Source organism: Cryptomeria japonica, chromosome 5, assembly GCF_030272615.1.
Source record: "Cryptomeria japonica chromosome 5, Sugi_1.0, whole genome shotgun sequence".
Lineage (NCBI taxonomy): Eukaryota > Viridiplantae > Streptophyta > Pinopsida > Cupressales > Cupressaceae > Cryptomeria > Cryptomeria japonica.
In genome coordinates, this window is record NC_081409.1 from 844,711,654 (window position 1) to 844,783,742 (window position 72,089).

General features: G+C 37.7%; 1 protein-coding gene across 1 annotated transcript; it reads left to right on the forward strand.

Annotated features, from left to right (window-relative positions):
• Positions 1-39,501: 39,501 nt before the first annotated feature.
• On the forward strand, positions 39,502-41,580 carry LOC131062718 (U-box domain-containing protein 1). The gene has a single exon (XM_057996431.2). It carries the CDS (start codon positions 39,502-39,504, stop codon positions 41,578-41,580), a length of 2,079 nt encoding a protein of 692 aa, XP_057852414.2.
• Positions 41,581-72,089: the final 30,509 nt, after the last annotated feature.

Below are 72,089 nucleotides of genomic sequence, written 5' to 3' on the forward strand. Positions count from 1 at the left end.
ATAATTCATGTATATCATATGTATGTATGCATAATTGTTCTTCATTCCCCAATCAAGGAAGGTCACCTAGAAGAAGGGAACACATGTGTCTTTTGAGTCAACATGAGAGAGACCAAAAGAGATCTCAATGCTTTGCATCGTCCTCAAGTAGACAACACTAAGGATAACAAATAGAAGAATGAGAATAACACATAGAAGAAGTAACAAAAGAGAGGAGGAGAGAATTTGCTATGCTAATGAAACTAGTCTAGCACGTCATCTACCCCCTGATCTTGCTGATCAATATTTCGGGAAGGTAGGAAACACGCTAGAGGAGGAACATCCAACACAGCAGATGGAGCTATCACAAGATCCAAACAAGGGCTATGTTCATGTTCCGAGCCACGTTGTTCTTGTCTAGGAGCTAGGATAAGTGTTTTAGAAAATTCGTTAGATAGATGATTATCAACATCAACATGTTCATATTCACTATCAGAATGAATAGGAGTAACATTTTCATCATGAATAACATTTTCATCTATATCATCATCAAGATTTATAAAAATAGGATCTTTAACTCGCACAGGATCAAGACCATCATGCATGTTATGTTTAGGAGATTTCGGCTCAATCGTCGGCTGAGGAGAAAATGGAATAATACTAGCTGAAGGTGTTTTTGGGGATTGCAAAGTTTGAGAAGCAGTTGCCTGAGCTCTAAGACGACGCTTTCGTCGGCGTTCACGTGCAGAATGATTTCGTCTAGTCTTAGTAGGAAGATTAGGAGATTGAGGAGGAGGAATGTTCTCATCCTTATCACTTGGGTGTTTAGGTTGTGGTCTTTTAGGTTGAACAATAGGAGAAGAGGAAGCTCTCTTCTCTCCATAAGAGGAAGGAGGAGGAACTGCTCCATATAAGGGAGGAATATTGTTGGGAAAAATGGTGTCTCAACCTTGCATTTATGCGAGGTTACTATTTATAGTAAGTTTTCATTTGAGCACGAAATGGTGTGAAACTCTCCCTGAAGCTTCTGGTTGGCTAGATAAGCATTCCGGTAAAGTTGCGTCGCAAGGTCAGCTAGTTTTGAAGATATTAAAGTTTTCGTCTTGGAGGGGTGCGATAAAATGTTTAAACTTAATTTTGGGGGCTTTAGAGGCTCCGAAACGCCCTGAAAAGTGGCTGTAACCGGCGCAGTGAGTTACGAGGTGATAGAGCACTTCGCGAGCTTTCCGACGCTTCGAACGGTTCATCAATCGGACACCCGGTTCTCAAGTTATGGCCTCCGGAAGTTTGTACTCCTGAAATAGGAAAAATAATTTGTATCGGATACATAAATGAGCTGTAAAAGGGAGCGACACGTGTTGATGTGTGCTTTAACATGTCATAGGGCATCTAGAAGGGAGATAAGGTCGGCTACACCTTATTGGGTGGTTTTAGCCCATGGTTTTGTAATACCGTTTGACGGTTTCCTATATTGTATCTCCTATTTATGAGGTGTGTGAGATAGAGGTTGTGTGTAAGAGTCTTATGGCTATTGAGTTGCCTCTGAATCTCTGATTAGTGGTACTCTTGCGAAGAGCTTGCTCTGCAAGTATGTTGTAATCTATTTTTGATTACTGAATAAAATATTGAGCTACTTTTGGAGTGTGGGGTTTTTCTCCCGAAAGGGTTTTCCCCACGTAAATCACTGTGTTGTGGTATGAATCCTATTATATCTATTTCTATTTTTCTGTAACTGTTGTAACGATCTGAAAAAGTTTTGCATTACCCTCCTCTCAAGGTTAGTGTAGGAAGTTGTTTCCGCTACTTAACTTCCTTACAAATATTTGGTTTAGGAAGGAGACCAAGTCCATCATGACGAGGAGGTATAGGTCTACTTTTATGAAGTTTATTAGATATAGGCATAGTCACATCCATAGGGATGGGTTGGGAATCTTCTTGAGGAAAGACATTAGTTTTATCTTTCAAAGGAAGAACTTCCTTCTCAAGAATGATAGGAATGTCAAGTTTGGGTGTTCTAGGTTCACTTAGAGATAGGATCATATCTTTTTTCCACTTTTGATAAGATTTGAAAAGATGATCACTTCGCGGAGGAAGAGATTGGAATTGTTTAGGCCAAAAGTAATCAATAGGAACGCTAGAAGTTCTTTCAGCTGGTTTAAAGAGACTATGATTGACAGTAACAACTTCACCATTATGGGGAAATTTCAAACACTTGTGAATAGGAGAAGCAATAGCTTTCATGGAAGATAGCCAAGGATAGCCCAGCTTCACACGAAATTGTTCGGATGATGGAATAATAGCAAAGTCCACATCAAGGGATTTGTTATGGACCTCAATAGGTAATGTAATAGAACCAATTGCAGGAGAAGAAAATGCATCAAATAGTTTCACAACCACATTTGTTTCGTCATAAATCACTTGATTCAATTGCAAAGTAAAAAGAAATTCTTCAGTAATGACATTAACCATGCAAGAAGGATCAATAAGCACTCCACGGCAAGGTGTATTTTTGACTTTTGCAACTATATATAAAGGACCATCAGGTGCCCTGATAGTTTCACTGGAATCAAAGGTGATGGAAGGTTCTTTAGGGATTTTCTGTTGTTCCACAAAGTTAATCACATTAGGAGTCATACACACAAGATCATCAGGTGAGACAGAGGAATCAGTAGTATCAATCGCATTAGAGGTATGAGAAGGTAATGGATCAGTAAAAATCTTAAGATTTTGGTTAGGAGGAGCTACATATGCATTGCCTTTATCATTCACTCTAGAAACAGAAATAGTATTATTATCAATCAAATCTTGAATTTTCCCCTTTAAAGCAAAACATTTTTCAGTATCATGCCCAGGATGACGATGAAATTGACAAAAAGATTTGTTATCAAAATAGGGTAAATTAATCTTTGCAGGATCTATTTGCCTTATAGGAGGAAGAGTAAGCACATTTTGTTCCAATAACTTATTCATAATACTATGCAATGATTCATTCAAAGGAGTAAACTTTCTTTCTTTCCTGAAAAACTTAGAAATAGGAGGCACACCTGATGCTGCATTCACATTGTTGTTGATGATGTTTTCATTGAATTTAATGGACTCTCTGTTCGGTTTAAACTTTCCAAATGGTTGTTGACTACTATCACCCTTATCACTCGGAGCCATAGGATTTGCTTGTTCCATTTGGCTCACAGTCAGTTGATAATTGTGAAGAGTTGCGCACAACTGTTGGAAAGAAGTAAACTCAGAAAACAAGAGTTTTTCTCTAATATCTTTTTGTAAATTAGAAATAAAGATTCTTTGTGTAGTCACACAATTCTGTCCATCTTAATTAAATGAATATTTTGTATTTATTTGATTAAAAATCCACTAGCCATCAGTTAATTAAATAAATATTTAATTAATTCATCCCCAAACATTCTTCTATTAATTAAATAAATTATTCAATTTATTTTAATTAATTCATTAAATCAAATTACAAATCAATTAAATAAATAAAATCTATTTATTTAATTAAAATCCCCCTATTCCTCTTTTAAATAAATTAAATAAAAAATTTATTTAAATCATTATCCCCACCCCACTTGCATTTTCCTACAAATGCAACTTGCACACATTTATTGAAATAAATGAATTTTTATTTTAAATAAACTCCTATTTTCCCTCACCCACCAAATCCACTTGCAAAATCTAATCCCCTTCTAGATTCTTCTAACCCCTTCCTAATTAGCCTAATCCATCCCCTAATTATTGTCACATTCTTAAGCAAAATGGAGTCACTTCTCAAAGCCTAAAAGTCTTTGATAACCATTAAAGGCTTTCAACCTTCAACCACTAAATGTCTCAAAGTCTTGGATAACCTTTGAAAGCTTCCAACCTTCAACCACTAAATGCCTAAAAGTCTTTGATAACCATTAAAAGCTTCCAACCTTCAACCACTAAATGGCTCAAAGTCTTTGATAACCATTGAAGGCTTTCAACCTTCAACCACTTAATCCCCAAAGTCTCCAATAACCATTAATGGTTACCTCAAACCCTCCCACATGGTTAAAACATTTGTTTTGACTCAACCTCTACCCAACCCAAGGGTCTCATCAAGCCTTTAATGCTTTGACCATGATTATCTCTTAATCATTTGCACAAAGGTTTATCCTTGCATTAACTCCTAATCCAGTGGGTAATCCTAATTTAGGCTTGACCCTTACCTTCTAGATAACCATGAGGTCTCCTCAGGCATTTAATGCCTCCAACCTCTTCTCTCAACCCAATCTTATGTTGACACTTGTCACCATTTCATTGGTGCAAATTGTGCACATGGATCCCCAACTTTCAAGCTTGACCCTTGATTAAACCTTTCAATCCTGGCCATCCATTGCTCCATTTTTCCTATAAATAGAGCCCATTCCTTCATAATCCAGATCCTGAAAACTTGTATGCATCTAAGCTATAGACATTTTAGAGAGCATTTTAGCATAAACAATCTAATCTTTTGTCTTTTGGTTAAAATATATCATTTTAGCATTAGCATTAGCTTTTTATTTCACATTTAGAGCTATATTACAATCTCAATCCTCCATAAGCATCCATAGTGCAAAAAGCTGCTGAGAGCTACACTATTTTGGAACTTGGAGAGGAGAGGAACAAGGGAGAAGGAGCTAATCTCATGCTAAGAGATAGTTGGAGATGTCTCATTGTCTTTACTTCTTTAGTTAGATTCATTAGCATGTTTTTAGTGTCTCTCTTGGAATGCCTTCATATGTTTTAGTTTTTGATTGATTAACGCTAATGCTTTGTGTGTTTTGTGTTGTTTGATCTTAAACTAACTATTTGTGCCATTTAGGAGGGCATCATTTGGTGAACCCGACGTGAATCGAACATGCAACCTTCTGATACTTGTTTTTGAAAATTAACAATTTTGCTTGTTGAAACTACCACACAGGTCGCGCTTCGACGCTTTTGAACACGTTCTAGCGCTATTGCAACATTTTCTTTTAGCGCTATTGTCAATATAATAGCGCTAATGAAAAATTTTTAGCGCTACTGATTCCTTTCTAGCGCTTTTGTCACAGTTCTAGCGCTATTGAAACCGTTATAGCGCTTTTGACCTTTCGGATTTTCCCTTTTTTAGCGCTACTGTGTAAAATAGCGCTTCTGCGACCGCAGACTAGTGCTATTGTATCAATTAGCGCTTTTGTATAAAAAGAAGAATAGCGCTATTGTAACAGAGTGTTGTCCAATTCGCTTTGTAACCCAAAATCAGCATTTAGGCTTGTGTAAGCCCACACTAACATTTGACCAGTGACCAGGTGCAGGTTTTAATCTTTTTGTGTGCAGGAGAAGGAGTTAGTAGATGCCATAAAATCTTTCTTTTTACTTTCTTTAAAAAGTTGGTTAAAAAGAATTCATTTTCCCTTCTTGCACAAGTTAAAATCAACCTCACATCTTACTTTGGAGTGCATAAAATGAACCTAAAACTTGTTTGTGGTGCTTAAAAAGAACATTCATCTTTCTTTTATTGCAAAGTAAAAAGAACAACAACTTCAAATTTTGCTTTCATTGCAAGTTAGGGATACATTTTGTTTTGGTGCTTAAAATCAACAAAACAAATTTTCTTTCTTGCATCAAACTTAAAATTTTACAATCCACACTTCAAAATTTTGGTGCAAATAAAATTCACAATCAACTTGTCTCAATTTTGCAAGCAATTTTACTTCAAGCAAAATGTGTTTTTTGTTAAGTTGACCAGGATTTTCGAATTCTAGATTACAAAACACATTGCCTTTGAAGTTAAAAAGAACACCATGGCTGTTGGAACAACATCTCCAAATAGTTAGATCACATTTGCAAAATGCTGGATTAAAAAGAACAAGTGAATTTGGTGTTTGGCACGCTTGTGCACAAAAGTCAGTCGAGTGGTCCTACCTCTAACACACACTATCCTCTCCCTTGGCTTTCGTGGTCCTAGGTGCAAGAGAAAAGTGTTAGTAACGCTCACATTTTATTTTTTTTAAGAGAGGCCTGCCAAGGGATCAATACTCTTGGGAACGACCTCGAGCGGTAAATCCTTTGAGCCGCTATAGAAATCAGGTGAGAGCGAAAGCTGTAGCCTTGGGTATAGCTGTTCCTACAGTGTAACTGGCCGAAAGGACAAATGGGCCCCACCACCAGTTACAAGGCTCTTAAGTGAGTCACTGCAGAATGAACTTATGTCCAAAGCCATCGAACATGACTAAACACCTTTAAGTAGTAGCCCACCTGTTCTATTGATTGAGGATATTTGAGGTATAATTTAGTGCAAGAGCATAGATGGTTTTGCTCCCAAGATACTCACCATACATATTTCCTTGAGTAGAAACATAGCTTTTTGAAAAGTCACTTGTGGCTTGATAAAAGTGGTGACTCCCCCATCATAGGGATCATCTATTTGTTATGCTCGTGCAAGACTTAGTATATCACATCCTTACCTGCCACGGCGGGATTCATAAGGTATGTAGTACCAAAGTCGAAGAAATATCAAGATGTGGGCTAAATTTATCACAACTGGCCATTTGACCTTAGGGATAAAAAGTGTTTGAAGTGTGTTCGTTTTACAGACCTAGTGCGAATTGAGCCGACTTCAAGCTTTGGAACTACACCTTAAAATACATCTAAAGGAAGGGTCAGAAACAAGTCCAAGGATTGGGTTGATCTAGACCCATACTCATTTGTGCCTTTGAGGCTACAATCTTGTGTTTGTGTGCTTGCTTTGTTTTCTTGTCAAGGAAAAATCAGAAAATCACTTTCAAAAACAAAGTACTCATCCAACATTTGTCAACACAACCAAAAATACCAAAAACAAAGGGCAAACAACACAGAGTCACAACTTTTATGACCATTCTTCACATCTTGCGAAAGAAGAAGTGTCATCAGAATATAAACTTGAAAAGGAGACCATTGAGCTCAAAGGCTTTAATCAAAAGGAGGAAATTCTTCTATCTCAATAGACAAATCTTTGTCTCACATAGAGTTTTTCTACATCGCATGCGTCTATACCTTCAAGGTAAAACAAACGAATTTGATTCTGAATCATTAAACCGCAGAGCTTTTATGCAATATAGAGCTCTGAGTTATCACAAAAATCAAGGAGGAAAGATTAATCCCAATTTATTCCCAAACATTTGTATCACCTACAACACAGCTCGAGAAGTGCCACCAACACCTGAAAGGGAAGAAGAAGAGTTTGTTCCATTTGTGACACAAAGTTTTTATTGAAAGTTGAAAAACAAAACATCCAGCATCTTATTCATATATCATCACTTCATCATCAATCCATCCCAAAAACTCTCAAAACATTCAGAGGTTCTTGTTCCAAGATCCCTTTTTAGATATTGCTTGAAATCAAACGCATCACATCACTTTTTAGATTGTTTCTACATCTAGGATAAGCTCATCCTAAGAGACACATCTACGCAGGTTAAAACTAGTTCATGAGTGAATCCTCTCATTACTAGGTAGTTAAATCTGTAACACATCTCAGATTTCTCTGCACCTTATCACATCCAATCTTATCAAAACAAGCAAGCAATTTAAAGAAGGAATTTTGGTAACATCTACCTTAGAGTGCTAGGGACCTACATACCACCAATCCACTAAATCATCCATCCTTCATCAAACAACTCATCATCATCTTCAATCAACTTCAAAAACAAACTTGCAAACAAAATGGCTCAAACCCGATCACGATCAAGGCAACGAGAAATAGAAATTGAGGAAGAAGAGGACAACCTCAATGAATTTCAAGAGGCACTTGGAGGAAATGGGAATGATGAAAACCCAAGTACACCCACTCCTTCAACAATCGAAAGGGTTCAGCATAACCCTCATTTTAACAGATTATTTGATGAAATACTAAGGAGCAACGCAGATGCTCACTTCTTAAAACTCGCTCAAGAAGGAGCCAAACTCCCCTCAGACTTTGATCTTGCCCAATTAAGACAAGCATCAGAAAGACAAAGTCACCATGAGGAGGAAAGGCGTAGAGATCCCATCAGATATAACATCCCTCAAGGTAACCCACCACCTCCTCCTCCTAATGAAATGGAGATGTTGCGGCAACAAGTTGAGAATCTCGCCCAACAACTTCATAGTGGTGTTAAGACCAATCAATTCTCACTTAATGACATCTGTCCCTATCCGTTTGATAGGAATCTTTATATGCCACCCTTTCCACGCGGGTTCGAAACACCAAAATTCAAAAAATATAGAGGAAAGGGAGATCCCCGTGATCATGTCCGAGAATTTCATTCCACTTGTCTTGAAGTGGCTTATGAGGACACATACCTAATGCGCCTCTTTCCCCAAAGCTTGGGAGGAACAACCACATCATGGTTTTCCCGACTACCAGGTGGCATTAGAACATTTGAGGAACTCATCCAGAAGTTCCTATCTCATTACTCTTATAATATTGAACGCGACATCACCATGGCTGATCTATGCAACACCAAACAAAAACCAGGTGAATTATTCTCAGTATTCCTGCAACGATGGCGCCAAATGTCTAGCAGACGTTCTCTTCAATTACCTGAACGAGAACTAGTGGAAATTTTCATTTCCAACTTAAACGAAGAAATGGAATTTCACCTAGATGTCAAAGACACCGATTCTTTTAACGATATGATCACCAAAGGTATAAAATGTGAAAGGGCACTCATCAAGAAAGGACTCATCAAAATCTTTAATGAACCCAAAGATGGTCCTCGCCCGCGCTTCAATAGTGATAAACCGAACTTCTGGAATAAGAATAAGAATATCGTCAACGATGGGGTTGTGGATGCTCGGACTGTCCAAAATGCACAACCTGTGGTTCAGTTTGCAGGACAAAATCCTCCACCTCAAAATAACACAAATGTTCCTTCCAATCAAGGTCGCATCACGTCTCATGATGAACCAAGACCTCGTCAGCAAAAACAAAAACGCACATACACTCCCTTAGGGGAACCCATTGAAACAGTGATGCAACAACTCATTTCTCAGAACTTGATCACTCTACCTAAGTTATCAAATTATGAGCCTCAAGTCAAACCGGCATGGTGGAAGGATACTGAACATTGTGAGTTCCATCAAGGAAGAGGACATAAGACAAGTAATTGTCACCGATTGAAAGATCTCATTCAGGATCTTATTGACCGAGGAGAAATTGAAATTGAAGGGCATGACCCAAAAACAACCAATAATGATCATCAGATGTTCAAGAATCCACTTCCATCACAAGATCAAAGGGGTCCTTCCACGTCCAGACGAGGTTCTGATACCACTAATTATACGCAAGCTGCGTATAATTACACTGTCAATCACCTGTATGATGCCAGTGAACAAATTGCAACTATCACCTTCAAAAATCCCACCTCAAATTGCAATGTTGTTACACGTCGTGGCAAGATCACCATAAAGGTAGCTCCACAAGGCACCACCTCCATCCCAAAGCAGTACAATCTTGTGGAACAATTAGACAAAATGCCTGTGCTTATATCCATTTTAGAGCTATTGCGCCTGTCACCATCTCATAAAACTATCTTGGATCAAGCACTCCAAGCGGCGTCAGTCCCTGCAAACTTGAATACGGACCAATTTCAAGCCATGGTTGGAAATCTAAAGTCATCACCTTGTCTCACTTTTTCCGAAAGTGACAACTCTTCCTTCCAGTAACCTCATAACGCCTCACTCCACATCGAAGGCTTTGTCAACCAACACAGGATCAAGCGAGTCTTGATCGATAATGGAGCAGGCCTAAACATTTGCACACTACAGTTGTTCACAGCATTGGGATATGCAATAGAATCAGTGGATCCTCGCAAGAAGATCACCATCAAGGCCTATGATGATGCAGAGCGTTCATCCAAAGGAGCTGTGGTACTACCAATCCAAGTAGGTCCTGTGGTAAAGCACATAATTTGTCAGGTTCTGGACCTTCCTCTGCCATATAATCTATTATTAGGGAGACCTTGGATACATGCCATGCAAGCCGTTCCATCTACCTACCATCAATGTATCAAGTTCCCACATAATGGTGCAGAGATCACAATCCTGGGCGATGCAAATCCCTTTGCATTTTGCCATAATATCAGCCATCAACCAGAGATTACCGTTCCTAATAATAGAGAAGCCATTTCCTCCACATCATATATAAATCCCGCCTCTCTTGCCAGTTCACACACCACTATACCGAAGCAAGAAAAGCTTAAGATGAAGATCGCAGAGGAAGGTCCTGGAGAATACAACTTGAGTCAGCTCTTTTGTGTGGGACAAATGCCCACTTCTCCTAGAACACATGGTAAGCCACAGCAGTTACTCCAGCAACCACTAGTCACACCAGCATGTGCCTTGACGCCTTTCGTCCTTGGAAAGAGTCAAGAGGAAGAAACACAAGATGAGGACCTAGCAGACTGGATCTATAAAGATCCCATCACCACTGACAAACCGCAAGTTACACTTCCTACGGAACAATATGGCAAAGGCCTCCTCATTATGCAAAGAATGGGATATGATGGTCAGAGTGCTTTAGGATACTGCAAACAAGGACGACATGAACCTCTGCTGCCGGAATTCAAGCCCAAAGGTAATACAGGCCTAGGTTTTGAAAAAGAGATCCTTCCTAAACTTAGATTCAAAGGAAAACCTAGCAAACCATTTTGCCCACCTACTGCAAAGAGGATACCTTTCATAATCAAAGCACCATCAAACACTATCCCCACTGCCCCATCGAGGCTCACAAACCCACCACAACCATCTACAATACCAATCATCCCACCAAACGAACCAGTAATCCCATCAATAACACCAATAGCAGCCGCAACTATATCAGAACCCGTAGCAGCATCTATGGCACCAGCCATTCCAACAGAAGCCACTGAGGCAACACTGCCGATACTTCCTGTAACAAATCCTTTAAACCCCATCACGGTTCCTGCAGCACCGATCACCACAAAGATACATAAACCAATCACACCTGTCGTGTTCAACTCCAAAGACATCCCAGTATGGTATAGCAATCGGATGCTGGAAAGTGATTCAGAGACTGACTCACATGAGTGGGAATTTGATTCTGTACAGCTTAACACTTCAGATGAGGAAGACACATCACCACCTCCGCCCCGCAAAGACATACCTGTTTACGGAGAAGCACAGATAAAGACCACTTGGGTACCTGAGCTGGAAACATCTTCCACAGACCCTACGTCTCATCCTACGCCTGATTCTGACAGGGAGAGTACCATCAACGACCTTCACCACACTGTCTTAACCCTCACTGATACCTCTAATGCACTTAACCTAATCGATGAAGTAATGCCCATTATCCACCCTGAACTCATCGAATGGAACCAATCAAATCCCCCATGTCTTGACCTCTTCCAAAACGATGAGGCTATCATTGACTTTTTGGAATTAAGGGATAATCTACCAAGCGGGGATCACAAAGCTGGATTCGCCATTGAACTTAATAGCGCAGCATACTTCGGGGCGGATGCCAAACCTTTCAGCTGCAAAAATATAACAATGAAACATGGATCTTCCAGTGAAAACCACACTGTGGCACTGTTTGATCCCACAAAAGTAAAAAGAAAGAGCATATCCAATGGTGAAAACCACTTTGAGGCACCTGAGGATGAAGGGTTTGACATTCTCCCTGCTAATGCACAACAGGAACGATCAACGATTCTCATTGAGGAAACCAAAGAATACAATGTGGGGACTCCTGAAAATCCTCATATCATACATCTGGCATCTCTTCTCACTCCAGAGGAACAACCTAAATTTATAGAGTTCTTCCAGAAGCGTCAGATCAACTTTGCATGGTCATATGCAGACATGCCTGGGCTTGATCCTGATTTAGTCATGCATCACCTCACCTTAGCAGAAGGAGCCAAACCTGTCAAGCAGAAGCTTCGTAAGATGCATCCCTAGATTGCAGTGCTAGTCAAAATAGAACTCAAGAAACTCCTAGATGTTGGTTTCATTAGGCCAATTGATTATGCAGAATGGATCTCCAACATTGTGCCTGTCGGCAAACCAAAAGGGGGCATCCACATTTGTACTGACTTCAGAGATCTGAATAAGGCATGTCCTAAGGATGACTTTCCCCTACCAAATATCGACATCATAGTGGATCTAACAGCAGGACATGCGATGCTTTCACTCATGGATGGCTTTTCCGGCTACAATCAGATAAAGATCGCACCCGAAGATCAACATAAGACAGCCTTCACATGTCCATGGGGCACATACTGCTGGAATGTAATGCCTTTTGGTCTAAAGAATGCAGGAGCGACCTATCAAAGAGCAATGACCACCATCTTCCATGACATGATGCATACTATGATGGAAGATTATGTGGATGACTTACTAGCAAAATCACTTACTAGAGAAGGACATCTCCACATCTTAGATCAAATCTTTGATAGACTGGAACAATATCATGTTCGACTCAACCCAAAGAAATGTGTCTTTGGAGTGACCTCCGGGAAGCTTCTAGGATACATTGTCTCAAGCAAAGGTATTGAGGTCGATCCAGCAAAGGTAAAAGCTATCATGGACATGCCACCTCCAAAGAATATCAGTCAGCTAAGGACACTACAAGGACGACTTCAATCCATCCGAAGATTCATTGCACAATTGGCTGATAAGTGTCACCCATTTACACATTTGCTACACAAGAACATCCGCTTTCAGTGGGATGCTCGATGCCAGCAAGCATTTCAGACACTTAAAGACTATCTCATGAATCCACCATTGTTGATGCCACCAGATCCAAGTAGACCATTGTTACTCTATATCTCAGCGACAAGTACAGCATTAGGTGTATTATTGGCACAACATAATGCCGAAGGCAAAGAGTGTGTTGTTTACTACATCTCTCGCACACTGGTTGGCTATGAACTCAATTACACACCTATTGAGCGAGCTTGCCTAGCAGTAATCTTAGCAGCCACTAAATTGCGACACTATCTGTTGACACACAAGGTACAACTCATCGCAAAGATTGATCCACTCAAGTATTTACTCAGCAAAGCAGCATTGACAGGCCGCTTGGCCAAATGGGTAATGATTCTAAGTGAATTTGACATTGAGTACGTGGACCGTAAAGCTATCAAAGGTCAGGTCATTGCAGATCAGTTGGCCGATGCGCCACTCACAGGTGATCATCCTCTTATTTCCAATTTTCCAGATGAAGAGATATTCATGATCACAACAGCACAACCATGGAAACTATATTTTGATGGGTCATGCACTAGGCACGGCTCGGGGGCAGGCATTCTGTTTATCACACCTCAAGGTGATAGCATCCCGAAGTCTTACAGGCTCACATTTCCATGCACAAACAACATAGCAGAGTATGAGGCCTTGATCACAGGACTCAGGTTAGCCGTACAATGGAAATTACAAGAACTACAAGTATATGGCGATTCCCAACTAGTCATTCGACAAGCAACAGATGAATATCAGACCAAAGATGATAAACTCATGCCATATAAGAAAATGGTGGACACTCTAAAGACATCATTTACTACTATCACTTTTGAGCAGATACCAAGAGATCAGAATCGAGCTGCTGACGCTATGGCTACCATCGCATCTCTCCTAGATCTTCCACAAAATTCAACACGCTACGATTTCTTGGTAGAACAGCTTTGGATCCCCGCTTATGATATCCCTGAATCTGAAACGATATGTCGCCTTGTTGGTTCTGAATCCCCATGGTACGGTGAGTTCTACACCTATCTTCACGATCATACCCTTCCTCCCAACCAATCGAATAACCAACGAAAAACCTTCATTCGCCAAACAGCTCGATATACCATTATTGCCGAAACCCTATACCGACGTAGTCTTGATGGTACTCTCCTTCGATGTCTGGAACAGGATGAGATAACAAAGGCTTTGGAAGAGGTACATGAAGGAATTTGCGGGACTCACTCAAGTGGTCCATCGCTAGCCAAGAAACTCATGCGAGCTGGATACTATTGGCCATCTATGGAAAAGGATTCCTACTACTTTGTCAGAAAATGCAAGAAATGTCAAGTTCACGGTGACCTGATACATGCACCAGCACAGGAACTGCAACCAATCACAACACCATGGCCTTTCTGTCAATGGGGCCTTGACCTTGTGGGTAAGATTCATCCATCTTCATCCAATGGCCATAAATTCATTATTACCGCCACCGAATATTTCACAAAGTGGATCGAAGCTGTTCCACTTACCCAAGTCACTGGCAAGCAGATCGCCTCATTCATCCTCAACTACATCATCTGCCGGTATGGTGTACCCATGTCCATCGTCACAGATAACGGTCTTCCTTTCAAAAATCAGGATGTCCGTGAACTTTGTGAGAAATTTCATATCCAACACCGCTTTTCCACTCCCTATTACCCACAAGGCAATGGTCAGGCCGAAGCATCCAATAAAAACATACTGAGGATCCTAAAGAAGACAGTCAATGATGCCGGTCGAGATTGGCATGTTCAACTAAATCTAGCGCTATGGGCATATCGAACTAGCATTCGAACCCCTACAGGTGCAACTCCTTATTCATTGGTCTATGGTGCAGAAGCTATCTTGCCTATTGAGGTTGAGATACCATCATTACGAGTTTCCTTGCATAATCTCATCGATGATGAAGCATACAGAGTCTCACGCCTTCAGGACTTAGAGTTACTTGATGAGAAACGACAAGCTGCATACAATCACCTCAAAGCCTATCAGCAGCGCATGAGCAGAAGTTACAATCACCGAGTTAGATCTCGTACATTTGAGGTAGGTGATCTTGTTCTTCGAGAAAATCCTCGCAACCAACCAAATAGAGAACATCAAGGCAAGTTTGAATCAAATTGGCTCGGCCCATATGTTGTCACTGCTGTATTCGGGTCCGGGGCATATCAGTTGGCTACATCAGAAGGAGAACCGCTTGCAGATCCAATCAACAGCATGCACCTCAAAAGGTTTTACACCTAAGGTGTGTAGAGCCTCAGGCTCCCCTACATACCAGAAAATACCAAAAACATTCAGAAAAATGTCTTGAAGAAAATACAAAAACATTCAAAAAAAAAAAAAAAAGTAAAGAAAAATCATGCATCCAAACGGTGAACAACCACTCCGGTGGCACCTTGAGTAAATGCGATGGTGAAAACCTGGCAAACAGGCGCCACTCGTAAAGGCAATGGCTCCAGTATCTTTCAGGCTCGTTGCGATCACATTCATGCACACACACATCCATCCATCCAAACCATGGCTTGTTATTTGATCTGCAATTAAGAAAGTACTCCATGCGTCTAGCATCCCACCTTTTCATAGTCAGGTCTACAAACTGGGGGCAATACCCTTACCCTAGTGATGGAAGTGGATTCTACATTGTCTTATATATCATTACGCTCTTCATTCAGACAATCATCAGAAAATATCAAAAACATTAAAAAATGACTATCAAAAATCCAAAAACATTCAAAAACAATTCAAAATCCAAAAACATCGACAAACCATTGAAAAAAAAATAAAAATCCAACAAAAACATGGCAATACATTGTACATACTCATCCATGCAGATACCAAAATAAACATTGACAAACTACTCACACAAATGACCATTTACCAATCAACCAAACAATCAACATCAACAATCCAAACTGTCTTTTAAACAAGGATGCATCCTTCCTTATCAAAAACAAAGACAAGATGACGTTTTCTTTGACAAGAAAATTATGTTAAGCTATCAAATACTTGGTTGATTTGTGAGTACAATCATTTGTTTATCTGTATCGGGATCCTTTCAGCATTGTTTTGTATCGTTTGCGCATTATTTCCGATGAAGTTCTGGGGCATGAACTAATGGTGTCTACGTGGGAAGTTCACTAAGCTACGTGATCTTATGCCAAATACAGTCATAGATCATTACGGCTTGCTGACTACAGCGTATACCTCGACCATATGAGCTTGAACCATTACCAAGGATCCTTATTCTTTATTCTTTATGTATATATACTGTTTGGTTGCAGGTACAATGCTCATTCTTTGGTTCCTCTTCCTCCAAATTGGATAAAGGTTTTATTTTCTTAGTACGGTATGAACTTGTCTCAGGATCTGATCAGCCTAAGATCAAGGAGGACGATCCAAGTCATGCACGAAAGGAGATAATCCTTGTCTGTTCTGCAAGCAATACTCTGGTCGACTTGACCCTTATATCAAGTCGTTTGTATTAACTTGCTATATTAAAATCCATGAAAGAAATACTCAGATCATCTTGAATTATTGTGTCACGATGCTTGTATTCTCTTCCAACATTTTAAAGCTCAATGATGAAAAAAAAGAGCACTATGGATCGTCATTTCACCTCATCTGTTTCTATCTTGCATTCCGTTGCATCTCACCCATCCATTCATTCATTCATATGTAGGCTTTTACATGAATGACTAATAAAAGCTGGTCTTGGATACAAATCACGACTGAGTACTCTGATACATCATTAATGCATCATGCAAAGTCTTAAAAACCTTGCATTCCTCATGGTCATATCATCATTGCATTTAGATGCATCTTGCATTGCGACCATTCATGTCATTTTTAAACTTAAACATTGCATATAGTTTATTATTGACATTAGTTTTCATTAACAAAATCATTTTCATCATTGCATCAATCATAAATAATTAGATTCATTCATGGGATCAAATTGTGTTTGGTTGTTTTAAATCATTTACTAAGCATTTCATCCAGTGTAAATTATCTATTATTATTTTATTAAAAACTTTTCATCATTTATCATTTGCATTCATTTCTTTATAGTTAAAAGATGCATTCATTCATTACTAAGTATCTTATTATGTTCATTTTAGGATTCATTTCACATCGCATTCATTATCCTCTTTTTAATTGCATTAAGGTGCAGTTATTACAAATATTAGTAATAGTATCATCACACTTTCATATTTAAAGCATTTTAGATTCATAAGTCCATTTGTTTACAAAACATTGGTTCATACCATTTCATATATCCATTTTACATATGCATTCATTTAGGCATTATCATATACGCATGTATACTTTACATTTTGTTTATCCATGTTACATTCATTTAAAAACATCTAGATGCATATTCATACATAACATCATTCATTCAAACATCGTCACATAAATCATCTTATCATTGCATCGCAATAGGAAACACCAAAAATCCTGTTCATACATCAAAGCATAAGCATATATCATCATGGCATTCCATACATAAAGCATTACATCACAAATCAAATACATCATATATATAAACCTGCATTCATATGTCAGTATCCAACATCATAAAAACATGCATAAAAGAAACATCTCATCAAATGCATACATGTACACATATCCATCTAAGCAATAAATCATCATCATGCATAAACATCTATCCATCATCACATGCATAATCATCACAATATGGGATCTCCTCATATATATCATCTCATATATCAGAGTACAATGAAGTCTACAAAAATCGGCTACCAAAGAGCCATCCAAGATATAGTCCAAACATAGACAATGATACAATACATGTATGCAAACATGCTCTCTCAAATGCCACTCTGGCCAGATGCTGTACCACCACCACCCCTACCTACTCCACCACTGGTGCCTACACCACCTGATCCATCTCTCCGTGGAGGCCTCATCGAACCCCCACTCCCTCCTGCATCCCCTGATCTCTCCTGCCGTAGCGGACCCATCACACCCCCACTGCTCTGCATCCTCTGTGATCGCTCGGATCTGGCCTGCTGCATCTGTGAGTAGCTGAGAGCTCACTGGCTAATCGGTACCACCTGCTCATATAACCCCCGCCAGTACTCTATCTCCGCCTGTGCTCGCCGCATCTCCCTCATAATCTCCCCTGAAGGCCCCTGTGCACCAGTCCGCACTCTCCTGCAGCTCCGCCAATCTCTCCATCGCAGTATCTCTCTCCCGCAGCGCCACTGTCAGCTCTGACTCATGTGCAAATAGCTGCACATCCCTAGCTGCTATCTCCTCCTCTAATCTCTCCACCCGGGTCTGCAAATAACCTATCATATACTCCCGCAGATCCCCAGTAGCTCCCTCCCCCATGTCCATGGCTGCCGCACCTGTATCACCCCCTCCACTAGGTCCCTCCCCTGCACCACCCTCCCCTGCACCTGTATCCATCGAGATCTCTCTCTCCATCCCCCTCCCACTCAGCTGCACTCCTCCTTGCATCAAAGGTCCCTATGATATCTGAAGAGGTAGTCCACCTCTCCCTCTCCGCTGCCTCGGCATCCCCAAACCTCCTCCACCCCCACCTCCTCCTCCTCCTCCTCCACCCCCACCTCCTCCTCCTCCTCCTCCACCTCCACCTCCTCCTCCATCTCCTCCTCCTCCTCGACCTCCTGCTCTCCGTCCTCGTCCTCGTCCTCTCTCATCCTCAAATGATGGGATCGGCTCAGCTGGGTCTGATATCCGCAAGATCGGGTGCGCCGCCCGATACTGTGTATACTCTGCTGTCACACCTGCATCCACGACCCTCGGTCGTAAGTCCCATGGCCTCGCCTGCAGTGTCCAAAACTCTGCTAGTGCCTGATCATACGGTAGCACTGGACCCCATGCATACCGCTCTCGGATCACTCGTGCATACTCCCTTGATCCGGTAGGCAGTCCCTGCTACCGTCCAAACTGCCTCATCACCCGTCCTGGCACCTGTCTCTCCACATGATAAGCGGTCCTCCCAATGAGGAATCGGGTCATGAAGCAATACGGTAGTGCCTCTGCATCATCCTCCCATGGCTCACACTCTAAGTATGGCCGCCAGATCATTGCATCTAGGTCATCCAATGCCCGCCGCCACCACTCTAACTTCCCCAAGTGGGGCTGACTCATCATGCCACTATACATAAACATGTATGGCTGGTCCACGGCTCGGAATCTGAGACTCACCGGTCGAGTCACTGGTAGGTGCTCCCATGCCCACACATGCAGCAGCATCATGCCCACTGCTAACGACCCCCGCCTTCTGTACACTACCTCGTGTAACTCCTGATACATGTGCGCTAACACGCACGGCCCCCAGGCATATCGGGTCCCCTCAGTCACCATCATCTCTATCACCTGTCCCCATCCTACCGCCAATCCATGTGACCGCCTGTCTGGACATAGCAGTCCTCCCACGATCCCTGACAATACTGCTGGAAGGGGCTCATATAGTGCCGCTATATCCTCCCATGCGATCGAGCCATCATCAATATATACATCATCCTCAAAAATCCGTTGACAAGACACCGTCCCCCAGGATCTATCATATGTCACCCGCTCTCCCCGAATCGGAATCCGGAGGATACGCCACACGTCCTCTAAAGTCACCGTCATCTCTCCCTGAGCTAATACCACCCATTAAATTTACATTTTATGGGGCATTTCTTCACATCAGTTTTTCTTTGAAACGATGCGATAAACTGCACCGTCTCAAAGAGGGGCAAATGTAGTCACACAAATCTGTCCATCTTAATTAAATGAATATTTCGTATTTATTTGATTAAAAATCCACTAGCCATCAGTTAATTAAATAAATATTCAATTAATTCATCCCCAAACATTCTTCTATTAATTAAATAAATTATTCAATTTATTTTAATTAATTCATTAAATCAAATTACAAATCAATTAAATAAATAAAATCTATTTATTTAATTAAAATCCCCCTATTCCTCTTTTAAATAAATTAAATAAAACATTTATTTAAATCATTATCCCCACCCCACTTGCATTTTCCTACAAATGCAACTTGCACACATTTATTGAAATAAATGAATTTTTATTTTAAATAAAATCTTATTTTCCCTCACCCACCAAATCCACTTGCAAAATCTAATCCCCTTCTAGATTCTTCTAACCCCTTCCTAATTAGCCTAATCCATCCCCTAATTATTGTCACATTCCTAAGCAAAATGGAGTCACTTCTCAAAGCCTAAAAGTCTTTGATAACCATTAAAGGCTTTCAACCTTCAACCACTAAATGTCTCAAAGTCTTGGATAACCTTTGAAAGCTTCCAACCTTCAACCACTAAATGCCTAAAAGTCTTTGATAACCATTAAAAGCTTCCAACCTTCAACCACTAAATGGCTCAAAGTCTTTGATAACCATTGAAGGCTTTCAACCTTCAACCACTTAATCCCCAAAGTCTCCAATAACCATTAATGGTTACCTCAAACCCTCCCACATGGTTAAAACATTTGTTTTGACTCAACCTCTACCCAACCCAAGGGTCTCATCAAGCCTTTAATGCTTTGACCATGATTATCTCTTAATCATTTGCACAAAGGTTTATCCTTGCATTAACTCCTAATCCAGTGGGTAATCCTAATTTAGGCTTGACCCTTACCTTCTAGATAACCATGAGGTCTCCTCAGGCATTTAATGCCTCCAACCTCTTCTCTCAACCCAATCTTATGTTGACACTTGTCACCATTTCATTGGTGCAAATTGTGCACATGGATCCCCAACTTTCAAGCTTGACCCTTGATTAAACCTTTCAATCCTGGCCATCCATTGCTCCATTTTTCCTATAAATAGAGCCCATTCCTTCATAATCCAGATCCTGAAAACTTGTATGCATCTAAGCTATAGACATTTTAGAGAGCATTTTAGCATAAACAATCTAATCTTTTGTCTTTTGGTTAAAATATATCATTTTAGCATTAGCATTAGCTTTTTATTTCACATTTAGAGCTATATTACAATCTCAATCCTCCATAAGCATCCATAGTGCAAAAAGCTGCTGAGAGCTACACTATTTTGGAACTTGGAGAGGAGAGGAACAAGGGAGAAGGAGCTAATCTCATGCTAAGAGATAGTTGGAGATGTCTCATTGTCTTTACTTCTTTAGTTAGATTCATTAGCATGTTTTTAGTGTCTCTCTTGGAATGCCTTCATATGTTTTAGTTTTTGATTGATTAACGCTAATGCTTTGTGTGTTTTGTGTTGTTTGATCTTAAACTAACTATTTGTGCCATTTAGGAGGGCATCACTTTGAATATCATTGTCAGGCACTGGAAAGGAAATTTGAGCATACAAATGCTTATATCTACCAATGAAATCAGTCACTGTTTCTTTAACACCTTGTTTACAATGCATTAAATCAATCAAAGTAACTTTAGGACTTATATTGTTTTGAAATTGTTGAATGAAAGCATTTGCAAGTTGTTCGAAAGAAGAAATAGAATAGGAAGGCAACGAGCAATACCATTGTAGGGCTTTGTCTCTTAATGTTCTAGTAAACAGTTTTGCAAGCAACCCTTGGTCATAAGCAAAATCGGTACATATTGTTTGAAAGGTCTTAACATGTGTTAGAGGATCACCCTTACCATTATAAAGCTCCAAATGTGGAATTTCAACATGTTTAGGGGGAATAGCTTGGACAATGTCAAGAGAAAGTGGGCTCGCAACATCAAATGTGGGCACACTAAACTTAGATTGATTCATAGAGGCAATTTGTTGCTGTAAAGAAGAGACAGTCTGTGCAAGATTGTTAATGGTCGCTTCAGTCGAAGAGTTCATATTAGATGTGTTAGATTGTGATGGAGGTGTTATGTTATTGAAAGAAGGTAGAGAGTAAGGTGGTGGGACACTATGATAGTTAGTCATAGGAGATGATTGGAAAGGAGGAACACTACAAGGAGGAATGGAAGGGTTAAATGAATTGCCCCCTTGCGTCATGTTCATTTGTGGTGATATAATAGGAACACTCATTGAAGGAATGAATGAAGAAGTCGGATTGCATGAAGGAAGAGGGTTGATTGAAGAAGAGGGATTGCCCCCATAACTGGTGATCATAGGAGGAATGCCTTGTGTTGAAGTAGTCATTATGTTTGATGTAAAAGTAGGTATACTAGCAATAGGAGTTGTCAAAGGAATAGAATGATTAACTTGAGTAGGAGGTTGTGTGTAACCTAAGGTTTCGGCACAACTCTTCATAGGCATCACATTTGAATCCACAATGTGTGCAATACCACACAAAATATCAATTCCATTCTTATCACTTTGAACCATACGTTTTAGACCCTCAATTAATGAAAGAGCTTCGTTATCGGGGTATTCTTGAGACATCCATTGTCGAAAATCATCAAATTGGTTATCCAATTTTGAAAGTTGTTCTACAGAAACCTCATGGAGAGCTTCTTCATCATTAAGAGGATTGGAGGAATTACCCATGTCCTCGTTAAAAAGGCCATTCAAATTAGGTTCCATCTCCTCGGTAATTACACCTTGGAAGGACTTAATTTTAAGGCTTCGTCTAACGTGAATAGTGTAAGTAGGGCTTATTGTTGTAAAACTCATGCACTAAAGAAAGAGAGAAGATTTTGAATTTTAGAGGTAGCAAATTTCAATAAAATTAGCCAATCTCCTAGATTTAAGCTGTTAAATGCAATCAGGACAATCTCCCGAAATTTCGGAAAAAATGTCCAGGACCGTGGCGAACGGAGTGCACACGGTCCTCGCAAATTTTTTTGAAATTTTCAGGGATGAAAGTTATGATGATTTTAAAGCTAATTTGAAAAAATTGAGTGATTTTACGATCTGTAGATAGGCCAAATTAAAGTTGCAATCTCAAAATTGAACCCTACCAAGATTGTTGAAAAATGCAAAATTTGAATTTTGAAAAAGAGAGGGAAACTGAAATTTTGAATTTTATGATTTTAGAGGGAATGCTAAAAGCAATGCAAGTTTTGAAATTTAAAAAATTGACTCGATTTCATGCAAAATTCAAATTTGAAAGTGGAAATCAAGGTTGTTGCAATTAAACACTTAATTTCAAAAGTCACAAACTGCAAAAATTTGAATAAAGCACTGAAATTTCGAATGAATGTCAACACACTTTTCAGATTTAGGACTGTAAGAAACACAATTTTGATAGGAATTTTAATTTCAACAATTTTTGAATGATTATAAGCCTTTATCCAAGCAATCGCTAGACCAACTTTGACTTTAATTTTGAAAGTGTTAAAATTGATAAAATCAGCCAAAATTCTGGATTTTAGCAGAAAAATACAGTAAGATCTAGCTCCCGAAATTTTAGAAAAAATGTCGGGGACGATGGCGCTTGGGGTGCACATGGTCCTCGCAACGTTTTTCCAAATTTTCAGGGATGAGAGATATTGTGATTTTATTGCGGAATCCAAAGTTACAGCCGATTTGGAGGTGTTTTGATTAGTGAAATTATCAGTCAAAGGTTGAATCAAGAAGGTTTTAAAAATTAGGGTTTTGACACTTAACCACTTAATTTTCAGAATTAAAGCACAAATATGAATTGATAATTTGTAATAGAAGGGTAGATCTGAAACAAGCATTAACAATTAAACATTTCACAAGTTTAATTACTAAAAAGAAAATTTTAGGGTTTTTTATGCAATCAACCTCTAAAATTTGCAAAAGATCAAACATGAAAATGTAATTAAGGAAGCAAATTTTTTAGATCTAACCATGAATAATCAGAATGAGGATGTTCACGTCGGGTTCACCAAAATGTAAAGCGGAAAAATCGAACCCTAGTCGTTCTCCCCTCCCCAACTCCAAGGAGAGAGAAGGGAGAGTCACTAGGGTTGATGGTTTTCACTTGGGAAAGACTTTACATTCAAAAGAGGGGTTGAAACCCACAAGATCCAATCCCACGCAATGCAAGATTGGATTCTAAATGAGTTTCAAGGGTTAAGACATCAAGGATACCCTCTTTTGTAAAGAATGTAGATAGAAAGATTGAACTAGGAATGCATGTAAAGTAGGAAAGATTCGCTTATAAACAGAGATAGGGATATGGTATGAAGCTGCGGACCTGGAATTAGCAGTAAAATGTTGAGACGGTACTGTTCTGCAAATTTGAGCGAAAGTTGACAGGACGATGGCGCCTGGCGTGCACACGGTCCTCCGAAAAATCTGCGAAACGAAGGGGGATCTGTTCGTCTCTGCACAAGGATTCCAAATCTTCAATTACAGCCGCGTACCTGCAACCTACACACAGAAAAGAGAGGACGATTGGGGGGTTAGGGATGAGGGGTTTGCCCTTAGGTCAAACCCCAGTTTTGGAATTAACCAAGAAATGAGAATGTTGTAAATGTAAATGTTTGTAATGTAAACAAGTACTAATACCTTGTTGTAAGAATGTTTGTATTCTTACATGCGAAGGTGTAATGTATGTAGTATGTAATGTGTTGTAAGTGATCTCCTCTTCAATGGTTGAATCCTTGTCTTGAATGCAACACTTAGCCTTGAATGGAGACTTAGAATGATCAATTGCTTGAAGGAATGCTTGAATGCTTGAATGTTGCTTTCGCGCCTTGCTCACATATGTCCTCCTCCCTTTGAGAGAGGAAATGTAGTTTATATACTTGTCAATTAGGGCTGATAGACTGATTTTCTCGACCTTAGGCCGACCTAGAAACATTATTTTCCAATTTGCAAACTTAAAGACCCGAAGCCCCAAAAGAGACCGGGCCCAAAATAGGGCCAGGGACCAGGGCGCTGGGCGCCATGGTCCCACCTCCAGGGACAGCAGGGTGCAAGGAGGACCAGGCCAGGGTGCTGAGAAATGCAGTTTTTGATGTCATGAACAAGTTTTGGGGTCTCCATTCAGGTTCCGTGTTGCATCGCCATCGTGAAGACCCAAATGCAGTCGAAATTGCAAGTGTCGCAATTTTAGGACGCTACAAGAAGAAACAGATTTCTAAGATCCAAATAGGATATAAATATAGTGACACAGAGAACTAGTAAGAGTGGAAAGAAAGAAGGAAAGAAAGGTTTTTTTATAGTTCATGATGTTGGGCTATTCATCATATTTCTTGTAGGAGGCTTCTAATAGAGGAAACAGACTTCTAAGATTCAAATAGGGTAGAAATATAGTGATACATAGAACTAGTAAGAGTGGAAAGAAATCAGGAAAGAAAGGTTATTTTATGGTTCATGATGTTGGGCTACTCATCATATTCCTTGCAGGAGGCTTCTAATTGTGCTACGAACGAGGCATACATACTTTACTCCCTATGGGATTTGAACTTGTGACGTCTCTTTCAAGAGCACAAGTTGTCTACCACTAGGCCAACTTAGGTTGGATTAAATGTCCATAGAGACATCAATGTATGGAGGAAAGTGTCCAAAATGAGAGGTTAGGGAGAAAAAGAGATCAGTAGATGGGATGCGATACCAAAGAGAGAAGCAAATGATGGCAAATTCAAGGAAGGAGAAATTTGCACTCTCATAAGGTAGATGCATGTGGCTAGGAAGGTGAGAGAACAAAATAGTATGGTTGGGAAATGTTAGGAAAATGGGAGTAGTAGTAGTTATCAAAATCATAAGTATATATGTGTTATGATATTTCTTGAAAATATATGTAAAAAATTGAAATATAGTACTAGACCACTTTAATGGGGTGACCTCCAACAATCAAATTATAATATATGAATTCAATATTTGATGATATGATCATATGAGAGAGTTTTCATCCTTATTTATAGGCTTACTTTTGTAGGGACATGTCTCGTTATCCTAATTAAAAGGGATTAATGTATTAACTAATATTTATGTTGAGGTTAAGCATGCCACAAGTGCATATCCTTAGTATACTTAAGAATTTATAATATATATTTAAGAAAATATCGTATTGGGGTCATAACATTCCCTCCCCCTTCAAAGAAACATTTCCTAGATGGATCAATGGAAGTACTAAAGAAAGAAGAGGAAGGAGTATTCACATGCATGCCATGACCAACAGTTTGGAGCATCTCAATGGAAAATGGATTAGTAAAGAGGAGATTACCCAAAGAATCAATAAGTAAAAGGAACATAGGTCATATTAAGATTAATTGCATTCTTTACTTCTTTGATTTGAGCTATTATTTGCATGCATTGTCACAATTTCTTGGATAGTTTTATTAATAGAAAGGATAAAGGAATCAATTTCCTTAAACTACATCAATTAGTTCCCTATTGAGTATATTTTAAATTTAATCCATAAAATTATCATGAAAATTATAAATTATATGCAAATATAAATGAATTTGGATATGGTATGTGCAAAGAGGTGTCAACAACAAATCCTAGTGGGTGGATCTAAGAAAATGTGGTGTATGGTAGTGATGGATGAAGGAAATCAAAAGGAAGAATTATAAAGGACAAGAAGGAGAGTAGAACACTTTTGAAAATGATTTAAGGGTTTAAAGGGAGAAGACTTTCTAATTTGGGAGTTTTGACAAGGGTGTCAATGGTTTTTTGGTGATGGAAATTAGAGGTATAAGAAATAACAATAAAGAAGGGAAAGGAAAAAATAACTCAAGGATGCAAGGGAGACTCCATAAGTTCAAACCTTCAATAATGGACGTCTCCATTTCTTCTTTATAACATAGAGTAATTTTCCTTTGGAGCTAGAGAGAAACGAAATTTTTATAAGGATGTCTATTTGTCTATTAGTGAAAAAATGCACTTAAATTATGAGCTTATACCAAGTTTTGGGGGTTTGTATGAACAAAAAAATGGTTAGTATTAGATCAACGTATACTTCTTTAGATCAATCTGGAGGTAAATTTTGATTAGGATGAATGGATATTGGTTCTTGCCTCTGATATCCATCTAGTTTGTCTTGGATCTCTAGGGTTTTGTTGCCATTATGGGTGAAAATGACCTGCAACAACTCTTTTTTTTCTTTTTATGTTCTTAGAGAAAATAGATATCCAATTTTAAAGCAGATATCCATTTGTTGACATATGCTCTTTTTTAAAATATGTCGGTGGCTTTATATATATTAATCGGTTTATACATACATCGCCATTTTTTGCCCCCCATGATCTTGCACATACCCTAATAGAGTTTCATTAAAAAATATTTATGTTTTCCTTGTACTTAAGTTGGTCAGACATACACCTATTTTTTATCTCTTTCCTAAAAATTTAGTACTATTGCATTGAAATTTCAAATTTTCACCAAATAGATTTATTCCTTTTTAGAAAACAACTAGTAGCTTAGAAATTACATTGAATTTGCTACAAATTGTGTTCTAGCATATTTTTGAAATTATGTTGATAACCTATTCAAATTTTTATGCCAAGTTGCCTAACTTTGTTTTTCTAAATTTATGTTGTCACTTAAGGGTTTGACCCCCATGATCCTACACATACCCAGAATGGGTAACAGTTTACCAAAACTTTAAACTTGGACTTTTTAATTTTAGAGGTCGAATTTGTAAGTTTAAGATGGATCTTGCGATTGTGAAAATGACTTGAGACATAGAATGGTAAGATTGAGGTGAATAACTCGAATGTATGGGGATGGATGCATATATAGCTGTGTTAAATACATAGTCTGGGTAAATATATTGGAATGCATACATCTATATAGATAAGGTGGAGATGGGTGTGAAAAATGTGTATAAGTAGGTAAGTAGGTGTGAGATCAATCTTGTGCTTATAAAAATGATCGAATACATGGAACCATAAGATCAAGGAAGACAAAGGTGAATAATGAATATGTAGGGATGGATGTGTTGATAGGTGTATTAAGTGCACAATATGAGTGAATAATTGGAATGTGTGAGTTTGATACTAGGTATGGGAGGAATGAGTAGAGAGCCCAACTTCAAACAAGAGTGTCAATGACATAATAGAAATATAAAATAGATTGTGTTAGAAGAGACAAGGCTCATAACCTTTGTACAACAAGATAACATATCCATGTGAATTGGCTTAGTGAAAGAATTCGCAACTATAAACACCTAGATTTTGTTCATAACTAACCATGTATGATTTTACCCTATCCTACTCATTAATTAAATAACTAATCGTTAATTAATTAATTAATTAATTAATTCATTCATTCATTCATACTTGACCTTTATCCCTCACTCTAATTAAATAGATTTCTTTTTATTTAATTAATTTTAACCTCATCCTCCAAATCCTCCAATAAATAAATTAAATACTACCTACTTAATTAATTGATTTAAGCTAATTATCCTAATTGCAATTTCCTCTAATATTTAAATCCACATCATCCTCATTATTGTCCATTTAATCCTAGTCATCAAATCCATCTACATGGATCAAATCCAAACTTGCTATCACTTGACAAATGTCCCTATCTCCCTCATGATCTCACATGTGTGAGCATGCCTACCTACCTACTACTTTATCACATATGTGTAAGCATGATCCTTACATGTGTAGCCACCCTAACTCTTACACATTGGTACTCAGACATGTGTTAGCACAACTACTTTTACACCTCATAGGACACTTGTCACATGACTACACATTTAGTATGTTTCTCCATATTCCTTAAATCATATCCATCAATTAATGAGTTCATATTGGTCCACAATTTCCCTCTTGAAGATCCTATAAATTGGAGGCCTCTAAACTTGTTTTCATCATCCACATTCATCATATCCTTATGATATCATAAATATTATTGATTTATCATCCTAATCGCAACATCATGTTGTTGGTTTAATAAGCAACCACATTCATCAAATCTATCACACATCACAAAGAGCTTATCAAGTGGAGGATTGGGTGCACTCCATTTCCATTCAATTGAAGGAACAAAGAAGAAACAAGATGAAAGGTTCTATTATTACTTGGAATTTTTATGTTTTCATATTTTTTATTTTCATGTCTTCAACAACATTATCTAAAGAGTTAACCTTTTGTATCATGACTCTAACACTCTCAACCATATCTTGTACAAAGTCATGTTAAATGTTAATGTGATTTGTACAAGCATGGTACATATGATTCTTCATCAAAAAAAAATACTTTGTCATATATGATCCTAATATTTTTTCTCTCAAAGTAAATATTAAACACAATTTTTGCATCCAAACTGTCATCTCCATAAATATGAAATCCACTTAAATATCCAAACATTCACATTAAACAAGTCGTCTCAATAATAGAATAAGCATAAATCTATAACATAAATAAATAAGTGGATTTGATTGATTACAATTTGTCATTAAGATTAAAATACAACAAATCTATGTCATTCAAAGAGAGCTCATTCTTAGTTGGACATAACAACCATGAAAGAGAAAATGTAATGGATGATGGAGAAATTGACAACAACATGCTTAAATCATCGATAGTGGCTTTTTTTTACCTTATTTGTACTTGGTCTTATGATATGCATAGTCAATGCTATAAAGACAATTGTAGTGTCTTAAATTGCATCCCTATGTAATTTCTTTCTTAGCTAGGCCCTATTTTAGCGTTCCTGGCCTTCCATGTCCAACATGTTTGATCCAACCCCAATTTAGCATCTATTTTAGGCATCTCCTTCTCATTTTGGACCTCAGGTCCCAATTTGAGGCCGCATTGGGGGAAGTGGGTTTCCCAAAGAACCCAGGACACCTTGCTCCCCGATATTTAGCCCCAAATTATAATCAAGGAACAATCAGATAGGTTGAGTGGAAAATCTTTTCCCATGTTAGCCTGCTCCGAGTTTTGTAGCTTGAAATTATTGGGAGAGGTATATAAGAAAGGTATCCTCCCTCATTTTGAGAAGCTTGATAGTCAGACACGAAAGGAGACAACAAAATACAATTCAATTTCAAGAGCAAGTGATCAAGCATCAAGGCATTGAAGACTAGGAGTAATTGGTAGATCTATGCGTTTGTGATGGCCTCCATGATATTTTCTTCCTAATTTCAATTACATTTAAGACAACATCATATCTTCTTGAGCAATTTGACATCAAAGAGGATTTATGAAGGTCTAAAATTCCATTTTCGATTCTAATATGTGCTACCTAACTGTTAATGCATGGTAGCTTCGGTAAGATAAATGATTGAATGAGGGATAAATGAAGTCTCTCATTCAATCATTTATCCTATTGATAAACTATCAAGAAAACTTCAAGCTATTTCATTTGATAATCATTCCTCATTTATATATATCAAATCTACTTATTCGATCAATATCAATAATCATATTATAGCATGGCATATCAGTTTGCATCATAATTGTGATCATTGATGATTATTAGGTTAACCATGTATCCCAATTTATATCGGATATGTTCTCAGCAATAAACAAATAATGATTATTGAGTTGTTATCGGGTGGCAAAGTATGCATCGCTTGATATATATAACCATTGGTTAGTGATCGATATCAGTTAACTTAGACACCGATTGACATCGGTTAATATGCCACGCAAACACCGATTGGCATACCACGTGAATACCGATTGGCATGAACACTAAGTTACGTAGACCTTGATTAGTATCGGGCTGGTAATTAATATAAACATGGATTGATAGTATATATCAAAGGGGGCGATCAAGTAGTGTCTTGATCGGTGGACATGAACGGTCAAGGCATTGCTTGATCCTCCCCTCTTGCATATATATATATATCAATTGATATTTGTGAAGAGGATATTGAAATTGATAAATACTCCTCTCACCTGCCAAACAAAGAAGATAGTCAAATTTATAATAGAGATAGATAATACATAGATATAGAGAATACAAATTAGAATACATCTTGCATATTGAATTGTAAATTGAACATCATTTACATGGTATCAGAGCCAAGTTAAATCGAACTTGAGGTTGTTCAATTTTACGGAAAATTCAAATCAAGTTCAAATCAAGCATATATTCAACATCACAATTCTTTCAATGGCTAGCGCTATCAGATTTGAAGACAGACTCGGAGGAGGTGATGACTTCTCAGCATGGAAGTTCAAAATTCAAATGATTTTAAAAGAAAATAAAGTCTAATCATTTGTAAAGACTGAAATTGCAGAACTTGAGACTGAACCTGACAAAACAACTTGGAGAGAGGGAAATGAAAAGGCTATTAAAATCATAGTTGATGGTGTAAGAAACAATATTATGCCTATCATAAGGAAACATGAAACAACCTTCAACATGTTCAAAGCACTTGAAGATGCTTTTGAGATATCTAATGCCAGTAGAACCTTGGCTTTAAAAAGAGAAATAAATCACATAGCCATGATAAAAGGTGAATCAGTTAATGCCTACTTCATGCGAGTATCTACCCTAGGGGATGAACTGGCAACCCTTGGATATGAGATCCAAAGCAAAGAATTAACCCTCATTGCTCTAGATGGGTTGCCTAGCATATGGGAAACATTCATCCAAGGCATCAATGCAAGGGATGAATTCCCAAAATTTGATAGGCTAAAAGCTGACTATATCCAAGAGGAATCAAGGCAAAATAAGAAAGGGAACAAGTAGAAGAATATAGATGAAGATCTCCAAGTTCTAAATACGAACTCAAACAAGAAAAGTAAGTAGAAATAATTCATGAAGAGAAAAAGTCATCACGACAAGAACACCTTCAAGAAGGACCTTTCTCAGATTCAATGTTACAGATGTGACAAATTTTGGGCACTATGTTGCCGAAAAACCAGAAAGAGCTAAGCAAGCCACATTTGCCAAAACAGGAAAATCTAAAAGGGAAGAGGACCCCGAGAAGTATGTACTCTATTCAGCACTCACAAACCAAGCATCAAACAAAGTGAACTCCTGGGTGATCGACAGTGGCTCATCCAAACACATTACAGGATTCAGAGAAGTACTAGACTCCATGAAAGAGGAGAATGATGAGGAAGTAACTATCGGGAATGACTCTACACATCCAGTCAAAGGAGTTGGAACCTGCACCATCAAACTAAAGTCGGGTGTATCATTACAACTTAAAGGAGTACAATATGTTCCAGGCATCAAGAGAAATTTAGTCTCAATATCAGCACTGGAGGATAATGGATACATAGTAACCTTCATGGACAACAGAGTATTGGCTTGGCCAAAGAACTCATCCATCAAGAAAGCTAAAATAATTGGTCAAAGACAAGGCTACTTGTATGAGCTATGAACAGAGCCCAACTTAGCCCTAATTCATGAAACTATAGATGCTAATGAAATCTGGCATAGAAGACTAGGCCACCTAAATTTTAGAGCTTTATCATCAATGGGAGACCTCGTCATAGGTCTACCTAAGTTAAAGCAATATCATTCAGGGCATACACAGGATGTGCCCTAGGTAAAAACACTAAGGGTGCTTTTTAGAATAGTACTAGGAAAACAAGTAAAATTTTAGAGTTAGTTCATTCTGATGTATGTGGACTTATGTTTGTACCTTCATTGGGGGGATTTTTGTATTATGTAATATTTGTTGATGACTACTCTAGGAAAACTTGGATCTAATTTCTGAAATGTAAAGAATCAGAAGAGATCCTTAATAGGTTTAAAGAATTCAAATCACTAACAGAGAACTACTGAGAAAATAAAATTAAAACCCTAAGAACTGATAATGGGGGGGAATACACATCAGAATTATTTAAAGAGTTTTGTAAAAATTCAGGGATTAAGAGGGAGTTAACAATACCTTATAACCCTCAACAAAATCGGATAGTTGAAAGGAAAAATAGGACAATCGTTGAAGCTGCCAAAACTATGATTCTTGATCAGAATCTAAATGTCAATCTTTGGGCAGAAGCAATTAGCACTGTTGTATATATTCAAAACAGATGTCCCCACTCTCATCTTGAAGATAAGACCCTTGAGGAAGTCTTTACTAAGTCAAAACCTGATATTAGCCACCTTAGGATATTTGGATGCCCTGTCTATATTCATGTACGTAAGGAGAAAAGATTAAAATTAGAGCCTTCTGGAAAAAGGGGAATCTTTGTAGGATATAGTGAAACCTCCAAGGCTTACAGGATCTATATACCTGGTCAAAAGAATATTGAACTAAGTAGGGATGTGATCTTTGAAGAAGACTTAGCCTTCAAAAGAGCCCAAAGCTCTCTAGACCATGGAGTCTATATCCCCACCCCTAGAATAGATAGAGATCCTACTCCTAAGCTTCAGAGGGAGAATCCTGAGGAAACTATAAGTGAAACTCAAAGTCCACCTAGAGAAAACCTCAAGAAAATACCACTATGGGCCACCAAGACTGTAGCAGAAGCTCAAAAGTTTGTTGCTCCTTCAGGGACCTTCAGGGAAAGCAAAAGGCCTAACAAATTCACTAGCTATGTTGCCCTTATGAATGATCTCTGTAAAGTCGAACCAAACAATGTATCAGAGGCTCTTGAACATCAAGTATGGAAGGATGTCATGTCTGAAGAGTATCAGTCCATTATGAAAAATGATGTTTGGTAGATTGTTCCTAGGCCAACTAAGAAATCTATTGTTTCATCTAAATGGCTTTTTAAGATCAAACATGTTGCAGACGGTAGTATTGAAAAACACAAGGCTAGATTTGTAGCTAGAGGTTTCTCACAAAGGGAAGGAATAGATCATGAATAAACTTTTGCACATGTTGCTAGATATACATCAGTAAGAGCTGTATTAGCCATTGCAGCAGCTAAGGGGTGGAAGGTACACCAGATGGATGTTAAGACAACATTTCTAAATGGTGAGATCTCAAAAGAAGTCTACCTAGAGCAACCTGAAGGGTTTGAAATTCATAATGCAGAATCTCATGTGTGTAGACTTAAGAAAGCTCTCTATGGGCTTAAACAGGCTCCCATGGCTTGGTATGAAAGAATTGACACCTATCTCTCAGGACTAGGCTTCTCTAAGAATGATGCAGATCCTAATCTCTACTACAAAAGAAATAAAGGTGATATGTTAATGTTGATTTTATATGTTGATGACTTATTAATCACAGGAAATGATCATCTTATAGATCAATGCAAGAAAGATCTATCCAAATAATTTGATATGAAGGACTTGGGACTCCTTCATTACTTCCTAGGATTGGAAGTATGGCAAAATTATTGCAACATTATACTAAACCAAGGAAAGTATACCTTGGATATTTTGAAGAGATTCGAAATGCTAAACTGTAGACCCATGACCTCTCCCATGGAAATAAATTTACACAAACTTAAAGAAGCAGCAACAGAGTCACAACCCACTGACTCTACTCAATACAGACATATGATTGGGTCCCTGATGTACCTGGTGAATACAAGGTCGGATATCTGTTATGCAATTAATGCCTTAAGTCAGTTTATGTGTGAACCTAAGGAGATACACCTGGTTGCAGTAAAACACATCATGAGATACCTACAAGGTACCCTAAACCTTGGTCTCAAATGTGAGAAAGTTGATATAGACCTACATGGATTTACAGATTCAGATTGGGCTGGAAGTGTAACTGACAGAAAAAGCACTTCAGGGTGTTGCTTTAGTCTAGGTTCAGCCATGATATCTTGGATAAGCAGGAAGCAGTCCTCTGTAGCTCAAAGCTCCACCGAAGCAGAATACATTGCAGCTTCTATGGCTACCCGAGAGGCAGTATGGCTTAGGAAGTTGCTTGTGGGGTTGTTTGGAGAACCTATGAAACCCACTATTATACATTGTGACAATCAAAGCTGCATAAAACTTTCAGTTAATCTAGTGTCCCATGACAGATTCAAGCATATTGAGATTCCATACCACTATGTGCGAGATATGGTAGACATAAATGTGATTCAATTAAAATATGTTTGTACAGGAGATCAAACGGCAGATATTCTAACCAAACCTCTTTCCAGAGTGAAGGTTGATCACTTCAAAAAAGGTTTAGGTATGATAGAAAGGTAATTTTCTTTGTAATTTGTATTTACATATCAATAAGATGTTTAATGTGTAAACTTCTTTGTCATGATAGGACATTTTGGATTTTATCCCCTGGGTTCATATCTAAGAGGTGACGATCTCTCAAGATAATGAACACTTGTATGTAGACATTATAAGGTGACGATCTTATAATGTCCAAACCAGTTGTCATGTTGGATCTTTGGTGTGTCATGGATGAGCCATGATTGTGTTGTGGTAAAACATTTGTATAAGATGTTAGTACACCTACCACAACTTGGATAAAGATGAGAATTGAATATTTTCTCATATGATTATCCTTAAGTATTGCATGCTTAGGCAATACCGATATCACATGCTAAGGTGATATCCTGTCATCACAAGATTGACGTGATGGACATTTTGTATCACGTGTTTAGGTGATACTTCATATCATGTGATTAGGTGATATAATTTCCTAGAAAGTTAGATTGTGTAAAGAATGCTAACTATCATTGGAATTGTGATGCTTGATACACTGCTCTCATTTATCTTACCTAGCTAAGAGGGAGTGTTAATGCATGGTAGCTTCGGTAAGATAAATGATTAAATGAGAGATAAATGAAGTCTCTCGTTCAATCATTTATCCTATCGATAAACTATCAAGAAAACTTCAAGCTATTTCATTTGATAATCATTCCTCATTTATATATATCAAATCTACTTAGTCGATCAATATCGATAATCATATTATAGCATGGCATATTGGTTTGCATCATAACTGTGATCACAGATGATTATCGGGTTAACCATGTATCCCGATTTATATCGGATATGTTCTCAGCAATAAACAAATAATGATTATTGAGTTGTTATCGGGTGGCAAAGTATGTACCACTTGATAGATATAACCATTAGTTAGTGATCGATATTGGTTAACTTAGACACCGATTGATGAGACATGACCAGTCAAGGCACTGCTTGATCCTCCCCTCTTGCATATATATATATATATCAATTGATATTTGTGAAGAGGATATTGAAATCGATAAATACTCCTCTCACCTGCCAAACAAAGAAGACAGTCAAATTTATAATAGAGATAGATAATACATAGTGATGCTCTGCAAAAAGGATTAGAAAATCTATTTGATGGCAACACACACAAGAGCACAAGAAACAAACGTTAGTGTTAGCAACAAAAGATTATCCTAAATAGGCATATCAAGAGAGATATTAAGCATGAAATAGAAAGCATATAAACATAGAATAAAATAGCTAATCAAGATGCTCATAGTTGCTCCTCCCTTGTTCCTCTCCTCTCCAAGTCCCAAATGAGTGTAGCTCTCAGCTTTTAGCACTAGCCATGGATGCCATATGGAGATTCAAGATAGTTGAATATGATAAGCAAATGCTATGCAAGTGTAGATAGTGATGCTATGAAAAAGCTCTATGCTAATGCCAGTATAACAACAATACTCTAAAATGCTTCCTTTTTTGCTTGAGGAGAAGGGTTCTATTTATAGAAGAAATGGGGAAATGAAGGGTTAAGATTGAATGGTTTAATCAAGGGCCAAGTTTGAAAGTTGGGGATCCATGTGCACAATTGGCACCAATAAAATGGTGACAAGTGTCAACATAGGATTGGGTTGAGAGAAGAGGTTGGAGGCATTAAAGGCCTGAGAAGACCTCATGGTTATCTAGAGGCTAAGGGTCAAGTCCAAATTAAGATTACCCACTGGATTAAGAGTTAATCCAAGGATAAACCTTTGTGCAAATGTTTAAGAGATAATCATGGTCAAAACATTAATGGCCTGATGAGACCTTTGGGTTGGGTAGAGGTTGAGTCAAAACAAATGTTTTAACCATGTGGGAGGGTTTGAGGTAACCATTAATGGTTATTGGAGACTTTGGGGATTAAGTGGTTGAAGGTTGAAAGCCTTCAATGGTTATCAAAGACTTTGAGCCATTTAGTGGTTGAAGGTTGAAAGCCTTCAATGGTTATCAAAGACTTTGAGGGTTTGAGAAGTGACTTCCTTTTTGCTTAGGAATGTGACAAAGTTTAGAGAAGGGGTTAGGTTATTTAGAAGTGATTAGAAAATTCTAGAAGGGGTTTAGGCATGCAAGTGGATTTTGTAGGAAAATGCAAGTGGATTTTGTAGGAAAATGCAAGTGGGAGAAATTTTGGTATTTTCAATTAAAATAAAATCATTTATTTCAATTAAATGGTGTAATTTGCATTTGGATAAATATTCAAATAAATATTAATTTATTTAAATGAGAAAAATGAAGATAAAGCATTAAAATGCTTGAAGACTTTGAGGGAAACCATTAAAGGCTTGAAGACTTTAAGGAAAACCATTAAAGTCTTAAGAAGACTATAGAAGGAAGCCATCAAGTTTGAAGACTTTAAAGCCATCAAGTTTGAATACTTTAAGGGAAACCATTAAAGGTTTCAAGTGGGTGAGGATAAATAGGATTTTAAATAAATAATTTATTTAAAATAGTTGTGCAACTTGCATTTGTAGGAAAATGCAAGTGGGTGAGGATAAATAGGATTTTAAATAAATAATTTATTTAAAATAGTTGTGCAACTTGCATTTGTAGGAAAATGCAAGTGGGTGGAGGATAAAGGTGATTTAAATAAATGATTAATTTATTTAAATGTGAGAGAAGATTTAATTAAACAAATATGATTTATTTATTTAATTAATGGTCTGAATTTGGTTAAGTGAATTAAATCAAATAAATTGAATAATTTATTTAATTAATAGGAGAAGAGGGTTAAGATGAATTAATTAAATATTAATTTAATTAATTATTGATTGATGGTTAAATAATCAAATAAATACTAAATATTCATTTAATTAAGTGGACAGATTTATGTGACTACACATAGATATAGAGAATACAAATTAGAATACATCTTGCATATTGAATTGTAAATTGAACATCATTTACACTAACACATGCTTTCAATTCAAGTTCAATTTAATTAAATTTCAAGGTTGATTCTAAAACTGAGGTTTGAACTAGGAAAACCCCTTTCTACCCAACATGGCATGCCTATTGAAAGAGATATAGACTAATCAAGTGGAGATCTATAGTCTGTAATTCATCGAAGTACAAAGTGTCGGGAGTGGGCCAAGCACAGTGACCTAGTCTTGGGGGCAAGCCGATCTGGGCGCCCCAGTCCCTCCATTTCTACCTCAAATTTGGACTCTAGGTTAGTTGTGGTCTATTTTGTTGTCTCCTCTTCTGAAATTGGTCTGCTAGTTTAATGTCTTTCTATGCATGCCAAAAGCTATCAATTTTAGCATATTTGATCCTAGTTTGTTTGATTCTCATTTACAATTTGATAGTCACGTTCAAGAGGATCATTGCATCCACTTTGTGCTTGAGCCATCCCGAGCCTAGTGATTCATCCTCCTTCCAATGTAAGGTAGGGCATTGAAATAGATTCCTTGTTAGCATGCATAAACTTGTGAATCTTATTTCACCCATCATTGCAATAGTGTTCAAGAATATCATAGCTATGATCACTTGTCTTAAGAAAGAACTCATTGTTATTTTAGTGTATGTGTCTTCATATTGATAGTTTGACTAGTTTGAGGAGGACATGACTTTGCTAAGGAAAAAATTAGTAAGTTAGACCTCAAAGGGGACATAGCTTTGCAAACTATATGATACCTCTTGAACACAATTAACATGCAACGAGTTCATTATGGTTGGTAGAGGTCAATAAATATGTCTAAAATCCTCACATAGGCAATGGTTTAATCATTATTGCATTATGTTCAAGGCAAAGAAAAAACTCCCCTCAATCAGTAACATATTTTGATTGAAATGCTGATAAACAAAAAAATAAAAAATAGCAATTCTAATTATAAACCATCGGAAACACTAAAAAAATATAATAATTTTGACTAATAAAAAATATAACTATTAACAAATATAGAGATCGATGTCTTTATCATTGTTGACTACATTCTTTAAATAGTTGAAAATAAAAAATTCCATAATTCAACGAGAGTATGATTCCATTCCATGACAAATAAAACTAACAAAGCCAAATAAAAATGATGACATAAAAGAGACTAATAAAATTAACAAAGCCAAATGAAATTGTTGTAAACGATAACTCAGTAGAAGTAGAGATGAAAGAATGTAGGTCCTCTCCCTTTCCCTTTCATAGGATCTACCCAGCTTAGGAATATCCACTCACAACTTGCTGACGTAATAGCTTGAATACACCAAGGCCGCGGCTATTCTGGCTCCAAAACAGACCTTTCGTACAGTGTGTTAGTGACAGGGTAGTCAATCCCGACCGTTAAATGCAAAATTGACGGTGTAAAATGCGCGACTAACACGCGTCTGTACTGTCTTTTTGAAGCCAGAATAGACGTGTCCATACACCAACTTGTCCCTGCCACGTGTCAATCATCAAAGAGCCTTGCAATGTCATCCTGACACGCTTACAAATGAACTTTCCCCGCTCCTCACCATATTCAACTCTTTTTAATTTTAATCATTCCTGCCCACTGCCACCTGCCAGTCGACACGTGCGTCAGAAGCTTATCGAACAGCAAGCGCAGACTATAAAGTGACTCCGCACTCAACCCAAAAGAGTACCCAACATCTCCTCCAAAATCTTGAGCTCTGTTTATAGATTTTCACATTCTTGTACATATTATTCAAACGGACAAATTTTGGTCACATACAAGTAACTGCAAATGCAAGATCACTGGCACTAACTATTTCAAGTGTGGTGGTGAGGGCAAATTTGGATTTCTTGAATTGTGTAGCACGCAGATTGCCAATTTGGTTTCAACTGCTGCATTTCAGTGTAGATTATTGTATTTTATACTTGCATACATTGAAGAAAGTTATATTTTGTGTGCTTGCTTACATTGGAGCAAATTGGTGTGAGATTGTGGTTTCTAATGGAGAAAAATGTGTCTCTACCATCAAATCTGTGGCTGCTTAAGAAGAAGAGAAGGGCTTCCAGAGTTCGTGTTCTTATGCCTGAAGTTTACATTTCTGCTGAATCTTTATTAAATGCTCTCATTGCTCTGGCTCACCAAGTAATGTCTTGCCAGAAGCCTCCAGGATGCCAGAGGAGAAATGCGGTCTCCATCACTCGAAAAGTTAAGGTTTTGTCTATACTTTTTGAAGAGGTCAGAGATTTCAGCATTTCCCTTCCTCCTTCTGCTTTGAAATCTTTTAGAGAATTGTTTATTTTATTGCAGAGAACTAAATATTTGCTGGAGGACTGTAGTAGTGATGGGAGTTGTGTTTGGTTTTTTTTGCACACACAAGAAATCTCAAACCAATTTTATGGTTTGATACATGATATGGCCTCTGCAATGGATTTGCTTCCCTTGAGATTGTTGGATGTCTCAGATGAGATCAGGGAGCAAGTTGAGTTGCTTCACCATCAGGCCAAGAGTGCCAAATTGTTTGTTGATCAGGCCAAGGAAAAACTTGGCAGAGATGTTTTTGCGGTGCTGGATGAGTTTGAAAAGGAGATAGCTCCAGATGAATCTCGACTCAGAAGGATTTTGGATGGCCTGAATATCGAAAATGCAATGGATTGCCAAAGAGAAACAGAGTTATTGGAGGAAGAGATGAGAAATCAGAAAGAATTAGGAGCAGAGAAAAATGTGTCACTAATTAATACCTTGATTGCCTTCATGCGCTACTGTAAATGTGTCCTGTTTTGGATGGATTTTGATCCACAGTTCCAACTATCAAGCAGAACCCAATCCTGTGGATTTTCTGTGGATGCTTCTCCTATACCCGATGATTTCCGATGTCCAATCTCACTGGATTTAATGCAAGAGCCCGTTATTGTATGCACAGGGCAAACATATGATCTGGCATCCATTACCAGATGGATCAAGGAAGGACAATCTACATGTCCAAAGAGTGGGCAGAAGCTTGTGCACACAAATCTGACTCCAAATTATGCTCTTCAAAGCCTAATTGTTCAGTACTGTGCCGAGCATAAAATCTCCTTAGAAAAGTCAGAAGGAATAAAGAAAAGTTCTTTCTTGGAGGGCATTCCAAGTACAAAGGCAGCGATACAAGCAGGAAAAATGACGGCAGATTTTCTTGTGGAAAGGCTTTGTACAAGATCATTTGGAGTAAAAAAGCGGGCTGCTTATGAACTCAGATTACTTGCTAAATTTGGCATGCACAATAGGGCTTGCATTGCAGAAGCAGGAGCCATACCATTACTTGTGCCCCTGCTTTCTTCAAAGGATCCCAAAGCTCAAGAGAATGCTGTAACTGCACTTCTAAATCTATCCATATATGAGAGCAATAAAACTAGAATAATGGAGTCTGGTGCATTGCTGCCAATCATTAGGGTTGTAAGAAGTGGATGCAGCATGGAAGCTCGAGAAAATGCAGCTGCAACACTCTTTAGTATTTCATCTCTAGATAAATATAAGAAATTAATTGGAGAGACTCCAGAAGCCATTCCAGCCTTGATAGATCTTCTTCGAGACGGAACTGCAAGAGGGAAAAGCGATGCAGCGAATGCCCTGTTTCATCTATCAGCTTTTCATGGAAATGATTTACAGGTAGTAGCAGCTGGGGCAGTCCCTTTGCTGGTTAATCTCCTAACAGATGAAAGACCAGGTCTTGTAGATGACGCTATCTCTGTTCTTGCTCTGCTTTCCAGACAATTTGAGGGTTTAATTGCACTTAGTGAAGCCTCTGCAATACCTCCACTTATCAGTCTTCTTAGATCAGGTTCTTCCTCACCCAAAACCAAGGAGAATTCAGTTGCTATCTTACTAGCACTGTGCTGCCATACAGGAGCTGAAACTGTAAATATGTTGTTGAGAATGCCATCACTTACGCCTTGTCTGTATAGTCTTCTCACTTCGGGCACTCCTCGAGCCACAAAGAAAGCCACTTCACTTCTCAGAATCCTTCACAATTGGGTACCTTCCCAATCTCCTCAAAGCATTCTTTCCTCTCAGAATCAGAATCCAGTTGCTTCGGTGATGTAGCCATTCAAGTTTTTCTATTGACTCAGAATGGCATAGACGTCTTCTGCTTCATTCTGTTCGCGGTGCACATTCTTTAAATTTGTATGGTTCCTGCCTATTTATTGTACACTATATCTCTTGGTCATTAGGATCAAGATAAAATGTAGACAAATCTGTCGTAAGGCAGACATTTGTCTTGTAAACTATATACTCTCTATAAAAAACTATAGCAGATAAAATATAAATTCAAGATGTAAGAAGCTCTGTACTTTTTAGTCAGCAAAAAATATTTGAACTGGATAAGCATGATGAATGTATGGCCTTGATAGTACATCAATCACTATATTCACGATTTTTCTATTGAGTGAACTAAATATTGAAGACAAGATATGAACAGAGTATCAGATTGAATTTGGTTTTTCCTCTTTTCAATTCTGTATGCATCAATGAAAATCTTCCTTTAATTCTGGCATTGCCTTTAAGATTAAATTCAATGGTGATCCTGAGGATGAGAGAGGCACAGAAGTGGGAGCATTTGGTGGTGGAGCTTCGTCATGCCTGGTAATGTTTCCATGCTCAGTCTACTTAGTATAGTGAGGGGCTTGAGTGAGTTTTGGGCCTCACCTAGGCCATCCAGTAGATAGGCTTGTGATCCAGATATTCCAAACAGATGTCTTTTCTTCAGCTTGCTATTGAATGACAACTCTACAGACTACGAAGGTACAATAAGATTTAGTGTTGGGCAAGGCAGAGGTGAAAGGGGAGAAACAGAAATTCGAGTCATAGAAGGTTTTAACCAGGCAAAGAACCAGAACTAAGTATGTGGACTTCAGACAGAGTATGCTTGATGGATATAAACACCTCTGCGCCTGCAAGTCGACTCTAACAAAGAACTAAATAGCTTATTTTATATATAGAGACAAATGATGAATAAAATGCTCCCATATTGTCTCTTAGAAAAGATATAAACAAACAACAAAATTCTTCTGCACTGTATCTTACTTAAGAGAAAATAAAAACTGTTTCGTCTCTTTCTCACAGCCCCTTCATACCTCCCCCCTCCTTTAAAAAACAGAACTTTAAGAAGAAAACTACAGCCATCACATAACACCTCAATCCCACTATCTGACAACAGTCTGAAAGAGGCAGAACAAAATAGCCCAAATTAGAAAATCACGAATTGTAGCAAAAACTGATGTAGACGAATCTTCTGTTAGAGGTGAATAAATTTGAAGACATCTCTAGTATATCTGAGTTGGTTTCGTGGAGGAGAATTTTGTATTTTGAATTAAGAAGTCACGAAGTTCAAATAATTTCATTATTATGAAACATATAACTTTTATTCTCTAGTAATTGTTTAAGTATTCATCTATTCAAATAATCATTTCTAGAAAATATGGAAAATATTGGTAAAACAAATTTGTATTAATCAAAAAGTCATATAGACACTGTTGATAAAAGTACAATATATATACATATATTTTTAGAACAAAGTCATATAGGCATTATAATGTCACATATTTGTAATACAAAAGCATATGTATAAAATTGTCATATAGGCACAAGCAAAAAGAGGGAATATAGGAAATGTGTTTGACAATAAATAAAGTAGTTGTTTGTTTTGACATTTGGTTATGTATTGTGCATAATAAGGTCCTTATTTTGTATTATTGTAGTATCCACCTATTAATGTGGCATCATATATGTACTTATTATTTGGGTAGTAGTTGACCTTGTCCCTCAAGCATATATATGTGTGTGTGTGTGTGTGTGTGTAGTTCATATTTTGCTATTAATTTTAGATCTCACCTCAACATGGAATAGTTAGGGTTTGAATCCAAGGTTTGTTGGATGCACAATGAATGTTTTAATCACTAAGCTAATAGTTTTTTTATATGGCTTGAACTTTGGGTTACTCTAATATCTCCTTTGGCCCTTTGTCTAGTTTTGTTAGGACTCGTACCTAAGACCTCCCAAGCATATGATGGATGCACTTATTAGGACTTCCCAACAACATTATGGATGCCCTTGCCATTGAGCTACTAACTTTACAATGTGCAAATCTCCAACAAGGTACAAATGGTTGTAAAGTTCATCTTAGCACTCAAGACTTTCTAGCTACACAATGTCAAAAAGTATTTTTAACTTGGACCATTGCCATGCTTCTAATAGAATTGACCTTAATATAACAAGTGAGGCTTACAAGAATTGTTGAGCACACGTCAATGACATAATTGACATGAGTTGATTGATGCCAAAATTCACAATGGTTGGACAAACCAACTAATGCAACACCTTAGCTCAACATGTCCATTATTTAGGATTCATCACCTAGAAGCAACAAAAAATGTAACAAGGAAATTAATTATAAAGTGAAATCTAAAAATCTATAAGAAAATATGAAATCTAGTGAATAATATTCTTAATCAAAGGGGTCTCACATTATATAGATTGATCTTTGTCTTCCATTAAGATCACTAACTACCCTCATTAAGTTTGCACACTACCTAAATTATTGACTAGATTTTTGGGTGACAACGCCACTACTAGACCCTAATCTCACACTAACTCTAAAAAATAACATGTAAAGTAACAATTGTACCCATAAAGTCTAAGTGGTTATAAAAAACCCCAACAAGATGTTGGTAAATTGTTCAAAAATTGTTGGATTTTTATCAATCTCTAATCCAATAATAATATTGATGAGATTCAAAGCTTAGACCATTAAAATATGGAAATCTATGTATATGCAAAAAAATTAGTTGCCTTAATATGAAGACCATAGAGATATTCTATATTTTTTGTTATATGCAAATCAACCACATTAACATGCTTAATAAACTTATCTTAGATGAACATTAAACATTAAATGAATGAATATTATTTCACCATAACAAAGAGTGGCAAAATTAGCAACACAAGATGAACATCTCACATATTAAAGTTTTTTAATTAATAGATCTAGATGAGTTTTACTCTTGTTGATAACCCACCATATGAATGTAGATTAATACAAAACCTTTTGTCTCACATATTAAACTTTGTAGCTACGTTACATTTTTTCATGTACCTAAAAACAAGTTTAAGTTGGATTTCAAGGCTAATAATGCATTTTCATTGGTTATGGTGAAAATGTTAAGATTTTTAAGTTATCTTCAAACCTTTCAAATGATAGATTCTAGAGATGTGATTTTTAGGGAACTTAGGGTTAAGTCTAATTTAAGGAATGGTCAAAATAGAAATAAAATAAAAAAACCCTACATTTTGAAACCAAATAGAGAAGTGTAATTATATATAGGTGGAAGATCAACAAGTTGTACATGAGGATGTAGAGGAGGAGGGAGATTTAGACTCAAAGAGTTTTGAAGAAAAGAAAAAAAGGCCTCCTATTGCACTTTTGAGAAGGACCAACATGAGCCTAGATTTGTGAGGGAAGCTCTTTCATTGAAGGAGCATAAGTCTTGGATGGATGACATGTAGGAGAGGATTATTACTTTAGACAAATATGGGACATATGAGATTTGAGTGGATTTACACAAGGGAAGGAAGCCCATTGGTTGCAATTGGGTATTTAAAATTAAATTCAAAGTAGATGATGATTTAGAATGATACAAGGCAATGTTGTAAAACAAGGTGAAACTATTATAATAGAAACTTCTAAAAGTAGTTTGCTTATTAAATATTACTCAATAACATTAATATGTGATTACGAAAATCAACAATAAGATAAAATCATCAAAAAAGAAAACGTGACACAAAATTTACATGGAGAGACCCTTTATAAAAAAAAAAGTTGCATAGTCAAAAAGATCTAAAGCTTATATTAATCCTTCAACAGAGTTATCAATACAACTTCTTTCTCTAATTTAACACTGAGTTACTTCTTCAACCTGCAAAACAATATGTGCATCTACTAATCAAAATCTCTAATTTATAGAAGAGTTGGAACAATAATATCATTGGAGTATCTCAAAATGAGAGGCAACAATACCACCTACAAAAACCATACACACCGTACTCGTGTACAACCTATAAACTTAGTAAGAAAATTGAAATGTTCGCATAGGCTTTATATGGGCGTCATATTCCATCCATAATAAGAATATCATAACTCCCAAGACATCTTACACCTCATTACTCTTGATTGATGGCATGCACAACTTGACACCCCAACATCTAATAGCATACATTAATATGTACCAAAATATTGAATCTCCTATTTGAATGCCTAGTATAGGAATTTGCCATTTAAAACTTGTAAGCACCACTTATGCTAGATCTTTCCTTTATAATTGCAATTATAATATGAAATGCACCTTCCAAGGATCATGGAGATACATAAAAATAGCTTTGGATTGCAAGGTTAAAGCCATCTTATCCTAATAGGCACAACTAGTGGCAAAAGGGTACTAAGATAGAAAGAGGGAGGTGAAGCTTGTAAAATATTTTCTCATGTTGAAAAATAATTTCTATTAGATTCTCTTTTTCTATTATCATTTCTTATGATTTTGAGGTAGATAAAATAAATCCCAATACTATTTTTTGTCCTATCCAATGAAGGATGATATTGATTTATTTGTAAGAGAGAATGTGAAGCTTACAAGTAGCATCTTGTGACCAGTGCACATGATCAGGACAAAGATTAGAAAGAGGTGAAAGGTAGATATATTCTCAAGTTTAATGCAAGATGAGAATTGAAAAGGGATCTTTTAAGCCATGTGCATTTTGATATCATGGGACTAATGATGTGAGTGGGTTGCCTTGAGAATATTCAATATCTTGTTGATTCATATTAGGTTATTAGTTTGAAGAGCAAGAGGTCCACAAGTGATTATGTGTTCACTTTGTTTGGAGGTGATGTCCACTAAATGAACAAGAAACAACCCAAAATTTCTTTAGCTATGATAGAAGTAAAGTACATGGCTGCTACACATGCTTGTCAAGAGGCAATTTGGTTGCAAAAATTGTGTTTAATATTGAATTTGAAAAAAAAATTTATTAGGATCATATATGGCATTCAAAGTTTTTTTTTCAATGAAGAATCCTATGTACCATGCTTTTGTACACAGCATATTGACATTCATTATCACTTTGTGTGAGAGATGGTCACAATTGGTAAAGTCATCATAAAAAGGTTGTCTCTTTAGATAATGTTGTTGAAGATATGGAAATAAAAAGGTACGAAAACAAAAATATTCAAAGTAATAATGAAACCTTTAATCTTGTTTCTTCTTTGTTCTTTCAATTGAATGGAAATGAAGTACATTGAATGCTCCACCTAATGTTCTCTTGTGATGTGTGATAGATTGGTAGAATATGATTGCTTATTGTAATGTATGGAAATAGGGACTCACTAGTCCAAACATACAAACTAGGAATCAAATCCAACCCTATCAATTACATTAGTGAATAACCAATTAGGTCTAAACTTTAGACCTATTAGTGAGAATTGGGCACTTGTGGTTTGATTTTTCTCTTATTGATTAATTTTGATTAGATAAGTTGAATGCAAAGAACTAGAGCTAATGATGTGAAATTAACAATGAACAACATAAATAGATAAATGCAAAACTAATAACTAGAGAACAAACCAAAATTTGAAAAGGGGATGTAGAGAATCTGTATCTGAAATCTGAGTTGAAATTGGGTGGACATTGTTGCTAGGTACACTTGTCTAGATAGGTGTCCAAATGCAAAAGATGTGCCAAATTGATCTTAGCTCCTATACTTTTATCTAGCTAGATTTTAAGTTAAATCACTTGGACTATGGTGCTAGGTGCCCTAGTCTTAGTGGACAAGGACACTAGGCACCTTAGTCCTCCTATTTTCTAGTGAATCGGGTCTCACTAAGCCCATCCTTGTCTGCATTGTGCTCCTTTGTGCTTTGTATGAGCCTTTTGCCTAGATCTACACAATGGGGGATAAAAATGGTGTTTGGGGTTGTATAGGGGTTTGTCTTAGTCAAACCTTGGGTTGGGACTCAACCCTACAACAATGGTGAATAGGAAATAAAAATATGGATTGAAATGCCTGAATGAAAATGCTTAATTGAAATGATTATACCTTCAATTGATAATTCATTTCTCTTAGGATAAATCCTCCATGTGTTGATGCAATAACATGATAAGTCATCATAAAATCCACCATGAAACCACAATTGAAGATGCCTTGTTGTAGATTTCTGCTCCTTAGACTCAAATCTTCTCTTGAGATTGAACTTGTAGATGTAAGAATGATATGATGAATTGAATTAAAAGTGATGTCTTATATAGGGTTCTCAAAGTAAAATCACCTTTTGGCTGACTTAAAATCATCATTTTTTGTATTGGGGATAGATGTAGAAATGGCAAGGCCGTCATATTATTCTCTCAAAATTTTAGCCAAAAAGTGTTAGTCAATGTTGCTAGGTGACCTTGACTCGACAAAATATGCCCGAATTTATAGGGTCGCAAGACAATAGGGCCCTGATACCATAATCATAATTTATATGAAAATGACAATACTTAAGTGTAAAAACAAGTGCATTGAACTTTAAAATAACATAGAAACCATATAAGCTTGAAATAGAATAAGATAAATGGCACACTTAAAATAAGGGCCAAATAATAAAGTGTTTATATATTAAAATGAAATAGGACTCATAATATTGAATATATTTAAATTAATAAAAGGTCCTATAATGCATAGATGAATAGCAAAATTAAAATGAGTTCTAGGAGAGTGTGAAATTGGACTCCATAATTAGAGGAGTGCAATTGTGCAATTTACTACACTACACTTATTAAACCGGCACGACGTTGGGATTAGGATGATAGATCATGAAAATGACTACATAAGGATATGATGACGGTGGATGATGAAAATAATTTTATAGGCCTCCAGTTTATAGATATTTCAAGAGGAGAATCGAGGACCAAGATGCACTTGTTAATGGAGGGATGGGATTTGAGGAAGATGGAGAAATGGATTGAAGTTGTAGTCATGTGATAAGTGTCTAATGGGGTTTGAGAGTAGTTGGGCTAACACATGTGAGCACTAATGTTTAAAAGGTAGGGTGGCTACACATGTGTGAGAATCATGCTCACACATATGTGATAAAATAGTAGGGTATGTAGGAATGCTCACACATGTGGGAGCATGAGGGAGGTAGGGACATTTGTCAAGTGATGGCAAGTTTGGATTTGATCAATGTAGATGGATTTAATGGCTGGGATTAAATAGAAAATGATCGAGGATGATGTGACTTTAAATATTATAGGAAATAATAAAGAAGACTAATTAGCCTAAATCAGTTAAATAAGTAGGCATTAATTAATTTAATTAGTTGGAGGATTTGGGGGATAAGGTTAAAATAATTAAATACGTATAAATTTAATTGATTAAGAGTGAGGGATAAAGGTCAAGTATGAATTAATTTATTAACGATTATTTATTTAATTGATGGATAGGACAAGGTATATGCATACACATGGTTGAGTATGGAAAAAAATAGTTTTTTATAATTGCAATCACATAATAATGAGCAAGAATTGGAAAGAATGGTAACAGTCCTAAGAGGAGATCTGGATGCTGCAAATGAATACAAAGATAAGTTCAAGGTTAGTTCTGCTAAGCTTCATGAATTATTGAAGGATAAAAGGGACACCAGAGACACTAGAGGTCTTGGATTTGAGCATGGAGAAAGCTCTAGTACTGCAAATCAGGATAGCACATCCGGTTAGAAGGTCAACCAGAATCAGAGGTCATCGGTAAGGCAACCTAATGCACATAAATTTAATGGTAGATGCTTTGTTTGCAATAAATTTGGTCATATGGCAAGACATTGTAGAAATAGAGCAAGTCAGAATAATAATGCAGTTCCCCGTCACTGTTCAAATTGTAAGTATGGTCATAGGATAGAACATTGTAGAATGAATGTGAAATTTCATGCATGTGAAAAGTTTGGATATATGGCTAATCAATGTAGGTCAAGGAATGGTCAAGGTTATAGTAAGGCAATTCAGAAGAATAATGTCACTTGTTATGCATGCAACAAAGTAGGACATATTTCTAAAATTTGCAGAAGAAAGAACCTACCAATAGGAAGTGATAAATCTAATGAGAAGGGAAAGCATAAGGTTGATGACATTCAGAAGGAGCATGAGAAGAAGTGGTTTATGAAGTCTGAGGCTCAACGGGTAGAATCAATTGCCTCAAATTTTCATTTGGCTAAAGGATTTACCTCGGTTACCCAACTGACAGAGCAGAATGTTCCTACTCTGGCAGGAAACTCATCCAGTATCTAAGGTATTCACCTTAGGGGGAGGCAAATTAATGACAGATCTTGCATTGCCCCCGATAGTGGTCTGAAAGCCTGTTTCGGATCTTTGGAGAAGTCAATTTGAAGGTTAACCAACAAAGATTTGTTGGATCTTGGATCTAGTTTGGTTTACCGGTAAGTCACTTTATGAGTTATGGTTTAGTCATACATCTACAGTTAAGTACTTCAGAATATTTGGTAGTAAATGTTATACCAAAATAGATGATTTCATTGGAAGTTTGATCCTAGATGTGATGAAGGGATATTTCTTGGTTACTCTAATGAAAGCAAAGCATATAGATGTTATAACAAAAGATTGCAGAGAATTATGGAAAGCACTAATGTCAAGGTGGATGAGCGGTATACATGTCAAATCAGAGCGAGAACCGACAGTGGAAATGGTCTTAACTGAACCGGTAACACCTTTACCGAAACAGAATGTTGAACCAGTTACTTTGGCAATATTAGAAAATATTGGAGTTGAGGAAAAATCAACTCTACAACTCCCATAGATCACCTGCATGCAAACCTGTCACAAAGGGAGAGAAGCAAAAAAGCTATGGAGGCCAAAATTCAGAGATCCAGAAAAGAGGAGTCATATTGATTGTGCAACAAGGATGCAATTCAATAATTATAGTTGTTATGAAAATACAAAGAGAGAATCCTTATAAGAGGATACTCGAAACCCTAAAGAATTATAGGATTCCTAAGATTAGCTTAAGCATAGAGTATAATAGACTAATAATTAAATAAATAATTATTAGCTAATAAAAGATAACTCTAACACCCCCCTTAAGATGAACTTAGGGAGTAACTAAAAAATAACTAAGGACTAAAAAAGCATGTAAAAAATGTAGGAAAGCAACAATGCGTCCCGACAACTAGGCCTGATGAGGTACCCAAGTACAATTAAATCTCTACAAAGTGGAGAAAAAGGAGAAAACCCTATGGGAACAAAAATCCTCTCCAAAATGAGATGAAAGATCAAGTGAAGGACTAAGAAGCCTCCAAACAAGAGTGTTCCAGAAGATAGAAATGAAAAAAGAGAATGAAGAACACTACTGAAGCATGAAATAGTTGCAAACATTGTCGAAGAGTAACTACTGATCTGAAGAGCCTCCACTGAAATAGAACATGACTAGGTAGAGAAGATTGTAATCTTTATGAGTACCCTCAAATGATACTACTCGAATCAGATGGCAAATAAAGGCAAACAACTAAACTTGAAGATACAGATGGCATGAAACACCAAAGCCTGAAGAGTTGATCAATCGAACCAAGGAAGCATTAGAACAGTAGGACAAACCTCCTCATAATGTTGAAAAGGGAGAGGGACAAGTACACTGAAAAGAATGGCCAAGAAGAACTGTAGGACGAAGAATCAGGAACATCGAAGGTATCGATAAAGTACATAGTGTCATGGAAAGAACACTAACTTGACACACAACATGAGGCTAATGTCATGGAAGGAACACTCACATGACAAAGGTAGATGGAAAACAAAGGCAAACGTCAACCCCCCATAGCACTTTATAAGTATTGCATGTACAGTAAGGCACAAGATGTGCAAGATCCGAAGTATACAATGCACGGTGGTGCTTTATCTTAGTGTGTTTGCATAAACAAAATGTTACAATGATTAGAAGAGACATAAGACTGGAAACCGAAAGAACAACCAAAGACGAGACTTCCTACTCAAAGAAAGAGATCCCAAGACCTGAAACATCCAAGATATTCACCAGAGTGTTGCAAAGCAAAATACTGAATAAAATATACCTGGAGAAGAATCTAGACATAAAAACTCATATGAATGGAAAGAACACAGAACAAGATTTCCAATGATATAAAGGTTTCAAAAAATGGAGTTCGGATGCTTAAGTTATGTCTCCCTGAGTGCAAAAATGAACCTCTAGCTTTGAAAGAAAAAACCACTATCAAAAAAGAAAAATCAAAATATCAAACCTCCAGATATGGATAGAGCTCGGAATAATCTTTCTGACGATATAAGATTTGTCGAAAAAATCCTTTGTATGCCCAAGATATGGCCAAAAGACTGAAAGTGCTCTGGATGGGCCTCGAAGAGGGCTGAAGGCTGCCTACACAGTGCTGACATCATCGATCTGCAAGCATAAATTTGATGGTTGTATGGCCGTCACCACCAAAAAAATAATGTGCCTAGAAAAACTCGTCAAAAAAAAATCTGGTGCTCGACAAAAAATCTTGATCGCCGGAAAAACAATGGAGGGGTCGAAAATAGGTCGGTGGCTCCTGGGCGGTGCGGGAGTGGTGCATGGGTGACGGGTGGTCAGCGGGTACCACCTAGGGGCCACGCCTGCACAACAGGGGACAAGGGGCTTGCAGGGTTGTACCCTACGGGTACCCCAAAAAAAATGCCCTTCTTTAAAAAAACACGTCGCCTGCCTTTTCGATTTTTTTTTTTTTTTTAAATTTTTAAAATACCAAAGCCAAATTTCAAAAAAAAAAAATTAGAACAACCCCCATTTAAAAAAATCTGTCTCGATCTGTGTGCCCGAGGTTGTACGACCTAGGCTTAAACTTTATTTTCCTCCCAAAGACCTAACACCAAAATATATCGAATTCTATATCAAAATTCATGAAAACGGCCTCCTGAATCCAACCGTGAGGTCCTTTTGGCACTAAAATGTACCAAAAAATTAGCTACCCCCAGAAATGGAAAAAAGCAACTGCACAAACCCCCGAATACACAGATCTGAAGAACAAGGGCCAAAAAATCTCATGAAGAGAATAGAGGCCTGCAGATCTGGAGCTCTGATACTATATTGGAGTTGAGGAAAAATCAACTCAACAGCTCCCAAAGATCACCTGCATGCAAACCTGTCACAAAAGGAGAGAAGCCAAAAAGCTATGGAGGCCAAAATTCAGAGATCCAGAAAAGAGGAGTCATAATGATTGTGCAACAAGAATGCAATTTAATAATTATAGTTGTTATGAAAATACAAAGAGAGAATCCTTATAAGAGGATACTTGAAACCCTAAAGTTGAAAACCCTAAAGAATTATAAGATTCCTAAGTTTAGCTTAAGCATAGAGTATAATAGACTAATAATTAAATAAATAATTATTACATAATAATAGATAACTAACATAAAATTAACAGTAACTGAAGATCAGGGAATAGGAACAGTGAGTCGGAAGACTCCTAGGTATGTAAGGTTGAATCATTCAGAAGATCAGATAATTGGACAAGAAGAAGGTTGGCAGTTGATGAGGTATGCTTAATTTCTTTAATTGTATAGACATCAGTTATTGAAGCTCGTAAGGATGAATGTTGGATGAAAGCTATGGAAGAGGAATTGGATCAGTTAGAAAAGGACAACACATGGACTTGGATGTTATTGGAACTAGACTTGACTAGTTTGTAATGGATATTCTCAAAAGGAAGGAATTGATTATGTTGAATCTTTGTTCTGGTAGCTAGGATTTTCAAACATTTTCAAGGATTTTCTGGTATGGTTTTTGTTTTATGATGACTTTACACCTTGAGCATGTTCAGATGCGGATTGGGCTAGATATATAGGTAGCCGGATAGGCTCATCTGGTGAAGCTTTCTTTCTTGGAAAGAAACTTGTTTCATGGATCAACAAGAAGTAGTCATGTACTTCCTTGTCTATTGTTGAAGTTGAGTATGTTGTTGCTACTACTAACTGTACACAAGTTCTATGGATGAAGCAAGTGTTGAAGGATATAAAGTCGGATTGTAATGTACCAGTAGTTATTCACTGTGATAACTCTGCTACTATTGACATATCAAAGAATCCAATATAGTATAATCTTCTAAAGGAGTAGGTGGAAGCAAATTAAGTCAGATTGGTTTGAGGAATCATTTGAGCATTTGAGAGATAGATTGAGGTTTTATGCCCCTCTGGTAGAGACCTGAGTGATGTTGATTGACATCAGTCTGGTATGCATTATCAGAGCTATTTTCCATTCCAGATTGATGTGGTGATGCTACTACTCAGGGGGAGTAGTTAGTCTTGTGATTCAGTGGTTTATGATTTTTCTTTGATGTTTATGTCAGATCTCTGGCATTGATGTCAAAGGGGGAGAGATATTGATGTGAAAAACTTAAGGAGTTATATACATTAGGGGGAGATATTTATGTGATAAACAGAGCTTAATAGAGATATCAGTCTAAGGGAGAGATTATTGGCACAAGGAGGAGGAACAAAATTACAGATTGGTTGTATCCCATTGGGGGAGTTTGGTTATGAACCAAATATCTCTTTTAGAACCTCATTGTCATATCATATTGTGGGAGTTTGTTGGTTGTCTTCCATTGGGGGAAACTTGTTTGTCATTTCTTGGCACTTGGATGTTTTTCACATCTAGTGTTGCCATAAATGCCAAAGGGGGAGATTGTTGGCAATTTGGATGAATTGATTGTGTTGCATCGATGTCAAGACTAGTTGCTTTGGCTGTTTACTGATATCTGATTGGTCCCGATAGGATAACTAGTTTCTGGTTGGTAAGATCATGTTGATCCAGTATGCTTTGGTATTCTTTGGTTTGTGGAATTGGTTTGGATTGGTTATTGATGTGTTCCTGATGTGTATCACATTTAGTTGGTTTGAGATTTGATTATCCTGAAGCTATCACTTGTTTTAGTAAGCCTTTTGGTTACCGGTAAGGGTTTTACCGGCAGAGCTTTGTTGGAGATCTTTTGGTAATATGCATAAGTGGTGTTGGTGTGGCTTCTAGAAGGTTATCCAGATGCTAATGGTTATTATGTTCGTGTTCCAATTGTTCATGGTGTTTCATTTGGCTTATGGCGACCTATTATAGGTCTGGTGGTTACTCTTCTAGGTTATGGACCGATTTATGTAACGTGTTGTTTGATGCATTACTAGTTGGATTCATTGATTGGATTATGTTGTTTTGGTCTTAGGTCAACTTGGTTGATCATTAGATTGCAGATTTGAGTTATGAATTTATTGTATTATCTTTTAGGTGGCTGACCTAATTGTTTAGGTCCCGAGTTGGTATAAATATGATGTAAGAGCTCTTTGTAGATTGAGGGAGATGAAAGAAAATATGCATATGGTTTATGGGATTATCTGTATGTGAACAATGTTGTAACTGTAGTGTCATAAAATTGCGACTCTAGCAATTTTTGACTGCATTAGGGTCCTCACACACGTGAGATTGAATCCTCTAGCCTGATCGGAGACCGAAGATTGCTCAGCCCTCAGAACAACTTATTTCTTGGCCTCTGCATCACCCCATCCACACTCTGCCCTAAAGAAAGGGGTAGGACAGGGGCATGGCACCCCTGCCCGTGTCCTATTTTGGGGCAGGACCCTTCCTAGGGTTGCATTGTTGGTTGTGTATTGGCTAGGAAAATCCCCCGATGTTGGCCTATGACAAAAATCAAATCCACTAGCATGTATTTAAGGGGCATTCGTTCTCTCATTTTCATAAGTTGGATAGATTCAAGTTGCACAAGCGATCAAGCATTCAAGAGTCTTCAAGCATTCACTTCCAGCATTGAGCAATATCAAGTCTCCCTTCAAGGCTAGGTGTTGCATTCAAGTCAAGGATTCAACCATTGAAGAGGAGATTGATTGCAACATTCAATTCCACACAAGCATTTCTATCAACATTGCTATTACAACCTCCCTTGAGGTGATTTACAATTCAGTCTTTCATTTACAGCTACTTGCAAGTACTTTCCTTCATTACTTGGTTAATTCTAAAATTGGGGTTTAACCTAAAGGCAAACCCCCTATCCCAACCCATTTTCTTCTCTTTTCTATGTGTAGGTTGTAGGTGTGCAACTGTACTTTCATGTTCAGGCTCCATTTGTAGAGGTGGAAAAACCCTTTTCGTTTCACATATTTTTCGAAGGACCGTGTACGTTCCTTCCACGGTTCGGACAACTTTTCCTCAAATTTGCAAGGTGACTTCGTCTCGACATACTACTGCCAGATCTAGGTGCACAACTTCATCTCATATTCCGATCTCAAGTTATAATCAGTTCTTTGTCACTTTTGCATTACATAATTCAATCAATTCCTTTACATTTCAAATAAGGAAAAGGGGATCAACTTATCATTCCCATTTCATTCAGAATTCAATCTTCATCTTTGAAGGTTGAATCTAGTGAATTCTCCTCTCCTCTTCCAAATGTAAATTGGCGAAAAGTGTTTGAAGGGTAATCAATAGTGAAACTCTCATCTCTCTTCAAGGGAAACGGTAGTTTTCCTGTTGATCTCATCAATCACCATTTTTCCACATTACAGTAATCATATGTAGAGGTTTTGGTCGATCATAAGTGATCAAACTGGGTTTGTGGAAGAGGTTTAAGGCCTCGGGTATTGAGTTTAATCAGAATTGTACTCAGGCATGGGAGATGCTATACTTGCAGTTCAATTTTCATTCTGGATTGTTGTCTGATGCTTTTTGTAGTCAGTGAGACTCCTTTTGTGATGAGCAGTGTGCTCTATGCTGTTGGCCTTCCTGCATGTGCAGTAATATTTATTCATCTGATCAGTGGATAGATATTGTGGGTCTCCAATCCCACCATGGTTTTTCCTCTTTGAGGTTTTTCACTTATAAACCTGTGGTGTTATGGTGTTCATCTTTGTGGTTGCATTGTTTCTTATTGTTATATGCTTTTATGTTTACTGGTTGCTGAGTTGTTGCATTAATAAGGTTAAATTTCTCCATTTTGATAGAACACTAATTCACCCCCCCTCTCAGTGTTCTTGGATCCCAATATATAGTCTATCGGGTAATAAATAAATTTGTGTATGGATAAACGTTTGATTAATTTTCTATTTTCTATTAATAATTGTAAGGTTGAAAACTTATTAGTATTTTAACTTTTGATGAAAAATAAATAAATAAGTAATTTATTTAAACCTCAAATTCCAAATTCTTATTTCTTCCACATACAAGTAGAATAATGATAGTGATTCTAAACAAATCTCAAGTAAAAAATTAAACGATAATTTAAATGTTGTAAGAAAATAATTTATATTTCAAAATTAATAAATACAAATTGGAGTTTATGTTTAATTACTATTAAATGTTTTTCTAGCTAGTTAGTTAAATATAAATTTTGTTATATTTTAAATAGTAAATGTGAGTATGGTAGTAAAATATATATTATTTTAATGATTGTTTGTATAATTAATTAATCAGTCTCATGTCAACCTTTCCAAGGTAATTAGGGATTTAATTTAGTCATTTGTTTTTAGGTCACATCTTGGAGGCATGATCTAACTATGGTCATATGCCAATATTTTGCAACCATTGCTAAAATAATTGTTCAAGGTACTAGGAAAATGAAAGTTACACTTGATAACAAGCATCAAGCCCATGCTCATGAGGTCGACACCAAATGGCCATTACTACTTCTTACACTAATGGGTGCCACAACATTCAACATACAAGCATCAAAAATTCATTTCGTCCTTTAAATACCAATCAAAGAAACACCCCCTATAAGGAAAACACTTGCAACCTTGTAATGAAGCATGCACTTAATTTGATATATTCTAATATACAAAATGAGCTTCATCAGTCCAAATTTGTTACAACAAAATGACATTAGGTTGTGTGAGGAATTCTCTAGGCATAACCACATCCCATTTGGAGGATGCTTAATCATGCTCTTTGATGACTTGGGCCAATATTAACAATCAATAACATCCCTATGTAGGCTTCGACTTCCTATAAGAGAACCCTATGGTGCAACTTCACACCAATTATAACTCTAGTCGTCTAAAATTAATTAAATTAAATATTTAATTAATTCATCCCTTCTACTATGTCATTCCTATTCTTCTCAGAATTAATTAAATTAATCCTATCACTATAGTCCCATAATTAATTTATTAAATAAATTAATTATTCTCTATTCTTCTAAAGTTCCCCAAATTAATTAATTCCTCTAAATTCCCTTTAGTTAATTAATTAACTAAACCATATGATTCCTACAAATCACTTTCCTCTAATCCTCATTTAAGCTAATTAATTCTTCTAGAAGCATGCTTATCATTATTTTCCAATTTTTAACTCCTCCACTCATTCTCTCTCCTCATGTCACATCCTCCTAACTTTCCCACTTGCACTCTAATGCTTCTTTAGTCCACTTAATCACTCTTCCTAATCATTTTCACAACTTAATGACCTTGATTAGATCAAAGTCAACCATTTGCCATAAATGGTTTGTCCCCTCCATCTTCCAAACCTTAAATGCACCTGCTTTGGTCATTTCGAGGATTTCAAATTTCCTCTCTTCCCCATGCATCTTCACTTCCTAAGGAATTTTGAATTCCTTTTCTATTCCCATCCTCCCATGCATCTCATTATTTGGGAATTTTAAATTCCCTTGTCCTCCCCCAAGGAATTTTTAATTCCTTTTTATCTTCCCAATGTACTTGAGGATATCTTCCCCATGTACAATGTGGAGTGTGGAGACAAGAAATGCCTTTATGGCAAATCTCTTGGTTTCCACACCATGTCCCTTCAATCCATGTACCCACCTTCTTTCAATCTCCACCCTTGATTCACTTTCAATCTCAACCATCCATTCGTTCTCTTTCCAATCTATAAATTGGGGTCTCCTCCCCCTTTATTTTATCATCTCATCTTGTGCAATTCCATGTTGTCATTCTAGCTTTAAAAATTCATCCTTAGAGCATCCATACTATAGTCAATTTTAGTCACCATCCACATCCTTCATCCATTTGCAAGCATCCATCTATCCTTTCCATACAAGTTGTTGTACATTGGAGAGCAACCACATCTAATTCAAGGAGCTCATCAAATCAAGTGGAGCATTGGGGCATTTACACTTCATCCATAGCTCAATCCGAAGGATAAGGTAATGGTAACAAGGTATCATGGTTTAGTTTTTTGTGTTTTAAATGATTTTATTTGATTTCTAACCATTACATATCCTTGTTGTTTTTTCCCTCTTCATTTTTGGCACGCCCAGTATGACCCACGTCCTTAATTTCTAATTTGAAAATTTGAGTTTTTAGCTTGTAGGTTCCGGAACAGCGCTTGTGCTTGCAAATCAATGTATGTGCCTAGTTGTTTCGACGTCTCCATTGTAGATCAACGTCTGCGCTTCAAATTCATTTTTTTAAGGTGTTTTTGGCACATCAGTGTTTCCGTAGATGGTTGACGTTTGCACTTTGGTTTGACGTCTATGTCGAACCTTCAAAAGTTGGCTTAGTTTTCAATTCAAAATTCAAAATTTCAACTAACTCTGTTTTCAACATTTAATACTTGTTTTGATGTCTGTGCAGGGGCTTAACATCTACACTTAGGATCAACATCTACACAATTGTATGTAAAATTCAAATTTAAATCTCTATTTTTCTTTTTTTCGCTTTCTGTTTTGTAGTTTGTGTGCAGATTGTTTCAGCGTCTGTGTAGGCGTTTCGACGTCTGCACTTGTGGTTCAATGTCTACACTATAACCTTAGGGGATTCTTGTCACTGATCTTAATTTTAGTTTTTTGCAGGTTTTCTTGTTGGTCCAAGATCATATTTTCAGATTATTAACAGGTTTTTTTTTTTGTAGCCCCACTTGTCAAAGACAATTTTTTATCATTAGCTTAGTTTTCTTTTTTGCATTTTAACTTAGAAAACCTTACATGTGGGATTAAAATTAATGAACGTCTTCCGTGTTTTGTGTGTTTGCACACATGTTTGGGTGGACCCACCATTGCACTTGATTATCCTCTCCTTTTGCCTTCACGGATCTTGGGTGAAAGAGAAAGAGTGATTAACAACACCCACTTTTTTATATATAGAGAGTGGGTTATTCTTGATGGGGATTTGATCACCTCACAAGGGTATCTCGAATTGGGATACATCAGGGATATCGATTCTCTCGACGTAGTCTCGAGTGGTGTGTTTCTGGGCCACTATAAATAAAACTTGGTCAAATGGTCGAAGTGTTGAGTGAATTCAACGTATATGGGGACCTTCCCTGCATTGATAAGCTCAATTAAATCCTTTAGTGGCTTTCTTTGTGAAACCGTTGTCGAACTGGACCTGTCAGATAATTATTAAGAACCTTTATTTTAGTAGCCAAAATCCTACATTTGATAGTGCAGGGGATGCGAATCGTACCCCAAAGTTACCTCTCATGTATCCACTCAGGATGAGATAGGAATTCCCCATATAATAGATCCTCGGATCTTTGGGGTAAGAGAATATGGTATGTCCGAGAAGTGAGTGCACTGTAAAGGGGAGCCAATGCTACGAGCATATCTATCTATCTGCTTGAGTGAGGTATCGCTTGTGCGAGAGGCCTATCAAGTGGTTTCCACTTTCCAGCCTTAGGTTGTATGTCTTAAAGTGTGTTTTCATTTGTGCAAAACTAATTGAATTTATTTGGGCTAATCTAGGCCCCCTTCACTTTCGCGCTCATTGTTGAAGCGTTACACTTAGCCAATGTGTATTCTTTGCTCGATGTGTTCTTTCCAAGAGTAGTTGACAATTACTCACCCTCAAACATTTTCCAAACATTTTCCTACATTTGACGATCTTCCAAAACCAAATTTTCGCAAGTCAAACCAAGTCCCGTACATTTTCAACCAATTTCCTTCATGCCCATGTCAACCCAACATCCCAAAAGGTCAATCCATTGTCAAGTCAAGAAGAAGAAGCCTAGCTTGAAATAACTCCTTAAGCATCGAAAATTCTTGTACATAAATCACAAACTCTTGCTTAAACATAGAACCTTCTTGCATAGGTTCTGCAATTACCTTCATGGTCATAGCAATAAGTTCGAAGAGGAGTCATTAAGAGCCTGTGCCTTTCAACAAAGAAGTGCTTTATCTCAAGACATTAACTTTAGTGGGTCCATCAATTTGTCCTACCTACCCGAGAACCCCATCACCTATTGAGTCATCCTAGGGCGACCTTTCCCTCTCACCAAATTTCTTTTCCACAATCAATTCCCTTTGCTCCCATATTCATCATCCAATCGTCTCCCAAGGACTTAGCACAATCTAATCAAATCAATAATTACATTCAATAAAGCTTTGTCCCAATCAATTAATCTATCAAATCAACCTCATCCAAAGGTTCACTTCTTTGTGAAAGTTTAATTTAGACCTTATCTTAAATCAATCAATCATTTCACTTTTGTGCTTGGGGAAGAATCTACCCCAAGTACCTTTTCTTAATCACTTGGGTTGATCAAAACCCAAATCCTTTTGCCATATTTTGTGTGGGAACACAAGTTCATCCCACGCAAGAGAAGGCTTAATCCATTGATCATAATATAAAGGTCTAAATTGTGTTTAACCTAGTTGTCATCTTGCTTGTGGTCTGCATCATCAATCCCTCATCTTCTAAGGTGTCATCCTAATATAATCAATCTTGTCCTAATCAAAGGACCCTATCCAAATCAATTTCAATCCCAATCAAATCAACAACAAAATTTGCTAAGTCCACTCATCACCTTCCTTCGTCTAAATCCCGCATCCATCCTCGATCATTCTCATCCAAGGTCACCTGTGCATGGTCTCGACTCGATCACAAAAGGCAAAATGGTTGTTGTTGTCACAAAAGCTCGCACCCTTGCTGAGCTATCAACTCAACAACCTTGTGAAACATGGAAACAACCCCGAAGTGTGGGACCTTGCGCAAGGGGGTTGAATCTCCGGAGAAGGCCAACTTCCTTCTCAATCCAGCTGCAGGTGTTGGACCAACTCAACACTTCAAAATTAACTCCTAGGGCTATCCTAAAAAATTGTAGAGGTAAAGGGAACATAGAAATTCTCAAAAAAAAAGGAGATGATGCACCAAGAAGAGATTGTTTCTCTCCCTACCCGAAATGACACAAAGAATAAATTGAAACACCTAGGAGATCCACAAACTTCAGTTGTATGAGTGACCCCGACGCATGTATGGAGGTTAGAATTTTCTAAGAGTCAAAAGGGGAGAAGGATTCCCACAAGTCACACTCATAAAAAAAACAAGTTAACACAACATATATGTAGAGAAGAGCCACAAAACATACACTTATGATAAAGGTAAGGAAACATACACAACATGTATAAGTTGAAGAAAGGAAAGAATGTAATTTCTATTCATTAAAAGGCCAAAGGCCAAACTTACAGTTGTAGAAATGCAAAAACAATTACAAATCTTCAAGAGAGGAGAAAGAGCATAGGAAAGCTCAAGGTAGCAGGGAGAGAACCCTTTACAATGAGGCTTAACAGCCTTTACATAGAAAATTGGTTATAAGAGTGATCATGACCCTTGTGTGTGTAGGGAAATGTCAGTTTGGGAGTGCAGGGAAGTGCATGCACCTGACATTGTGTACATGCAAGCAACTTGACCATACCCACAAAAGGCAACCCTGAGAAGGGTGGATTGATTGACCTTCCAAAGTTAGAGCATGCAGGCATGACATAATTCACCACAACAAGCATGGCCCCGTACCTCTCCTGATGGAAATCCTACCAAAAACATTAAATGCACCCCTATGGCTCCACAAAAGAAGGTGCATAAATCACCAAAACTATCGAAGCATTTAAAGCTTTGAGTGTTGATCACGCCATCTAGAAGTGTTGCAAGCCGGAAGTAGTTTGGAAGACTTTGGAGACCTAGGTCGCTGAAGTTGGGGGAACTTTAGAGACTTGGGTCACCAAAGTTGGGGGAGCTTTGAAGACCTAGGTCCCAAAAGTTGAGGGAACTTCGGAGACCTGGGTCGCTAAAGTTGGGGGAACTTCGGAGACCTAGGTCACCAAAGTTGGGAAGACTTAGCAACTTGGGAACTTCGGGGTTCCGGAGTTACAGGGTAGAAGAACTAGGAACTTGAGAACCTAGGGGTTCCAGAGTTGCAGGATTGAAAACATAGGAACTTGGGGGTTTCGGAGTTCCAGGGTAGAAGAACTAGGAACTTGGGAACCTAGGGGTTCTGGAGTTTCAGGGTTGAGGAAGAGAAGACCTAGCAACTTTGGAGACCTGGGTCATCGAAGTTGGGAAGACTTAGGAACTTGGGAACCTGAGGGTTCCAGAGTTCCACAATTGAAGACTTAGGAACTTGGGAACCTGGGGGTTCCGAAGTTCCGAGGTTGAGGAATAAGGAACTCGAGAACCTGGGGGTTCCATAGTTCTGGGGTAGAAGAACTAGGAACTTGGGAACCTAGAAGTTCCCGAGTTTCGGGGTAGAGGAAGAGAAGACTTAGGAAATTGGGAACCTAGGGGTTCCAGAGTTTCGGGGTCAAGGACTTAGGAACTTGGGAACCTAGGGGTTCCAGAGTTTTGAGGTTGAAGAAGAGAAGACTTAGGAGCTTGGGAACCTAGGGGTTCCGGAGTTCTGGCAAGACGACACTTCACACTTCATGATTCCATTATTTTCTCATTGATCAATTGAGGAAGCGCTGGTCCATAGAACATATGTCTAATTGGTTCTCACTGATGGACCAAGGGTGTCATAAAATGACAATAGTTACCTAAGGAAATAATGATGGTATGCCTGAGTATAGAGACCCTTTCACTCAAGATCCTCAACTTGAAGAGGAGCAACTTGTTGATCAACTTGATCTCTCTCCATGTGTCCAATCATGTATAAACAACCCTTACAACTAGGACATGATGGAGAGATTTTTAAAACATGATACCAACAGACTTGTGGCTGAACTCATCACCCAAGGGGCACGATTGCCCCCCGATTTTGATAGATCCATCCTTGATAGACTGCCACAAGGTGACCTTGTAAATGGACCCATTCTTGATCCTCTTCTCCATCCTCAACCCACAATATCTACACCCACAAATTCTATTCTTATAACCACTTTACCTCCGCTTTTAGTTCTCCCTCACATTTCCAATCCGCTAGGATCATCTGTACCCCTTCACAATATGGCCAATTGCGTCAACCCTAGATTGCCTCTCATTACCATGATCCGAGGATCACAAGCTCCAAACATCTCACAACCTCCATACTCTTCATACCAATATATTGGTGGTGGTATTCTCTCCTCATCTCATCAAATCCTGACATCTAACTTAGTATGTCCCTAATGTCCCCACTTAATAACTCAGCCTCATAAAAGAGATCCAAGACACGAAGGACCTCATCAAAAACCTAAAGGGACCAATAAGAGACCTTATTCTTTCAAGGAAATATGTCCATGTTCCTATGACCCATCCATTTCATTTGCTCCATATCCACCTGGTTTTGAGATGCCCAAGTTTAAAAAGTACAAAGGCGAGGGTGATCCCAGGCATCATGTTTGTGAATTATATGTCTTATGTCAAGAGGTCGCCTACAGTGACATCTATCTTAGGAGGCTTTTTCCAAAAAGTCTTATAGAAGAGGCCCTCACTTGGTTCTCCACTCTACCCCAGGGCTCCATCACATCATTTCCTAACTTGGTCAAAATATTTGTGGCTCATTATGCCTATAATATTGAGAATGATGCTTCTATGATAGACTTATGCAACACAAAGAAAATTATTGGAGAAACCTTCACCAATTTCCTTCAAATATGGTAGCATCTCATTAAAAGATTCCTTTGGAACCAACCAGAGCCAAATTAGGTTGAGTTATTTCAACGCAGCTTGATACAAGAATTGTCCAAACCATTGACTTGTAAGTGGTTGACCTCCTTTGAGGAAATTTCCAAAAAGGATATAGCTTTAGAGTGTGTGATCCTAGAGAATGGAATTATAAAGGATTATCAAAAATCAACTCAAAATTCCTCCTCTCATAACGACAAGCCAAAATTATGGTCCAAAAACAAAAATGTTCTCAATGATGGAGTCATTGACGCTAAGCGTGTTCAAACCGTTGTCGCGTCATCCAAACCCACCACCAATAATTTCTTCAATACTCGCAATCAATCCAGTCCATCCAATCAATCACAACCTCACAATACTACATCCATCCAAGGTCACCCCCCTTGATCCAATAATCAACATGAGTATACCTTGCTAGGTGAACCCATTAAAGTCATTTTTCATAAGCTTGTCAAGGCTGGTGTTGTTGTCTTCCCAATGACGCGCCCTTTCAATCCCAACCTACCCAATCCTCGATGGTACAATAAGAATAAATATTGTGACTACCATTGTATCAATGGCCATGACACATGTAAGTGTATGAAGCTTAAGAACTACATCGAAGACCTTATTGATAAGGGGGAAGTTGATGTTGATGTTGCAAAACTTGGTAATTCCAATGATAAGCTTAAAATGTACCATGACCTATTCCCTAAGCATGGTAAAGATAAGGCCTCATCATCTCATGCGGTCAACTATGATTATACCAACTATGTATCTAGTTTGACTTTTTGGTGGGGCACATAGAGCCTGCTGATACCTCAGTTAACTCCATCACCATCAAAGGAGTTTATCCCCCCTCCACCACTCATAAAACTAGGATCACCATTCAAGGTGCTCCTCCTCCCCAATCCTTAAATCGCTCCTCCCAAGAAAATATAGTCATTCAAGGCACTACCCCTTCCAATTATCAGAATGACTATAACGTTACCACCCATAGCGCAAGAGTGAATGTTCTAGGAGCTCCTCCTCCTCCAACTCAACCCCCCATGTCATCCACCAGATTTTATGATATCCTTGATCACCTAGGGAAGACTCCTACACAACTTTCCATTCTTGAACTCCTCAAGACGTCTCCTATTCACACAAAAATCCTCGAGCAGGCTCTTCTAGAATCCCGCATCCCCGATAACATCAATGCAACACAATTTCAATCCTTGATAGGTAACCTTTCTGCACAACACCCTCTTGTTTTCACATCCAAGGACACCCCTGTCGATGATGCATATCACAACATTCCCCTCCATATTGAAGCCCTCGTACAAAAAAATAAAGTTAAGAGGGTCCTCATAGACAGTGGAACTGGCTTGAATCTATGTACATATAAGTTAATTAAACAAGTAGGTATATCTAAAGACTTGGTTGACACATCTGACAAGATCACAAAGCATATGATGATGCAGAGAGAGTTTCCAACAGAACCATCACCTTGCCTCTCCAAGTGGGCCCTACTATTGTGGATACAACTTGCCAGGTTTTGGACCTTGATATCCCCTACAACATTCTCCTTGGCCATTCATGGATCCACTCCATTCAAGTAATCCCCTCCACATACCATCAATGCCTTAAATTTCCATTTAATGGTAGGGAGATCACTATTCGTGTTGACCCACAACCTTTTGAGTATTGCAAACTTCTTGAAGGGAAGCACCCCTACCATTGCCCGCTTAATAGACCTGCTCCACTCCCTCCATCTGACCCATCCAACGTCACATCCACTTCATCCACATCTGAGATCAAGGTCAAAATCATAAATAATGGTTGTGGAGAGTATACCTTGCAGAATGCTCTTTACATGGGTCAACTCCCACCCTCTCCTAATTCATATGGCAAGCCAAAGGAAACAAAGAAACACGATAAACCCACTATCAAATGCAAGGAGACTAATTTCCAACAATGGGGCCCACTTGATGAGGAAAGCCTAGAAACTGATGTCACCTTTTGGTTATATCGAGAGGGAGAGGAAGAACTAGTAAAAATCCTGAAGCAAATATATCCAAAGGCCTCTACTATAGTAGAAAAGATGGGTTATAAGGGACATGGTCTTGGACCTGAAGAGAAATGTAGAAAAGAACCCATCTCCCCAGTTTCTTACAGGTATAATAGGGGCTTGGGGTACTCACCTGTACCTAAGATCACCATAAATGGTGCCCAACTAGAACCCCCTTCTGATGTCGAAGACTCTGATGAAGAGGAATTTCATGAAATGCCTTTTGAATACCTTGATAATATATCCAATGATACCCGCGTAAATTCAATCACCCCCATCACACCATATGAGCTTAAACTTGTCCATCCTAGACTCATTGACCATGACCAACGAGAACCACCTATTTTGGATATCTGTGTTGATGATGATGCTTTCATATAATTGCTTAATATGAAAGACCTTGAGAACCACACGATTGTCCATGGGATTCAACTTCATCCAAAAGCTTACTTTAGTAGCCAAGTCAACTCCCTCAGTCACAAAAATGAAAACAAAATAAAAATTAAAAGTCCCTTGGTCCAAACCTCTTTGAGGCACCTTTGGACATAGAAAAAGTAAAAAACAAAAGACGCATCTTCTAGTGAAAACCTAGATCAAGCGCTAGAAGATGGGGGACTTGACTTGCCTACCATGGTTCTACCCAATTAGGAAAAATCCCCTTTGTTGATCGAAGAAATCGACACTATCAATATGGGATCAAAATACAACCCGAAGAATGTGGTCATTGCTAAGTCACTAACAAATCAAGAGAAACAAAACTTTATGAACTTTTTAAAAGAAACACAAATCAACTTTGCATGGTCATATGTAGATATGCTAGGCCTTGATCTAGAATTAGTGTTGCACAATCTCACAGTCATACCTGATGTAAAACCTGTTTACAAGAAATTACACAAGATACATCCCCAGATAGCTCTTTTGGTTAAAGAAGAATTACAAAATATGTTGGACATAGGTTTCATTCAGCCCATAGACTATCCTGAATGGGTTTCCAACATTGTACTTGTTGGCAAGCCAAATGGGGACATTAGAATATGCATAGACTTCAAGGATCCAAATAAAGAATGTCTAAAAGATGATTTTCCATCACCAAACATAGACATGATTTTGGACCTTACGACAGGACATGAAATGCTATCACTAATGGATGGTTTCTTGGGTAACAACTGAATCGAGATCACAGAGGAAGATCAATACAAGACAACATTCACAACACCATGGGGCACCTTTTTTTACCAAGTTATGCCCTTTGGCCTTAAGAACACAAGAGCTACTTACCAGCAAGCCATGACTATAATTTTCCATTATCTTCTGCACAAAACAATGTAAGACTATGTAGATGATCTTCTAGGCAAGTCTAAAATAAGAGGTGAACATATCCCAGTGCTAAGGCAATTTTTTTAGAGACTTTAAAAGTATAAATTATGCTTAAATCCCAAGAAATGTGTCTTTGGAGTTACATCGGGAAAGCTCCTAATATTTATAGTCTCTCATAGAGGCATTGAGGTGGATCCCACAAAGGTAAAATCAATAATGGAAATGCCTCCCCCTAAGACACTAAGGAAAATTCGCAGTCTCCAAGGAAAAATCCAATCCATCTGTAGATTCATTGCACAACTGGCAGACAAGTGCCACCCCTTTGCTCATCTCCTCCGCAAAGACATAAAATTCAAGTGGGATTGCTTATGTCAAAAGGCTTTCGACAAGATAAAAGAGTACTTAGCCTCCCCTCTAGTCTTGATGCCACCAATTCCAGGACAACTTCTTCTCTTGTACATATTAGCAACATCAGTGTATTGGGGACATTATTAACACAAACTGATGAAAACAACAAAGAGCATGCAATCTACTACATCAGTCACACTCTTGTAGGGTATGTGCTTAACTACACTCCTATAGAAAGAGTCCGCCTTGCATTTCTATTCAACACACATAAATTGCGACACTACATGCTCAACAACAAGACAAAGTTCATAGCTAAGATTGACCCCTTGAAGTACCTATTATCAAAAGTTGCTCTCACTATAAGAATGGCCAAATGGGTCATGCTCTTAAGCAAGTTTGAGATTGAATATGTTGATCAGAAGGCAATCAAAGGACAAGTTATTATAGATCAACTAGTCAAAGACCCTCTTCAAGGAGGCCACCCCCTTATAACTAAGTTCCCTGATGTGCCATTATGACTGTCTCTACATCCACTAAATGGTAGTTATACTTTGATGGATCGTGCACATAAAATGGGTCGGGGGAAGGGATCTTGCTCATAACCCCTCAAGGAGATTGTATCCCCAAGTCATACAAGATTGCCTTTGCATTCACCAAAAACATTACGGAGTATGAGGCTCTCATCATTGGGCTTTGCCTTACCATACAATGGAATATCAATGAGCTACAAGTCTATGGTGACTCCCAACTTGTCATAAAACAAGTAAATGATGAATATTAGACTAAGGATGACAAGTTACTTCCTTATCGCAACATGGTCGAAGATCTCAAGCAACATTTCACTGTCATCCCATTTGATCAGGTTCCTATAGAAAACATCGGAGCTATTGACGCCATGGCTACAATTGGCTCCCTCCTGGAAATGCCGGTAGATAGTCAGAAGTGTGAGTTCTTGGTTGAGAAACTCTTAGTGTCGGCATATGATGTTCCTGAATATGAAATGGTGTGTGTTATCATTGGTCCCTAATCTCCTTGGTACCAAGAAACCTATGCCTATCTCCGAGACAATGTCATCCCACCCCAAGTCACTAAAACCCAACAACAAACCTTTATTCGTCGATCTGCCTGATACACAATCCTTGGTGATACCCTCTTCCGAAGGCATTTCGATGGAACCCTCCTAAGGTGTTTAGACAAAGATGAGGCTGAAAGGGCACTACGTGAGGTGCACGAAGGTATCTGTGGGGCACACTCAAGTGACCTCACATTGGCTAAGAATCTCTTGCGAACAGGACACTATTGGCTAACTATGGAAAAAGATGCATACTACTATGTAAATAAGTGTGTTCCTTGCCGAAAGAATAGTGACAAAATTCATGCACCTTCTCAAGATCTATAGCCCTTTATCACACCATGGCCCTTCTCTCAATGGGGTCTCGATCTCATAGGTAAAAACTACCCCGCCTCATCCAACAGTCACAAATTCATAATAACTACCATTGAGTACTTCACAAAGTGGGTGGAAGCCATACCACTCACTTTCACAACTAGTAAATAGATTTATAAGTTCATCCTGAATTACCTTATTTGATGCTATGGAATTCCCAAAGTTATCATCACAGATAATGGAAGACCCTTCAAAAATCAGAATGTTAAGGAATTGTGTTATAAATTCTCCATTCAACACTGCTTTTCCACTCCATACTACCCGCAAGGTAATGATCAATTTGAGGCTTCTAACAAAAACTTTACCAAAATCCTTAAAAAGACAATCAATGAAGGTGGCTATGATTGGCACTTGCAACTCCATCCCACCCTTTGGGCCTAATGCACAACTATTCACACACCCACGAGAGCCACTCCATTTTCCCTAGTCTTTGGTTTTGAAGTTATCCTCCCTCTTGAGATCGAGATTCCCTCACTTAGGGTATCACTGTAGAACATCCTCCCTGATGAGGAATACAAGTTTCCAAACTAGAAGAGCTTGAAATGTTGGATGAAAGGTGCCTCAAGGCCTTGAATCATCTCTAGGTATATCAAAATAGCCTTTGGTTAAAATATAACAAGAAAGTCAGGACTTGGGAGTTTGATGTTGGTGACCTAGTGCTCATGGAAAATTAAAATAATCTTCAAGATCATGAAAAGAAGGGCAAGTTTGAGCCTAATTGGCTTGGACCTTATGTAATCACTGCAAAATATGGATCAAGAGCCTATCAGTTGGCTACTCTTGAAGGAGATCCCTTGGATGAGCCCATGAACATCATGCATTTGAAAATATTCTACACCTAGTTTACAGAGGTTCCCAATTTTCAAAAATTAATAAAATAAATAAAATAAAAAAATTGAAAAATAAGAAAAGATCAAAAAATTTAAAAAAATCAAGAAAAATGAAAAAAAATGAAAAAAAGGCAAAAAAGTAAAGAAAAATCAATTCGTCCATTAGTGAAAACCACTTTGTGGTGCTATGGGCAAGTACATTGGTGAAAATCTAGTTCCAGGTGTCAAGGTAAATAAGCTAGATCCATCGTCTACTTGTAATAAATTCACCACAAAGTCTGGCTCATACCATGTCCTATTTACCCCACCCACCCACCCACCTGGTTTCCATATTTCATGAAACCATATTAACCTAACATACAATTTCACAAACGCTCACCCTGTGCTTATAATCAAATTTTAGTTTTTTAAATTGAAGGTAGTGAATTGATATATGTGGAGACATTCAATTTCAGTGTGCGAAATTAATTGACATGACAAAAGCAGCCAGATTTTTTTTTTCAAATGCCCTGACATGGCATGAGTCATTCTATAAGAGAAATGATCCCGTGATCCTCCATCCCATTCCTCTCGCTCACTTGGAGCTATTTATCTCCTTCATTCTTCAATCCACGTCATTGCATAAACCTCTAAACCTGTCGCTATCAGAATATATCAAGGTTATTTGTATCTTCATTGATCTCGTGACCCTGAGATGATGAGTCTTTGTCTGAGTTGTGAATAAGGATTGCCCATCACACTGAGCTGTCATCCCATCACACTAAGATTCCATCCCAATACACTGAGCTTAACCCCTATTTCTGAGATTGAGCTTCTTCTTGACTTGTGCATTGTCCAAGCACCCATCCACATGATCCTAATCAAGTCTTTACATTCTGTACCACATTCGCATTCATGTGTCCATGCCATCGCTCTATTGCCTATTTAGTCCTATCAGTCACTCTTGCCCATCAGGATGCATCCTTCTCATGTCTAGCAGTTTATCCCTAGTCCTAAGTCCCACTCTTAGCAAGAGATGTCAGTTGGCCATGTGAATTTTGTTTGCATGATTTGGTCTATTGCTTTGATTCACATCTTTATGTCCTACAACTACTCCTATATATGACTACTAAGATCATTCTATATCTTCGTATGTTTGAGATGGATGTATGCTGGGGCATGTTTTTTTGGTATGGTATGTTTGAGGGTTTCTCTTGTATGAACCTACAACCCTGTGTTTACATCTATTTGGCGTTTACACAGTTGTGTGCAAGGGATACCTATTGTCTGAGAGTCAGTCCATGCCCTGGATTTTTCATAACATCCCAATTCCTATAATAAGTGGTGTAGACTATCCTTGGCAATATCAAAACTAGGTTTTCTCTCTAGATATGCACAACAGTGAATCCCCTCATCTCCATTCATTCATCCTTTGCATTTCATCCCATCTTATCATTATGCATTTTGGAGACCTCAATTTATTCACCTCTTCCTTTCTTCTATCTAGTCGTATATCATTGCATTATGATTGACACATTCTAAAAATTGACTCATCATTAGTAGAATTTCATTTAGTCACATAATCATTATTAGTTGTGTAGACGTTTAAAAATTATCAATGCTTGCAGTGCCATACTTTAAAATTTCCACGTGACCTTATTTTAGGGTTTTCACATCTTATTAACATTTCTTCTATGTCACGCACTTGATCTTCATCATTTGTCAACATCTTGTCATTC

Bases quoted from the DNA above. Each gene is read 5' to 3' on its own strand.
- LOC131062718 (XM_057996431.2), top strand. From the start codon at position 39,502: ATGGAGAAAAATGTGTCTCTACCATCAAATCTGTGGCTGCTTAAGAAG.